This window comes from Phyllobates terribilis, unplaced genomic scaffold (genome assembly GCF_046119375.1).
Source record: "Phyllobates terribilis strain yellow unplaced genomic scaffold, ASM4611937v1 Scaffold_7__3_contigs__length_470593459, whole genome shotgun sequence".
In the NCBI taxonomy this organism is placed as follows: domain Eukaryota; kingdom Metazoa; phylum Chordata; class Amphibia; order Anura; family Dendrobatidae; genus Phyllobates; species Phyllobates terribilis.
The window spans coordinates 416,357,252-416,414,763 of NW_027362767.1; the positions used below are offsets into that span (position 1 = coordinate 416,357,252).

Sequence of the window (57,512 nt, forward strand, 5' to 3'; positions counted from 1 at the left end):
ACACTGGGTCAATATGATACTGCAGCTTCCTATGAGAGGGAGGTATATAAAAATAGACATTGTCCTCAAAAATGTGATAAGGTATGGAAGCCTTGGTTTGATTCTCCTTTGACTCAATTAGTCCCCAGGTGATGAGGAGTATCCTCTCATGATGAAAGTATGTGATATTTGGTGCTTGACATTGGCATCTTATGGTTTAGGTCAAGATATCTACCCATAGTATGTTAAGGGAAAGGTTTGCCAGATAGTATTAATGAGCAATGAGAAAAGCTCTTTGTTCTATGATTTAACCTTGTTATGTTGTATAATCTTCAATAAAAAAAAGTTTAAAATAAAGTTTTCTGTTGTCGTCTTATTAAAGAGTCATAACTTTTTTTTTTTTTAAACTTTACTATGATCGGAGCTGTGTGAGGGATTATCTTACTTTTTTTTTTTTTCTAGATGACTTCTTCCATCTTGTTGGGAAAAGAGGTGATAATTCTGTCATATTTCATTACTGAATTCACCATGAGGGGATAAATAATGAGATATTTTAATAGTTGTTACAGACATGGTGATACCATTCTTGTCTGGGTTTAAGCATGATTGGTAGATGGCAGATCTACGGGTTTTTATTAGGTTCCTTTCTGCCGCGACAAAGGAAGTTCGATATTGACAGCAGCACCTAAGGAATTAAATGGCCAGGACCCCCGACCTTGCTCGTTGCATCAGGTGTACGTTACATCAGGTGTACGTTACAGTCGGCTCTTGAAACATTCGCTATAAATATGCGGCAGATATTGGGAAGGGCTTTAAAAAAAAAAGCCAAATCCAGATCTTCTGATTAATCAATGCGAGGAGCTCATATTTGTTCTGGATATCAGTGGCGTTCAGAAATTATGGATTTCACCAATGTAGTCGTCTGATGATGAAATGATCCGGGACAGATTCACACACGTTCTGTTCAGGGATAAGTTATCAGAGAGGTTTCATTTCTTAAGTCTTCATTGTTTACTCTTCTGGTGTCTTTGCCATTATCCTTTTTTTCTATAGTCTCCTGAATAAACGTTGTCCTGCTGAGCAGGTGGATACGAGCAGAGCTCACGCTGCCCAAGTGATGCCATGCTAAGGCATAATGGGAATGATAGCAGAGCTAAAAGGAAGTTTAAGATGATGCGTTATAAGAAGTGGAAAGGAAAAAAAAATAAAAAATTCTCGTGAGGATGGAAAATTGAGTTTCTACCTTTGGTCTTCCAATAGGAAAATATTACAGAAGATTGAATGATAGCAGAGCACGAAGAAGAGGAAGCAGAGCAACATCTGAAATTCGAGATGATGTCTGATGATGAAAAGTTGAGTTTTTGCCTTTGGTCTTCCAATAGACAAATACTACAGAAGATCCATTGTGTTTTTTTTGTCATTTTGTGAATCTGTAATTTCAGAAATCTGTTCCCATCCGATTCAATCCACCTTCTCATTAGGTTTATTTATCATTTACAAAGTATACAAAAAGGAAAAAAAAAAAAAAAGAAAACCATGGAGTCCGGGGGGCTCCCACTAGGCGCCCGTAAAAAGCAAGTAAACATTTAAAAAGAAATACAATATATTCTTGGACAGTTTTCACAGAAAACAAGTTTACAGGATAGGACTCGGAGCCGGCTCCCATCCTGTGAGGTCGGTGGGTATAAAAGGTCAGAGCTTGTCCTGTTAATACTGTATTTAAATATATAAGTTGTGGAGGGGAAGAAGGGTTAATGATGAAGACCGTATTGAAGTGGTATTGGAAAGGCGAAACGCTGGTTGTATACAGATTGTCGGGGGATGAACTCCTCGTGTGTAGGCCCCGACGGTATAAACACTCAGCATTATTAGTATATAGATACCTGGTCCATCACACAGAGCAGCATGGTCACTATATACATGGTGCAGATGCTCAGCATCAGTACAATTTGACATTATACATATTATTTATAAAAAAAAAAAATATATAGTGGTCAAAAAATATTCAGTGGTTTCCAATGCCAGGAAAGGAGTCCATAATGATACAAGTCTTTAGTGTAGAGTTCAGTCATTGTAATACTCGTTCTTGGAAGGTCCGTCCTGGAGAAAGACGCAGAGCTGAAGACAACACTGAGTTGCGTAGAACTTCTTTAGTGTTTACTGTAAAAAAAATTATATACCGACACGGTCGCTGAGAATTGGAAAAAAATGTAAGGGGGAAAGTAATAAGGGAGAGAGGAGAACAAAAAAAAGAATCTGGGAGGTCAGTTCTCCGTCACATTTGATTTCTTTCCTTGTGCAGTGGCATCTCCCAACCCCCACCCCATACACACCCCAATATTGTCCATCCAAAGCCTAAGAGGAAGGAAGATTTCCATCCATTGCAATCTGCAGTCAATGGAATAGGCAGCACTCGCCAATAACCCAGTGCTTTAGATTAGGCGCTTTGTTACAAAGTTATTCAAGTAGAGGCGTAGAAGGGCAGGAATGATCTGCTCCGTCCTCAGGTCTAGTCTTAGTGAGAGAGAGGTTCAGGGGCCTCACAGAAGCCATAATTAATAGAAAATCCAACAAGAATTCTTAGGTCACTTGTTCACTTTCTTTCAGGAAAACACTGATTATAAAAGGTCGTTGGAGGCTGACTAGAGAGGGGGGCCGTTGATGCCTGGATGGTAGAAGGCACAGCCGTTTTCATACCGGCAATTGCCTTTCAACATGAAGTGTCGGCAGACAGGGCGAAGAGACATATCTGGAAACAGAAGAGAAATAAAGTTTTAAAAAGTTATTAAAAGGGATATGCCCACCATAGTACATATGCCATACATGTCCGAAAGGCACACATCCTACCTCTGGGACCCACACCTATCTCCAGGACGGGGGGCCCTCAATTGCCTCCTGCCCAGAGAAGCAGCTACTGACTGCTGCATTGAGTTAGATAATAAATGGAGAGGTATCAGCAGTGCTCTCTGTAGTTCTATAGGAGTCATGGAAACAGTGACCATGGGTGAGTGGCACCTCTCCATTCATTGTGTGCTGAAGATGGGGATAGGCTCACCCCCAGAGGTAGGACAACAGAAGTCAGTGATGGGTAGTTTAATTTCAGGGAGAACAAAATAACATTAGTGGTTGCTATTCTTACCTCCACCATGTCCATGACCTCTGTGTTCTCCACTGTGCCCTCGGTGCTCGCTGTGACCTCTGTGTTCTCCGCTGTGACCCCGGTGTTCACTGTGACCTCGGTGGTCTACACCGTAACCTCTATGCTCTATTCCATGGGGACCGTCCCTCCCTCTACCGGGAGGGCCTCTCTCACCTCCTCTTCCACCTCTCCCTCGGTAGGGGGGCTCACCTCCTCTGCTGCCCCTATTTCTGTGGAATGGAGGTGGGGGAGGAGGAGGAGGAAGACCTCTGTCTCCTCCTCTCATTCTACCTCTCCCTCCCAAGCCTTCATGATGCTCGCCTCTCAAGTCATTAGGTGGAGGTTCCCAGTAACCGTCACGGGGAGGAGGTGGTCCCAGCATCCGTGGTGGACAGCCAGGAGGTCCGTGTGGCCCTATAAGACAAAATTACATTTTTTTTTTTTTTTTTTTTAAATTAGCGGGAAGCAAAGGCCAGCATGAAGCTGAGCCTGGCTCCATGATTACCGCTTGGCATAATTTCCAGCATTTCAGAGAAAATATGCCATAGTTTGAAGATTTGGCAGGGACCATAGTCAGAGACCAGACTAGTCCGGCACCGCTTCAAAGCGCTGCTGCAGATGATTAATAGGTCTCTTTCATAACAAGAGACCTGTCCATCACCAGCATTGGCTCCAGACGGGTCTCGTCTTTCGCTATCATCCCCAGCAAGATCTATAGGGCACTGAAGTGTTTCAGAGTAAATTATACCAGACTGCGATTCATGCTGTTCGTAGTTTGGGTTCCCTTAAAGTCAGAGGCATCAATATGAACCACTAGGCTGATTATATTAATCCTGAGTTGGACGTGTAGGCGTTTTAGATCTGAGATTGGAAAGGATTCTCTCAATAATCAGAAATAAATACTCCAATAAAGGGGAAAAAAAACATTGATGGCTCCAGATATAATTTACAGGGGAGGAAAAAAAATAAATAAAAACAAACTAAAACATACCTGGGAATGGTCCACCAGGAGGTGGAAAGTGCGGAGGCGGTGGTGGTAACTGGGGATTTTTCGGTGCTGGGGGTGGGAAGCCATTGTTGGGTGGCAGTAGTCCTGCCATTCCTGGTCCGGCTATAAGAATAGAAATAACAGATTATTAGTCTTATTACATTTACATACAGTATATTTACACTGCACAATTACCCCCCATGTAAAGACTATTGGAGACAAGGATGGATTATAAAATACAAGAGGTCCAATAATTCTTCAGACGCTCCCGTTATGCCTGTTATGAGCGGTCTTTCCCTTTTTGGATTCATTCTGCGCCTTGCAGCCGTAATGACGACCTTTCGTTTGTTTCCTCCTTAGTACCAATCGGGGCTTGCATGTACAGAAGAGGCCCCCGGAAGAAGCAAGCGGGCGAAACGCGCGTCGGGGTGAAGGAGGGACAGCGTCCTGCTCTTACTTTAGGTACGTGGTACCATGGTTTATTTCCTGATATCAAATGGATCAGGTATTTGGCTCATCTCATGTGAATGATTATCTTTGTTTCCCGTTTGACTTTCGCTTATTAAATTGGTCTAGGTAAAGGGTTTTGTTCCCCTCATTGATTCATGTCTACTATATCAAGCTATAAATATATAGCATATTACAAATGGTTTACAGAGATTTATTGTAAGGAGGTCTTAAATATTATAGTAACATTATACTAAGATAGTCGTTTTTTGAGCCTATTGTATACTATATTGTTGTGCAGGAGTCTGTCCCCCCCCTTACTGGGCACTCTGCTTTTTTAACTCTATGTTATGTCGTTGTTATGATTTTAATTTATTGATGTAATAAAATGTATTTTTAATTACTATAATGGATCTCTTTGTTTTTCTGCACTATAATTCAGTGTAGATGTGGTGATTTATGGATTTGTCTGAAGAGCCATTCGTTACACATATGTATCCAATCATTTGATGTTTATGTACAGAAGAGGGCAGACATATTGATCCGATGCAGCTTGCTGACACTTACATGGTCCTGGTGGCGACTGGGTCTGATTCTGCGTCTGACTTTGAAGTGAGCCAAGAAGTAGTTTTATCTTATCGGAGAAATCTGGCTGTTTCATCAGATCTTCTGTGTTAGCATTACCTTGGGCGGTCTGAAATAAAAGTCATCGAAAAATTACTAATGTGCTAAAATTCATTAGCAGAAAGAGTATTAACGACTGACATGTTCTCTTACCATTATGGAAGTCAGGATCTCCTGCATAGCATCTGGTAAGGGACTGGTTTGGGCCTTTGTGTTACCCATGCTACCCATTAAGTTAGCGAGTACAGGAGGCAATTTAGCCCCACCAGTCAAATCGGGTGATTGAGAAGCTAAGCTCTGATCCATAGGCTCAATATATGACCCGTCGTCCATGGAACAATCCTGGAAAAGAATCAAAAATTGGATTAGTTTTAGCTTTTAAGCCGGTCAGAAAGATTCATGTTACTGCACTAGAAGATATCAGGATTGTGAATGGTAGTGGGTTACATTGTACCTCATCCAGCGGTATGAGTTTTGGAGGCGACGGTTCATAGGGCTCAGGGTCCGGCTCATGCGGTGTGTCAGGAACACTGGTGGGTAAAATTAAAAAAATAAATAAAATCATTCACTTACTGGGGTTATTTTGGCTGAGAAGACAAAATCTTAGTAACTTTATAATAAACAAAAAAAACCCAAAAGGATCCTGGCTGGATTGTATGTACCTGTCTTTGGATAGGAAGATTTCCTGCAGAATCCCCATCTCCCGCTCGGCCTGTGTGAGCTTCTCGGTGCTGTTGGTGCCCATTTGTACAAGGGCCCCTGGAAGCGACAGGGGACGGGGTAGTACCCAGGGTGTGACTTCTTCCATAGTATCGTGACTTAACCGTCGGGCATTTTGGAAAGCGCGGCGATCCATCAGCATTTCTCGTTTTGCAGCTTCACCAAAGTCCTTAATCTTATTCACATTCACTGTTATGAAAGATGTGATACAGAAATCTAGTGAATTCAGGGCATGGCCGGTAGGGCCCGAGACAGCGTTCATAGGAGGAAAGCAAACATACCTCTCTCCGTTTCATCCAGCTCAAAGTAGAAGTATTCTCGGAGATGACTCTCGTCCGGCCAGCTGACCGTTTTCCTCTTCTTTCCCTTCTTTGTCAGTTGTGGGACTTCTGGTTCGTTAGGCTTCTCTTCTGTTGATGCTGAATCAGAAGCTACAAAACAAATATATAAGATTCAATTCAGACCTACAGGAAGGTAAGAAAAAGGAAGAGAAATCAGCAGAACGAGTCCTTACTTTCCATGGGCTCAGGGAGCTCAACAGCAGGAACCGGAGTCCCGGGCCTCTCCACATCCATCCCTTCAGCTGGTGGCTCTGGCTCGGGAGAAGATGGCTTGTTCACACTGGTGGCATCTCCTGGAGACTTGCTGTCGAATGGACTGGGCTGCAGATATAGAAATAATACACTGTAAATACGAGGAAGGCATAATAACCTAGTCCAGAAACTGGGCACAGAATCTGCATCGACGAACCTTATTACTGGTAGGAGAAACTGCTTTTTTCTTCTTTTTGATCTTTATTCCAGGAATGGGGGCAGAATTCAGTGCATCCAGAAAACCTAAACTCTCCATAGCTGGGAAGAGATAATGCAATCCATTAGAACAAAAAAAAAAGGGCAGTTTCTGTAAAAATACAGCATTTAATGGAAGGACGTTACTAACATTTCTTGCAGAGAAAACGATTGATCAGAGGAGCAGGAATATTAAAAAAAATAAATTCAATAAAGAGATTGTATCGGAGGCTTGATACATACGCTGAGGAGGGATGATCTTGACTTTGATTTCTTTGGCAGCGTTTGGCGTGGTATTGAGAGGTTTGTACTTTTTCTCGGCAGGAGCGGCATCGGTGGCAGAGGGCACAGGTCTGGTGTGACAATACGTGAGTGAGTGAAAGTGTTTTTCAATAAGCCGTTTGATATTATCATCAACTAACTAATCGACGGGGTCCATCCAACTATGTGACCAGTGCAAAGGGAAAAAATATGAGGTGCTGCGTCACCTTCAATTTCTGGATCATGGGGGTTTCCTCCCGATAATAAAGCGATGACCCATCCTAACAATTCCCCATCACTTGATAAGCACATAACACATCGGAGTCGTCACGAGTCTACTCACCCCTGCCTCTTTACTGGGACTGGTTTCAAGTATTTGTCAGATATAACTGGAACAGGTGGTGGTTTCTTACTGGGGGCAGGAGCTGGAGCTTCAACCTCAAGACCTGTCAGATGAAGAAGAAATTAAGTAATCGATCAAACAACTTGGGAGAAAGAAAACAAACACGAATGTTCCTAGTGATGCCGCTCACCGGTGGATCTGAATTTTGCGTGACTCGGGGCTGTGGTTCGCTGCATCTTTGGTTTCTCTTTCTTCTTATCACCTTGATCCTCGACTCTGGATTCAGCTTTCGCCTCCGCACTCCTATCAGCAATGGGTGATCGCACTTTTACATCTTCTTTCTTTTTCTTTTTGTCCTTTTCTATTAATTATAAAAGAAAAAAAAAAAAAGTTGAGGGGAGGGATGGATTCTTAGAAAGGTGAGACAATCAAATACCACAGATAAATTATAAAGACAAGATTTCCTTGGCGTGGCAGAAAACATTTTCCTCTTACCTGGAGGTAGGAGGTTGCTCTGGGTTCGGATAACTGTCATCCAGTCGCTGACCAAAACCCCTGCTAACGTCCGAAGCTCTGAGACAAAGAGAAGATCAAGAAAACCATTAAACTACTATCCCACGACACGCAGAAGGCTGCATTGGCCGTCTGTGCCTCGTAGCTTACCTTCAACCTCGCTGGTTTTGCTGAGCTGCTTGACCAACTTTGCCGTGTTGTTCTGCAAAGATAAAAGTAAAATGTTAGAGAATACAAAAAGGTCTATATTTAATGGTACATTCTCATAAAATCAAAAACACATTTGGGAGTTACACAAAGTAGGCCAAAACCAGATAACATATGTTGTGTATTGAGGCTCCCGAAACTTCCCAGACACATGTTGTCGGCTGGTCTGAATTGAAGCACCCAACACCTTTTGTTTTCCAGGGAGATAAGAGATGTCTGGCAGAAGCTTTCTCCTCTGTCCCCATCGACAAGGCCGAGTGCTCACGGATATGGGGAAGGGGGTTTGGTTAGCTGTCGGCCGAGACAGTGATCTTATGTCCGTGGGCAGCTGTCATTAAATTCACATGTGGCAGATCTACTGCAAGACTTTCTGCCAATGTAAATCTGTTGAATGGGCACAAATGGGATTAGGGTCCCTTTACCAGCTTCAGGTGGTCCACGGTCAGAGGTAAGTGCTGCAGAGTAAGGAGGATCTGGTGAAGCAGAGGGCTGTTGTTGTTGGTGCGGGCGTAAGTCAGCCAATTATTCAGCAACTTGTATCCGCCGACACGAATAAACCTGAAAGCAAAACGTCAAACAATTAATCCTCTGGTTCTTGTCTACAGTCTTATTAATTTTGATGGTAAAATACAAAGTAAAGTCATATAAAACAGGAGAGTGTGGGCTCATGCTAGATTTCAGCCAAGGGGAGTTAATATGGAGGGTGTGTGTGTGTGTGTGTTTTGTTTTTACTGTGTCCCTGTATGAGCATTGCAGACTTGCATGTACATCTAAAACATAAAATGTAATAAAAAAAAAAAAAAAAAAAAAACCACCAAAAAACACTAGAGCACATCCAGATAGTCTTAAAAGCGTGTGACTTACTTGGAGAGAATTTCAGGGGCTTGCGTCTGAAGGATGATGTTAAGGTAGATACATCGGCTCACCAGCTTTTTAGATTCTTTCATTAAGCTGAGGAAAACAGAGAAACGTTACAGAGACGGATAAAACATCAAACACAAGACAAGAAAAATAAAATGTTCATCATCTACATGCACCTACTTGTAAATTTTGGTCATGGCATCCACAGCTTTCACTTCTCCTTCTTGCCCAAGGAAACAGTCTAGCCCCTTCAGGAGTTCCAGGGGGTCTATAGATCCGGACCCCATATTGTTAGTGGCTAGGAAAAAAAAAATAAAAAAAATAGATGAATGGGGGTGTTCAACAACAACAATTGTATAGAAACAGCCGCTCTATGGTCACTGGTGAGGTCTACAGCGTCATCCATACAACAAATGTCTAGTCAGATTTGGGCTAATGAACCAACGAGGAGATGGTAAATGGCTCGGGCACATGTCTAGGGGAGAGAGAGTCTTCCAAGGGTTTTCCTGATCTGACGGGATGAGATCAGCTCCTATCCTTGGCAGTAAAAAAAAGCATTAAACAAATATGGCGATCCATAAGGAGAAATGCTTTATAATCCTCCCCGCCCCCAAGATATGGTGCATATGTAAATATATTTATATTATAACCTGACTCGCTGAGACCAATACTGATAGCGGTGCCCATGGGCCATATGTATGCGGACACGTTATAACGGCATTTGGTGACTATATGGAGTGATAGTCACGTAGGCCTCCCACCAGGATACATTACACTCGTGGTAATGAAGTGTTCGGATACATTATAGCGCTGCCTCCATTTACCATTAAAAAAACAAAACAAAACAAAAAAGCGCAGCGCTGTAAACCTCAGCATACAGCAAAGTTAGTGCAGTTGACTGCACTTCTCAGTAGTCACGGCTGCAGAATTCCAGCAAGCCCAATGTTTGCCCACCAAAGTCTATGCGCATCACCTTCGAGATGTGGGGGTCTTGCCTGTACTATTGTGCCCCTATTCACATTGTGCTGTGGTGGAAGTGGCTCAGATCCCCATCATTATCTACATAGTGACTGTCATTCCTGATCATAATACAGACTCCTCTATGGTTCATAAGCTGCCTGCGCTCCACATATATATTCATCATCGCAATAGTTGGAATGATGGCAGCTTTTCTTTTTTTTTTTAACTGGAGGGAAACTTTTTTTTTCTAATGGCATTTCTTTAAACAATTATTAATTGATCTCTTCCCCTTTTTCCAAGCCACGGTTTGTTCCATCTCAGCGCTAGATCGTCTTTTTTGTACCCAATTTCAGAACCTTTCAATTTAGAAAAGTTGGATCGAAAAAAAACAAAAACTATAGAGCTGAAATGCGAACAATCCTGAAGGTTCACGGAAAGGAAGCAAATGGTCCAGTGGCAGATCTGTATGATATTGGAGATAGATAGATATATAATCCCCCCCCCCTATTATAGCGGTTGGTTCACATTTATTTTGGGCACAGTCCGGCATTGCAAGTATTTATAAAGCTGCAGAGAAAATTACGGTCAGTGTTGAGCTCAATTTCTACATCTTTATGGTAGAGACGTTAAAAAATGTTGCAAAAACCTACTGCCAACATAATAGGCAGGTGTACGAGAAAAAGAAAAAAAAAACCAAAACGGCATATAGCTTGTTTCTGCTCCTGAATACTCTTCCTACAGGCTGGCAGATCTGGCCTCCAGTACTTGTATAATACAGACACTGACTGCCGCTCTTCCCCTGCTCTGAGGTAGGGGGAGACAGAGAGCCTAGCAGTGATGGATACAGGTCTCCTCCCAGTTAGAGGCTTTTCCTAGCAGATCTCCCTGCAGAGAAGGAGCTGAGCGCACGCAGCCACATACACCCACAGCAGCACGCAGGCCCACAGTAGCACACAGGCCCGCACCAGGGTCACACAACACCACTGTGTATTCACTTTTTTTAAATCCAGAATTTGTAGAAAAGTTCATTCATACGGATATTGCAAGTTTTGTTCAAGTCAGCACAAGTAAAGGACATTCAGGCGTCCTTTTAGTGTATGTCCCATTTTTGTCGTGTAAAGATCGGTCCGTTCAAAATTGCGGAGACACATCCAATAATGATCTGAATGTCTAATCAAAAATCAGCAATGAAAGTCTATGGGTCCGCAGAAAAAAAACAAAAAGTCAAGACGGTGCTTGAATGCCATCTATGTGTTGTCTACTTTTCACGGTTTGCTATATCAGAGGAAGTGGAGACTTTTTTTCCCCTTAATCGGAGACATACTGATGAAACCCGGACTGATTTTCTCATAACTGAAAAAAAAAAGTGAAGCTGTGAAGGAGCCCTTAAAGGGGTATTCCCATCTTCATGATCCTATCCCAATATGCAGTAGGTGTAATAACAAATATAGGTCCAGCTCACCGTAACAGACATCTTGAGGTGTTCGGGAGCAATCACATAAACTAGAGAAATTCCATCTCGGCGGACAAGTGAACAAACATCATTCTTTCACCAAAAGTGCTCAGTAGAGGATAAAACCGAATCAGAGATGCAAGTTACAGGATATACGACATTGACGCGTCTCGACTGCGCACCCCTGAAACGCGTCGATGTCGTACATCATGTAATTTGCATCTCTGATTTGGTGAAAGAATGAAGTTTGTTCACTTGTCCGCTGAGATGGAATTTCTCCTGTTTAATAATATTAGCAAATAGCTCCAATTAGAAATGTAGTATAGTTCCTTCTCATCACATATGTCATTACCCCATGTGCAGGGCATTGCAGTAGCTTAGGTATCCATGGTTACGACCACTAACAACTGTCAATATACAAGTGGTCATAACCATGGCTACCTAAGCTACTGCAATGCCCTGCACATGGGGTAAGTGACATTGCAAGTCAGAGCTATACATTTCTAATTGGAGCTATTGGCTAATATTATGACACCTACATGTTGGGATAGGATCTTGGAGAGTAGAATACCTCTTTAAGCTTTTTAAATCTTGTTTTTTCCCCCCACACGTTCGGTACATGTACCAGGAAAGCTCCAGACCTGCATGATAAATGTGTCCTAAGCCGCATGCACCCAGCCAATGCCAAACATGTGTGTATACTTTTGGCACTGTATAGGAAAGTGTAGTTTACCACCCCCTGCTACGCACAGTAGAAGAATGACCACTGGGCCGTTGTGGCTGGAGGACTCTATCGGAGGTATAGTTAGGAGAATTCTCTCAGCGTATACACGTCCAAGATCGCCAAAAAGCGAGATCCTCAAACTGTTTACATGTGACATAGCAGCACCCAGGCCATACACACACGCCACTTATTCAGGAGCTTACACACATTCATTCAGACTAGACTTGTGCATCTCTATAGACAGTCTAGTCTAAGGTTACATCATCTATTGGTTGGCTAAGGATATGTTCACATGGAGATTTTAAAGTAGATTTTGAATCCAAACTACAGCATATCCTCTGTGTAAACATAGCCTTACTTTTAACCAAACTCAAGCATATGGGGGTCTCTGAGCTAAAGTCAACAGCCTCATATATGCCTAAAAAGCTGTCAAGTTCTGGTCAGACCACGCGGCTGGGCCATACATCACAGACTGTGTTTCACAGGATGTCTGAATGAGACCTTAGCTGCACCAGGACACTCTAAAAGCACCTTATAAGAGGCAAAAAGGTTCATAAAACCCCAAACCACAGCACTCGTATCAATAAGTAATGATGAGTGGTACTGAACGCCATTGCCGTGTGTATATATGTGCCTAGCTCGCGAGCATGCATGCATGTACACAGCTGATCACAGGTTTTTAGGAGATCAGAATATATATTATATATACTCACCAGCCATACACACACATTCGCGCAGTCACACTAGGGTTATTCTCTTACCAACACTTGAGATGGAGTCATCTGCGGGATCATCGTCTATTCCAGTCATTACAATGATGAACACCGTATGAGTGGTCTGTACTAGAGGCATTCATACGGCCGCTACACCACCAAGAGCTCCACGTTACTCACCCCGTGTTTCCCAGGAGAGTTTTTGGCAAGATATCGAACAAGTAAAACCTACCCTTCTTCTAAAAATTAAAAGTATAAAATAATAGTCGTGAAAAGTAAGAGGGAAACTTTCTCTGGCAAATTGACTTAGCCGAGGAAGAGCTGAAAGGCTTCGTCCACATATTTTTCATATAAGTAATAAAGTGGATTAAGTTATTTTTGCTACAAAATTCACAATAAAAAAAATATAATAAACTCTACATGTTGCGGACCAGTCAGGTATCAAATAAATGTCTAGAAGAAACATCAAACTCTCAGGATTGATTGTCAGATGCACAGAAAACTGTCCTGTGTCTTATACAAAACCTGAAGCCATACAAGAAAAAAAAATGGAATTGTTCGATTACACTGGTATACAGTGATTTTGGTGCCAACGATGTCTGAACGATTTTATATTGTTTATGATGCTGATTAAGAATATGACTTCGGTTTTGCCAGATTGGCTCCAGTTTCTGGGATATTTGATAGATAATTACAGTAGAATTCTGATTTAAAAAAAGTGGCTTTTATAGCGTTGTAAGCCTACAGACTGAAATACAAAATAATTATATGGGATTTCATTACCTAAGACACTGATAAAGAGTCAAAAGTCCAAAAGCTAAGGAATTTGTTATCACACACAAGTCACATTAGGGGAATGCATCATTTTCATGGATGAATTATTTCAAAAACTAGAACCAATTCAGCAAAAGTAATGGGATTTTTTAATTCAGCGCCATCAAAATACCCTAAAACCTTGGCATCAAAAAAAAAAAAAGTTTTCTTTGTAGACCTGTGTTACAGAAAGGAGGCCGAGGCCCCGTCCTGAGCAAATCAGAAGTAGAATCAGCCGTGGATACGAAATGGATCAGGACTTCTCTGCGTAAAAAAGGAGGGAAACCTCGTAGGTCCGAAGAACAAGATATTAAAGTGTAAAAGGACAATACATACGAATAACGAAACATAGAAAAGAGGTGCACTACAAAATGTATCACCTGTTTATATGTGTGTGAACATATATGCATTTGTGATTGATTTTGTAGTGCACATAGGTATTCTAGAGATAAAAAAAAGTCCTATGTTACACATTTCTATACAAACACAGACATATACACAAGCACATTTCTATACCACACATACTCAGACAAAGATATATATATATATACACATACATACACACACTATACACTCACAGACATATACATACACACATTATAATTATAAATATACACTATACACAAGCACATTTCTATACCACACATACACTCAGACATATATATATTACATACACACACACACTATACACACGGATTATAGAGCCGAGCATCGATACTGAGCATTTTAATGGCTCTTTTGCTTCCCCTCTACAAATATGTAACATCTTAGCTTTAAGACATACATTGGATACAAAGGATGTAGAAAAATGTTTAAAAAAAATCTTAAATTTTACACATCTAGTAAAAAAAAAAAAAAAAAAATTCCGTCTGTCAAACAAAACTACTGTATTGGCTACGACAGAATACTATTTCATTAGTAGAGATGTAGACAACACAACAGATTACTAATCAGCAAAAGGAGTCATAAAAAGAAGCAAAACGCAATATATAATCTGTATGTACAGTGTATATATATATACATATGTGGCAAATCTGTCAGTAGCCTTGTAGGTCACTCGCACTAGCCTGCGGTGTATAACCGGTTGGTCCTAAGACCCCACACTTGCACCGTCTAGCCTCTTTTTCTCCCCCCAGCTCTGCTCATTTTTCAGCTGTCTGGCTGACTAGAGGGCATTTGTAGATGAAATGAGGGCGTTCCTAAGAGCTGATCCGTTGGCCAACCCACTGCAGCACACCCCAGTGTACCGAAGGCCAACCCAGTGCAGTACACCCCCGTCCGCCCCAGATCTGAAAACAAAGGAGGGACCTCGCCATTTTGCAGTTGGAATTTGCTAAAGATTAAAAAACAACAAGCCTGGCGGCCATCTTGGAAGAAAAAAAAATGAAAAGCTCAAAAAGGCAAAAACAGGAAAAAAAAAATGCTCTGAAAAATTCATTAGCATGCAAAAAATAATTATATATATAATATATATATATCTAGAAAATTGTGCCGTAATAAAAGAAAAAACAAAATTGCCAACAGATCTAAAACTAGATACACACACAAATATATATTAAAAAAAGATATTTACGGCTAAGATGAAATGTGTGAAATAGCAAGTAATGCGCAGATGTAATGGAGAACTATGAAATGCCAAGCAACTCTTAAATAAATGTACAGATAAATAATGATCAACTACATAGTTTTGCAGCCCCCCCACGGCCTAAGACAGTCATTAGCTCCTTATTCCTATCCCTCAAGCCTCAGTCCTGCTGCCTATAGATACTAGGTTGGCAATCTTTATTGATAGATTGCATGCAATTCTCTTAGGAAATTTTTGCCCAGTTAAAAAAAAAATATATATAATTGTAACCCACTGCTGGGTAAATATCTATTCCTCAAGGACACCGAAATAATAGGTACATAGACAAAACAGAAGTCGGAAAATAAACAGCACGTATCCGTGGTTGTGGAAGCCTACAGTCCGTGTTTGCTAGGTCATTCGTGTATTTTTCTGCCTGGTCAGGGGGTGTAAAGTCTTTCGAAATCTGCCATCCTTACGTCTCTCCCTGCAATCTTTATGTACAGATTGCTCATGGATCTTTCAGGTTTTATCATCCGGGAAGGGTAAAATCGCCTATTTATACTTCCCTTTCTTCCATATTTTGGGGGAGGGGGGTCTCCCACACAGAGATGACCAACACTCCCATCATCTCTAGTGTGGGAGCTCATTTACAAAAAAAAAAAAACAACCCTATCTGCGGCTCATAAATCGCCCGCTTATCCAACCTCTTTCTAAAAAGCCTATTACATCATCTCGTCCTCTTGTATGGTGTGTGAACAGGCATGCCAAAATTATAGGTTACACGTGATGTCGAAAAAGAAAAATTAAGTTATTTCTCTGCAGCTTTAGTCTCTTGCCTCAAAGATTCAGACTGTGCCATAAACATTCAGTGATGTCAATCTCTGTACAGCGCTACGGAATAAGTTGCTATATTAAATTTTTTTTTGCATGAAACGCTTTCTTTTTTTGAGGGATTAAAAATTTGTTTTTTTTTTTTTTTCCAAATTTGGTCGGAAAAAGGGTTAACACTTACTATCCAAAACTTTCCTCCTGAGCTTCGTACGCAGATAAAAAAAAAAAAAAAAATCTAAAAAAAAGGGGGAAAAGAAAGTAGGGCAGAGCAGGGATCCTTATGAAGACTATGTGCCTCGGATATACGGCCACATGGAAAAAGCTGTGGCGGCCATTTTTAGAAAGGGCGTAGCATCAATTCACTGGGCTGGAGAACATCCAATATCTTTTTGTTGCTTTTCTTAAGGTTTTCTGTAAAATCTAGGTTCTCTCGGAGCGGTGACTAGCATTTATTACCAGTGTTACTATAAACTATACCGCCCTATGGTGGATCATGTGGATTTTTTTGGATATATATAATTTTTTTTTTTAATAAAAATGGCACAAGGTGGTCAAGGAGAGGAGCGTGAAAAATGGTTAGAAATCGTACAAAGAGGTTTCCTCGAAGTAATTGGATCTTCAGACTCCTCCAACAAAGCAAAAAAACTGAGAGCAAACGGGCAGAAGCTTCTGGATATTAATCTTTAACTATCGTCCATAATCATAGTGGTTGAGGTAAACCCAGAATATTCGTGAAGACCTGTAAAGGGGAAGAAAAGAGAAATAGAAAAAATATATATTAAGTACGAGGTAAATAAGTAACATATATAAATCAGCATGTAAATGGCGACTGGAACAAACAAGGTCACGAAATGGCGGATGAAGGGGAGGAGGAAGGGAAAAGAGCTGAACGGTTTCTAGAACCTACATACCTGACGACGAAGTCTGGAATGGCGGGGCCGTGACGCAGCCGCATTTATATAGGCTCGTGACGTCTGCAGAGGGGCGGGGAAAGGCCGCTGCTGAAATTAAGCACGCGATTGGCTGTAACAGGACGGCAAATATTAGAGACCGGTTAGAGACTGGTGACGTCGAACGGCTGCCCAATGAGGAGCCGTTTAACCGCTACCGCACGTGTCCCTGTGACTCCGCCCACGGGCTGTGGCTCGGCGCTATAATAGGCTTTATATGCCTTTAACATTGGGTCAACCGAATACATTCATGTCCTTTTCCCCCTTTATACGGTCGTAGTGGTGTATAAATGGCGGTTAACTGAGGAAACAGGGATGATGTATAGTCTATGTGAAGCCGTGGGGGGACAAGGTTATGGCGTCAACGCCCTTTCTTGTGGTGACTGACGCAATCACTAGAGCGCGACGTGTCGCCACTGTAGCGTCTCCTTGTGGACGCCATTTTGGGTGAGCCATTACCTATACAAAGAAGAGGGGTAGTCTCCGGAAAGATGGCTGTGCGCATTACTTTGAGAAGCTAAAAGCCACGCATAATCGTAATAACACCTCCATAACCTTTAATAAACGTACATAGTGGCGAATAGTTACTGAGGGTGTGGTGGAGTAACTTGAGCGGTTAGCAATGCTAAGGCGGGGTTTGTTTATGCGTCCCTCCTTGTTAATAAAGTTTATTGATTTAAAAAAAAACTGGTTGGCAGGTGTCCTTGCGTTCTGCTTAGACCTTCCCTCACCAAGATGGCGGCCTCCTTGGTCAGGATGTGTGTGTGCGGTGTGAGAGGAGCGCTCCGGAGCCGGGTAATTAGCTGATGGCGGATTAGAGGAGCAGGGCGATGTATTGGGTGATGAATGTCTTGTAACTGTGTGTCCTCCCCGCAGGCGGCGCTGCCCCCCGGGGTCCGCACACTGTGTAGCCCCCCAGAGGAGTTTGACCTGGGGTCTCGTTATAAGGAGCATCCCTGGGAATACCTGAGCAGCGAAGGTAACAGCCCCAGTCTGCTATTGCTCTCTGTTATCAGTCTCACTACTAGGGCAGATGCTGACTGTGTTTGGCCTCTTTAGGTCATGCGACTCTCTATCTACAGGGGAACTACAACCCCCAGCATGTCCTGACACCCTGCAGCGGTGTAGCATAGGTTGTCAGCGCCCGGGACCAGTATCTTCTGCCTTTCCCCTCGTTTGCAGGACAATAATTATGTTTTTTATTCTTTTATCTTCTCATCGTTTTCAGCTTTTTTTTTTGCTGAAATTTGACCTACAATTTAAAAAAGTCATATTGTTTTACTTTTTCTTTTTTTTTCCATGTAATTATTTTTTATACTAACCCTATGGCTATGTGCCCCCGATGCTGAAATGATCCGGATTTTTCCTGAGCGTTTCTGCATCTCCCTGGCAGAAAAAACGCATGCGGATTGCACATTCGTTTTTCCTGCCAGGGACAAGCGGATGTGAAGCGTTCTTCACATGCATTTCCGCATGCGGGTTGACAAGCGCTTTCCAAGTGATTTTAGCATCACTTGGAAAGTGCTTGACAACTTGGTCACACTATATAAATCCAGCCGGCATGGCTTTATATAGTGTGACCGAAAGAATGGTAAAAAATAAATCTATACTTACCTTCCGATGGCCTCCGGAGTCTTGATTCGATGCGTCTCGGCTTGCCGGCAGCTTGCGGTACACTGAAGGACCTGCCGACGTCAGCATCACGTGACCTGTCACATGACTAAATGACGTCAGCGCTGATCCTTCAGTCCACTGCGATCTGCCGGCAAGCAGACACAAGGACATCGGAGGCCATCAGAAGATAAATATAATATTTATTTTTTATTTTATTCTTTTTTTTACAGGTTCTATGGTACCCGGGTCCGGAGGAGAGTCTCCTCTCCTCCAGACCCGGGTACCATCTGCACATTGATGCGCATTCCATGCGTTTGTACAGATCCAGTCATGCGGATTCCATGCCTTCCAATGCAAGTCAATGGAGGCGAAAACGCAGCGCTTCCGCAAAATAATTGGTAGTGCTGCGTTTTTTTCCGCAATGATAATCTTCAGCGGAAATTTCCGCAGCATGTGCACAGCACATGCGGATTATCATTGAGGACAAAAAATAAAATAAATTCAGCTCACCTGGTTCTCACATGCTCCTGGTGCAGGGAAGCCTGGTAACGTGTGGTCTCACGTAGTAGAAACAATATAAATGTAAGAAGAAACTGGCTTCCAGGAATATAAAAATTTCCCCCCAATTTTTTTCTTTTTTTTATTGATAGAAAAGTAGTTCAGATCAGTTCAGGTAATGAGATAAAAATTCAATGGATAAATCACATCATAGACCAGCTACGCGTTTCGAGCATGATACTATGCTCTTTGTCAAAGCTCTGACAAAGAGCATAGTATCATGCTCGAAACGCGTAGCTGGATCCTATGATGTGATTTATCCATTGAATTTTTATCTCATTACCTGAACTGATCTGAACTACTTTTCTATCAATAAAAAAACAGAAAAAAATTGGGGGGAAATTTTTATATTCCTGGAAGCCAGTTTCTTCTTACATTTATATTGTATCATTGAGGACCATGGCAGGCCTTCTACCATGCGTTTTTTAAGCGTTTCTGCAGCGGAATTGCCGCTGCAAAAACGCTTAAAAAAATGCATCGTGGGCACACAGCCTTAGGGCTAGAGATGGGAGAATCAATTAACGGGACTCTGCTCCACCAGCCGGGTCAGTGATCTGTGAGCTCTCTGGTTCTCCTTAAAGGGGTATTCATTCCCATTTCCAAGATCCTATCCCAATATGTAGTAGGTGTAATAATAATATTAGCAAATACCTCCAATTAGCAATGTAGTATAGTTCTTCTGATTCGCTATGTCACTTACCCCGTGTGCAGGCATTGCAGTACCTTGGGTATCCATGGTTACGACCACTGATATACTGACAGCTAGTTGCTAGTGGTTGTAACCATGAATACCTAAGGTCCTGCAATGCCCTGCACACGGGGTAAGTGACATAGCGGAATCAGAACTGTACTACATTGCTAATTGGAGGTATTTGCTAATATTATTACACCTGCTACATATTGGGGTAAGATCTTGGAGATGGGATTACCCCTTTTAACTCCCCCCGGCTCTTTTTTTTGGCAGGAGCGACGTCATCATAGCGGCATCATTCACACACAATCAGTCAGAAATCTGTGGCCGCTGGACAGAAGTCCCGCATGCCTTTTTTTCACTATCGGCATCCACATGTCTTCTGATTAGCCGGCCTGGTGCAACATCATCATTGCTTCCAGACATTGTGCTGTACCGACTAATCAGAAGAAGAGCCGCACTGAAGACGGAGGATTGCAGGGCTGCCCTCCTGCGGCCACAGATCACCAATATGGCCATCAGACCGTGGGCCTCCAAATGTATAGAGTCTTCTCTAGTTCTGACCCATCTTGATCTGAATGATTAAGAACCACCAAAAGAATTGATGAGCTGTGGTTGTTTTTATTACTTTTTTTTAAAAACACGCATCGTAGGTAAAATGAGAAATTCAAAGTTAAAAACTATGTTCCCGGCCAACATTTCTGTTACTGAAAAATGATGCTGTTTTCCCACAAGTAAAAACCCCAAAAAAGCTGTGTGTGAACAAGCCCTTATGCTAGTTGGGGTGGGAATAGGTGTATAAAAGCATAACACTTCTGTCTCGTTTGCGTGATTCCTTGGGTAGAGAGGAGTTTGTCACTATCTGTCAAAGAAAATATTAAAAATCTCTGAAGTCCCTCATATCTACCCTTCCCTCCCTTTTCCTGACACACAGAGTGCAGCACCACGCAACAGCTGACAGGTTTAAGTCTCTTAGATGTGAACCATCTTAGTTAAAATGCATGAAGTTCTTTTGATGCCCAGATGACTGAAAGAAGATGCCTTTTGTGAGAAAGACAAAGGGATTGCAAATGGGAGAACTCTTTTCAAAGAGTTGGACAATAAAAGGGTACATGTGTTTATGCTTATGCAGGGCAGTGGAAAAAACGTTTGTCCTCAGGAAATACATTGTCCTTTCAAGAGATGTATTTTACATTTACACTAGACACCCTTGTCCCTGCAAGAGAAGTGTTGCACCTGCAACAGATTTGAGGTCTCCGAAAGGAAATGTTGAATATCGAAATTTGTATAAATCCGATTGTGAGGAGACGTATATTTTTAGTGGCAGGGCTAACAGGAGAAGAAGACGCATAATTTTTCAGAACTGTAACCCCTGCCTGTGAGCCACAAATCCACAGTGACCAGATCACTGACAACAGCTATGCCATGTTTACTATCTGTGGAAAGGTAAAATCCCGATGGAAAATATGGCTGCAATCTTGAACTTCTGTGACCATCAGGAGGGAAGTTATCGCAGAACTTGGGATTTCGTAAAATCCTGAATGGCTGGGGACAGCCTACAACCCTGCCCACGTGAGGTCATCGTGGGGGGTGTGTGGTTGGACCTCAGGTGCTGATAAAAGATCAAGCCGAATTATGATCTGGGTTCCTGTAGAGCAGGGGTGGGGAACCTGAAGGCTGAGGGCCATTTATGGCGCTCGATGATCTTTCATCAGGTTCCTGGGGACCACAGTGCTTGGGCCGGCAGCTGTGTTTTGATGGCCACAGGCCTTTTTATTTCTTCTTGCTCTGTGAGAACGCAGATGCAATGTTCACTACTGAATGCTGAGGCGCGAGCAATTAAAGATTACGTCCTGACACCAGTGCCAGCATCAAGACGTACTTTGTGGGCTGAGTTAGCGCATAATTTGTACGGCCCCCGAATGATGGTATAAATATCCAAATGGCCCTTGGTAGAAGGAAGGTTCCCCACCCCTGCTGTAGAGAGAGACATTTTGGTGTATGCATGATTCCCGTCCGCTGGACGTTCTTCAAACAAAGCGCTGTCCTTCGCTAGGCCGAATCATATCTGTGATCGGTATAGTAAACTCTTTTGTTAATCCCTTTTTATCTTCTGTAACTGTATACGCTGTATTGTTTTATCCCCTTTGTAAAATCTTTTGTATAGTTTTCATAAACGCTGGTTCCCTTTTAGATTAAATATAAAATATAATAGCTCTGTAACCACGCCTCAAAGCCATATGTGACCTGTATAAACGATTAGTGGTGGCAGCGAGTAGTCTTGTGTTATTGTGGAGTTAGCGTTGGTCCGATACGGAGGTACATACACAGATTCCATGTGTTGGAATCCGGAGGTGTATATACCATACGCTCACTGTTAGTTTTCCAATAACCGGCATGTTAGTGCAAACAGCCTGCGGCCTCCTCCGTTAGTCGTCGGCCAATCGTGTAATTATCCGCACGATAGGGGGCAGCAGAGAGCTCTTGGCTCCAAAGATCACAGCGGGTGGTTCAATGTGACCTTCCCAGGGTGTGATATTTATGGATAAAACCTTGACACTGCCCGGGCGGAGCGCAGCAACCGAGATGAGAGCTTTGACATCTCCACAGTCGTCCCACATCCTCGTTCGCTATACCACTGGCTCTAGGACATGCTGGGAGTTGTAGTTTTGCACGCCCTGTGACATTTCCGCAGCTTTGCGTTTTATCATTTCTCCCCCCCCTCTCTAGAGTACTTGGAGCGTTATGGACAGAGATCTGTGTGGACCGGTTACAGAAGAAATCACAAAGGACCAATCCCACCACAAAAAACACGGAAAACCTGCATTGTGAGTGATTGGGGGCCTGGAATGACTAAGTGTTTTTACCTATAAAGGGGGGTGTAATAATTAGAGAACATCTGTCCGTCCGGTGCTTGAGGTTTCGCTCTACGAGAGCACGACATTCAGATGTGAATGCAGTTTGCTCTTAAAGAGAACCTGTCCCCAATCTGGGGCTGCCCCAAGAGCCTTGGACGCTGTCGGGTAAGAGGCAGCTCTCATCCAGACATGGCCTATAAACAACGTGGCTGCTCAGCAGCACCACTCTTGTGTATAGGTCATGTCTGGTATTGCTACACGCGGTGCAGTAACCACTTCGTATTTTCTTACAGAGAGGAGGTAAAGTTTGCGGCAATCCCTGCCCTATCTGCCGGGATCAAAGCCTCGGTGTGGATTACCGAGTGAGTATCCTCCGATGGCTGCGGTGAGCTCTCTGCCGGTCCAGCCCAGGCTGATAATTGTCATTTTCTTTGTTTCCGCAGAACGTGAAGTTACTGCAGCAGTTTATCTGTCCGCACACGGGAGTCGTGTATGACCCGACCAGAACAGGTTTGTCTTGTGCAGGCGGCTCGGGACGTAGGCGGACGCCCATAACTTATGTATTTATCTCCTAGGTGTGTGCATGAAGCAACACAAGCGGCTCGTGAAGGCCATAACCGAGGCCGAGGACCATGGTGAGATGAGGATTCATCAGAAACTGTGTGGCCACCACTCGTAGTCATATAGTGACTGCAGACTAAAGCCTGGACAACCCCTTTAAATAATATTTTGAGATGTTTGAAATTGCACAGGGCAATATCTCACCCCCTCCTCATCCGCAGGTCTCCTGCCATTAATGATACATCACAAGGACATCACCTTCGGAGACTACTCCCGGACACACAGTGCGGTGGCACAGACGCCTCCGGCCCCGGAGGGCCCCTGGTATTCCTGGTACGAGTGGCAAGAGCCGTCCGCAAAGGACGTCGCCAAACTGCAGAAGCTGTACAGGCCGTACTGGAGAGAGATGAGGGGGGAGCAGTGAGGGCGACGCTCTGTATTACAGAAAATATATGTAATAATGAATAAAACGCAACGTGTGTCTGTCCCCTACAGTATTGCTCCTGGATATTCCTACATATAGACCATGGATTAGGACCGGTGCTAATTTATTTATAGGCTAAAGATGATGAGAAAATCCTTTAGCAAAACCAGCTGTTTGGCGATGGGTGTGGGGGGAGGTGATTGGGTGGTGATCGGGGGGAGGTGATTGGGTGGTGATCGGGGGGGGAGGTGATTGGGTGGTGATGGGGGGGGGGAGGTGATTGGGTGGTGATCGGGGGGGGGGGGGGGGGGACCTTTGAGTGAATCAAAGAATTTCCCATCACTAATATGAATAAAGAGGAAATGGAGACGCATTCGCCGTAGTGGGACACGCATGGGACTGGGGATTATCCAGTTTGGAAATCCCCTTAAAGGGGTTTTTGACGAGTATAATACATGGAGAAAAGTACCTGTAAGGATGGAGAATAGGTCAGATGTGATTTATTTCTCGATAATAGGATTTTTCATTACTTGGGACAACCCCTTGCACTGCCCGATCAATAGTAGTAATGACAGAGCTCAAAGTGAAGGAGAACAGCTCCCGTGATTCCTTTCACTCATTAATCAACACAGATCAGCTCCTTATATTCTGCATCTCTATCTGCTGCCCAGCATGTAACACACAATCCAGACAGGAAGAGGAGGATAGAGATAAGCAGTGAGGTGTGCGGCCTCCATTCTATTATCGCCTGTATTAACCTGGCAGCTCTGCCGCCTCTCTCGTACGCAGGAGCGCCCCCCCACTCTGCCACCTCTCGTACGCAGGAGCGCCCCCCCCCCCTTCTGCCGCCTCTCTCGTACGCAGGAGCGCCCCCCCCCCACTCTGCCACCTCTCGTACGCAGGAGGGCCCCCCCCCCCACTCTGCCGCCTCTCCCGTACGCAGGAGAGCCCCCCCCCACTCTGCCACCTCTCGTACGCAGGAGCGCCCCCCCCCTTCTGCCGCCTCTCTCGTACGCAGGAGCGCCCCCCCCCCACTCTGCCACCTCTCGTACGCAGGAGGGCCCCCCCCCCCACTCTGCCGCCTCTCCCGTACGCAGGAGAGCCCCCCCCACTCTGCCACCTCTCGTACGCAGGAGCGCCCGCCCCCCCTTCTGCCGCCTCTCCCGTACACAGGAGCGCCCCCCCACTCTGCCACCTCTCGTATGCAGGAGCGCCCGCCCCCCTTCTGCCGCCTCTCCCGTACACAGGAGCGCCCCCCCGACCTCTCTCATACGCAGGAGCGCCCCCCCCACTCTGCCGCCTCTCCCGTACGCAGGAGCGCCCCCCCCCTACCTCTCATACGCAGGAGCGCCCCTCCCACTCTCCCGTACGCAGGAGCGCCCCCCCCACTCTGCCGCCTCTCCCGTACGCAGGAGAGCCCCCCCACTCTGCCACCTCTCCCGTACGCAGGAGCGCCCCCCCCTACCTCTCATACGCAGGAGCGCCCCTCCCACTCTGCCGCCTCTCCCGTACGCAGGAGCGCCCCCCCCACTCTGCCACCTCTCGTACGCAGGAGCGCCCCCCCCCTTCTGCCGCCTCTCCCGTACGCAGGAGCGCCCCCCCCCACCTCTCTCATACGCAGGAGCGCCCCCCCCACTCTGCCACCTCTCGTACGCAGGAGCGCCCCCCCCCCCACTCTGCCACCTCTCGTACGCAGGAGGGCCCCCCCCCCCACTCTGCCGCCTCTCCCGTACGCAGGAGAGCCCCCCCCACTCTGCCACCTCTCGTACGCAGGAGCGCCCGCCCCCCCTTCTGCCGCCTCTCCCGTACACAGGAGCGCCCCCCCACTCTGCCACCTCTCGTATGCAGGAGCGCCCGCCCCCCTTCTGCCGCCTCTCCCGTACACAGGAGCGCCCCCCCCGACCTCTCTCATACGCAGGAGCGCCCCCCCCACTCTGCCGCCTCTCCCGTACGCAGGAGCGCCCCCCCCCTACCTCTCATACGCAGGAGCGCCCCTCCCACTCTCCCGTACGCAGGAGCGCCCCCCCCCACTCTGCCGCCTCTCCCGTACGCAGGAGAGCCCCCCCACTCTGCCACCTCTCCCGTACGCAGGAGCGCCCCCCCCCTACCTCTCATACGCAGGAGCGCCCCTCCCACTCTGCCGCCTCTCCCGTACGCAGGAGCGCCCCCCCCACTCTGCCACCTCTCGTACGCAGGAGCGCCCCCCCCCTTCTGCCGCCTCTCCCGTACGCAGGAGCGCCCCCCCACCTCTCTCATACGCAGGAGCGCCCCCCCACTCTGCCACCTCTCGTACGCAGGAGCGCCCCCCCCCCTTCTGCCGCCTCTCTCGTACGCAGGAGCGCCCCCCCCCTGCCACCTCTCGTACGCAGGAGGGCCCCCCCCCTACCTCTCATACGCAGGAGCGCCCCCCCCCCACTCTGCCGCCTCTCCCGTACGCAGGAGCGCCCCCCCCCTACCTCTCATACGCAGGAGCGCCCCTCCCACTCTGCCACCTCTCCCGTACGCAGGAGCGCCCCCCCGACCTCTCTCATACGCAGGAGCGCCCCCCCCACTCTGCCGCCTCTCCCGTACGCAGGAGCGCCCCCCCCCTACCTCTCATACGCAGGAGCGCCCCTCCCACTCTCCCGTACGCAGGAGCGCCCCCCCCACTCTGCCACCTCTCGTACGCAGGAGCGCCCCCCCTTCTGCCGCCTCTCTCGTACGCAGGAGCGCCCCCCCCCCACTCTGCCACCTCTCGTACGCAGGAGCGCCCGCCCCCCCTTCTGCCGCCTCTCCCGTACGCAGGAGCGCCCCCCCACCTCTCTCATACGCAGGAGCGCCCCCCCCACTCTGCCGCCTCTCCCGTACGCAGGAGCGCCCCCCCCCCCTCTGCCACCTCTCGTACGCAGGAGCGCCCCCCCCACTCTGCCGCCTCTCCCGTACGCAGGAGCCGCCCCCCCCCACTCTGCCACCTCTCGTACGCAGGAGCGCCCCCCCCCTTCTGCCGCCTCTCCCGTACGCAGGAGCGCCCCCCCCCACTCTGCCGCCTCTCTCGTACGCAGGAGCGCCCCCCCCCTTCTGCCGTCTCTCTCGTACGCAGGAGCGCCCCCCCCTTCTGCCGCCTCTTTCGTACGCAGGAGCGCCCCCCCCCCCTTCTGCCGCCTCTCTCGTACGCAGGAGCGCCCCCCCCCTTCTGCCGCCTCTCTCGTACGCAGGAGCGCCCCCCCCCCTTCTGCCGCCTCTCTCGTACGCAGGAGCGCCCCCCCACTCTGCCGCCTCTCTCGTACGCAGGAGCGCCCCCCCTTCTGCCGCCTCTCTCGTACGCAGGAGCGCCCCCCCCCTTCTGCCGCCTCTCTCGTACGCAGGAGCGCCCCCCCCCCACTCTGCCGCCTCTCTCGTACGCAGGAGCGCCCCCCCCTTCTGCCGCCTCTCTCGTACGCAGGAGCGCCCCCCCCACTCTGCCGCCTCTCTCGTACGCAGGAGCGCCCCCCCCCCTTCTGCCGCCTCTCTCGTACGCAGGAGCGCCCCCCCCCTTCTGCCGCCTCTCTCGTACGCAGGAGCGCCCCCCCCCCCACTCTGCCACCTCTCTCGTACGCAGGAGCGCCCCCCCACTCTGCCACCTCTCTCGTACGCAGGAGCGCCCCCCCCTTCTGCCGCCTCTCTCGTACGCAGGAGCGCCCCCCCCCCACTCTGCCGCCTCTCTCGTACGCAGGAGCGCCCCCCCCTTCTGCCGCCTCTCTCGTACGCAGGAGCGCCCCCCCCCCTTCTGCCGCCTCTCTCGTACGCAGGAGCGCCCCCCCCACTCTGCCGCCTCTCTCGTACGCAGGAGCGCCCCCCCCCCCCTTCTGCCGCCTCTCTCGTACGCAGGAGCGCCCCCCCCACTCTGCCGCCTCTCTCGTACGCAGGAGCGCCCCCCCCTTCTGCCGCCTCTCTCGTACGCAGGAGCGCCCCCCCCCTTCTGCCGCCTCTCTCGTACGCAGGAGCGCCCCCCCCACTCTGCCGCCTCTCTCGTACGCAGGAGCGCCCCCCCCCCCTTCTGCCGCCTCTCTCGTACGCAGGAGCGCCCCCCCCCACTCTGCCGCCTCTCTCGTACGCAGGAGCGCCCCCCCCCCCTTCTGCCGCCTCTCTCGTACGCAGGAGCGCCCCCCCCCACTCTGCCGCCTCTCTCGTACGCAGGAGCGCCCCCCCCCCCTTCTGCCGCCTCTCTCGTACGCAGGAGCGCCCACCCCCCCTTCTGCCGCCTCTCGTACGCAGGAGCGCCCCCCCCCCCTTCTGCCGCCTCTCCTGTGTTCTCTGAGAACAGTCGGCAGACACGTTGGATGGTGTCATCTCTGGGAGAACAATGTGACAGTCAGTCCAAAATCAGATATGCGTGATTGACATCTCTCCCAACCATCAGTTGTCCGGCGCTTCCATACACAGTGTCTGCAGAACCCATGGATATTGGCGAGCTCGGCCATCATTAGTGTATTGGGGCCTATAATCTGGGGCGGCCCATGAGCAGGAGGCAAACACCAGGGCTGCGTCCTGTGACTGCGAGACGTTCTGGTTTTGGACCGTACATTATAAGCGGCTGCGATCACCATGTGTGACCCTTAAGCGCAGGAGCCACATGTGATCGATACAAGAAGCAGAAACAAGATTTATATCCAAAATGAGAAGTTTTATATACAAGATCTGTACAGATGTTACATATAGTCCGGTGATTGGCTGCAGCGTGATGAGGCCTCCCCTTCCTGCAACGCAAAAAGTGGTCACTGTCACAGAGCAAAACGTACGCAGAATGTGAATACAGTCCTACGGTGCAGAAACGGCCACACACCCAAGTCCTAGAACCACAATATGGCGCCATTCAGCCAAGTTCGTCTTTGCTCTTTCCTGCCTGTTTGGGCATCTTCTTACTGCTGGCGTCCTCCAGTTCTCGGGACTTGTAGTAATGCGGTGCCACCTCCAGGAGCCAGGTGCTGTCGATCTCAATGATCTGCAGGTGGAGCGAGAACTTGTTAGATCAACTAGGTGCAAGTTACTAACCTGGCGGACGGAGAGGTTTCCATTCTTGGGGCATGTGGGCTAAGAGCCTGGGTAACCAATAAACCACAAAGGATCACACTATGGATTTGGTACATAGTGGTAATAACAGATCACTCTACTTAAAAAAAAAAAAAAAAACATTTTTAAAAACTTCTTTAAATGGGTTTAAGGTGAACGTAGAATTAAATAAATATATGTACACTGCTCAAAAAAATAAAGGGAACACTCAAATAACATCCTAGATCTGAATGAATGAAATATTCTCATTGAATACTTTGTTCTGTACAAAGTTGAATGAGCTGATAACAAAATCACACAAAAATCATCAATGGAAATCACATTTATTAACCAGTGGAGGCCTGGATTTGGAGTCACCCCCAAAATTAAAGTGGAAAAACACACTACAGGCTGATCCAACTTTGATGTAATGTCCTTAAAACAAGTCACAATGAGGCTGAGTATGACCTCCCTACAACGCCTGGGCATGCTCCTGATGAGGTTGAGTATTGTGTGTGGCCTCCACGTGCCTGTATGACCTCCCTACAACGCCTGGGCATGCTCCTGATGAGGTTGCGGATGGTCTCCTGTGGGATCTCCTCCCAGACCTGGACTAAAGCATCCGCCAACTCCTGGACAGTCTGTGGTGCAACGTGATGCTGGTGGATGGAACGAGACATGATATCCCAGATGTGCTCAATCGGATTCAGGTCTGGGGAACGGGCGGCCAGTCCATAGCTTCAATGCCTTCATCTTGCAGGAACTGCTGACACACTCCAGCCACATGAGGTCTGGCATTGTTCTGCATTAGAAGGAACCCAGGGCCAACCGCACCAGCATATGGTCTCACAAGGGGTCTGAGGATCTCATCTCGGTACCTAATGGCAGTCAGGCTACCTCTGGAGAGCACATGGAGGGCTGTGCGGCCCTCCAAAGAAATGCCACCCCACACCATTACTGACCCACTGCCAAACCGGTCATGCTGAAGGATGTTGCAGGCAGCAGACCGCTCTCCACGGCGTCTCCAGACTCTGTCACGTCTGTCACATGTGCTCAGTGTGAACCTGCTTTCATCTGTGAAGAGCACAGGGCGCCAGTGGCGACTTTGCCAGTCCTGGTGTTCTGTGGCAAATGCCAAGCGTCCTGCATGGTGTTAGGCTGTGAGCACAACCCCCATCTGCGGATGTCGGACCCTCATACCACCCTCATGGAGTCGGTTTCTAACCATTTGTGCAGACACATGCACATTTGTGGCCTGCTGGAGGTCATTTTGCAGGGCTCTGGCAGTGCTCCTCCTGTTCCTCCTTGCAAAAAGGCGGAGGTAGCGGGCCTCCTGCTGGGTTGTTTCCCTTCTATTGCCCCCTCCACGTCTCCTGGTGTACTGGCCTGTCTCCTGGTAGCGCCTCCAGCCTCTGGACACTACGCTGACAGACACAACAAATGTGCCATCCTGGATGAGCTTCACTACCTGAGCAACTTCTGTGGGTTGTAGAGTCCGTCTCATGCTACCACGAGTGTGAAAGCACAACCAACATTCAAAAGTAACAAAAACATCAGCCAGAAAGCATTGGTACTGAGATGTGGTCTGTGGTCCCCACCTGCAGAACCACTCCTTTATTGAGGGTGTCTTGATAATTGGCAATAATTTCCATCTATTGTCTATTCCATTTGCACAACAGCATGTGAAATTGATTGTCAATCAGTGTTGCTTCCTAAGTGGACAGTTTGATTTCACAGAAGTTTGATTTACTTGGAGTTATATTCTGTTGTTTAAGTGTTCCCTTTATTTTTTTGAGCAGTGTGCGTGTGTGTGCGTGTGTATGCATGCAGCAGTCATCGATTGTGTTTTCTGTTTATTACCTGCCACCTCTGCAATCTATCAGAGGTGGCCGGCTTCCTAGGCGAGGCGCGCAGCCCTTACAAGCTCATTACTGTACAGCTTGTGAGTGCTGCTCTGCAGTCGTCCAGAACACAGGATCCAGTTAGCCTCAGCGCTCCTCTGATGATGCAGAGGCAAAACGTGAAGTTCGGGCCAGCGGGGCAGCGATGCCGCTGGGACGAACTGCCCATCAGGAGCACGTTGTCTCTAGTAGGCCGGGAGCAGAGCGCTCCAGAAGATAGGTAAACCCCTTTAAGGCGGTACATGAGGCACCCACAAGAAAAGGCAGAAATAAGGATTAATAAATAAGAATACCTGACCTGTCTCATGAACTCCTTGGTGGTGAAGACCAGCTCGTGGTAGATGACCCAGCGGGGCTGCTCCTCGTGTAGGCTGCTGTTCGGGTGGATGAACACTGACTGCTGTTGTTTTACCGTTTTGTACCCGCTGCGGGTCAGCCGGGCAGTGTGGTAGAAGTACCCGGCTGTGATTGCCTAGAAGTAACAAGACAAAAAAATAGGAGAGAAATCAGCATTGAATGAACCGGACTGCCAGGCGGTAATGTGGCCGGCTGATGACACTGTTAAAGGGGGTACTCCGTATAAAACCGATACACCCCGTCATGCCCATTGAGGAGATGATGCCCGAGAGACCACCCTGTGTGGCAAGACAACATGTTCAGGACCTTCCAAAGCCCCAGCGTTCCCGGCACATAACAGCCAAAGTTACCAAGACATTCTGCCACTTTAGGACATTGGTCTCTACCTTCCGTATTGGCACGGTGTCTCCTTCGCAGGACGTTAAATCGATTTCTATCCGGGCCATGAGTCCTTCCAGCTGCTCCCGGACGTCGCGGGCACGGCGGAGGGAACGAGCTTGGATGAAGTTCTCGTAACACCACTGCAGGGAGTGAGCCGTCTCCACCCACTGACAGAGAAACGAGAAGAAGACCGCATTGGTAAGGAAACACGGTAGACAGGTCGTCCCGGACTCTCAAAAAGTGCTATACTGCTATCCAGAGTTAACTCCCCTGTATCTCTTAACAATCCATAAAAGTCCTAAAGCACTGAGCTTCATGTGCTGTACATGGAGGTGTCACCGGCGAGGGGGATTAAAGTGGTTTTCCCATCTCTAAGATCCTATCCCAATATGTAGTAGGTGTAATAATAATAATATTAGCAAATATCTTCAATTAGAAATGTAGTATAGTTCTCCTGATAACCTATGTTGCTTTCCCCATGGTCAGGGAATTACAGTAGCTTAGGTATCCATGGTTACAACCACTCATATAGTGACAGTTAGTTAGTTGCTATTGGTTAAAACCATGGATACCTGAGCTACTGCAATGCCCTGCACATGGGGTAAGCGACATAGTGAATCAGAAGAACTATACTACATTTCTAATTGAAGGTATTTGCTAATATTATTATTATTACACCTACTACATATTGGGATAGGATCTTGGAGATGAGAAAACCCCTATTAGGGGTAAATTCAGTTTCTATTATTTTATATCAATTTTTGATGATGATGTCATCAAGGTCACATGTCCACAGGTCCTGCCAGGCGGAGTGTGCAGCACTGAAGATATATTACACGGCACGGAAGTGTGGAAATATTTACACAAACATGGCTGCTTTGCTCCTGAACACAGCGCCACTCCTGTCTACGGGTTGTGTCTGGTATTGCAGCTCAACGTCATTGTAGTGAATGGGACTTAGCTGAACTACCAGACAATAACCTGTGGACGGATGTGGCGTTATATTTTTTTCGAAGAAAGCAGCCATGTTTTTAGACTACCGGACATCCACACGGCCACCCATGTATACGGTCATCTTCTTACCTGTGTGTACACATTGAGCAGCACCATGTGGTCGCCCCCCGGCACGGTAAAGTTGGTGCGTGCTGTGTCTGCGTGGACCAGTTTGTCTTTGGGTCGATAGAAGATGGCGTTATTTACGGACAACATGGCGGCGATGGTCAGAATCTGCTCAGAACAGCCGTACCTGAGGAAGGACGCAAAGAGGGGTGTAATGGTAACGGGTCCAAAATCTGGGAAGGTAGTGAAGAAATAATAGAGAACAGGAAAGTCAGGGACAAAGACAGCGGATGCCGGGCTGACAACTCACTTCTCAGAAGCCAGGATCATCTTGGATAACATGGGATCCACCGGGAGCTCGGCCATCCTTCTCCCGAGCTGCAGAAAGCAAAGGAGACGGCACGTGAAGAGGAGACGCGGATGAAGCGCCGCTACACTACCACCATCCTCATCATCATCAGTGTTACCTTGGTCAGCTCTCCTAGGTGGTTTAGTGCCCCGAGGGCGTACAGCTGCTCCAGCGCCAGGACCAGCGTCTCGTGGGGCGGAGGGTCCATGAAGTCAAAGTGAATGAGATCATTAATGCCTGGAGGAGAGGAAGAAAGGACCGGTAGAGATGAGAGACTCAACTGCAGGTTCCCGGTCCAGCGACCAAGACAGAAGTCCGTGAGCGCAGCCCCAGAGTCCTATATACACAAGCGGTTTCCGGCAAGCAAAGATCCTACAAGCGGTCAGGAACTGAGCCCAGATGCGATAGAAAGTTGCAGATTTACGCAAGATGCTACAACCCCCACCCTCCTCCCACAGTGGCCCTCACCTAAACTCTTCAGCAGCAGAACCACGTTTCCTAGGTTGGTTCTCTGGATTTCCGGTACAGTCGTATCTTCCATTTCATTTTTGTACGCCCAAGCCGTATAAAGCCGGAAACACCTTCCTGCAGCCACGCGGCCGGCTCGTCCCGCTCTCTGGTTGGCGGAGGCCTGGAGGAACAAGAACCACGCTCGGATCTCAAACATGTATAGGTTCTTTTTTTTTTTTTATTTAAGGGGCGGAAAAAAAAAAAAATGTTGCTTTATGTCACCATTTTCTGACACCCGTAAAGTTTTATTTTTCTGTCGATGGAGCTGTGTGAAGGTTTTTTTTTGTGTTCGGTTTTTTTTTTGCGTGATGATCCAAAAATGTATTAATTCCAGTTTGGGTTACATACAATGGTTTGATCGCTTTTTAATGTGTTTTTTTTTTTTTTTTTTTAGGGGGGAGTGGTCACCGGGAAAAAAATTAATTCTAGCGCTTTGATATTTTTTCTTTTAATGGCCTTTACCGTATGGGTTAATTTTATATTCTGACAGATCGGTACTAAATGTGTTTTTTTTGTTAAATTTTTAATACCGTACATCTTATTTTTTTTTTAATTAATTTTAAACATTTTTTAAAATAATTTTTAAAACCTTTCCAAATTTCCTTTAGGTGACTTTTATCGCATTACGTAGTCAAAATGACGCTCTCCTCTGATGCCTAGGCACAAGGTGGGCTTTGCAGGATTACCAAGATGGGCCTCAACCTCCTAAGAAGCGGACGATGGGAGCCGGTGCGCACCGTGCTGTCGCGCTGTTTAAATCGATCGACAGGGACATCTAAATGGTTAAACGTCAGCGACTGCCGGATATGGTGCAGTATCAGCTCCTGAGCCTGCTATAATAGAGGGTGATCCAGCAAAAAAAAATTACTTTTATATCCTACGACTAGAAGGGTTTAAAAGGTTTATGGCCACTTTCTGAAAAGATTTTCTACCTCTGTATTGGTGGCTAGAGACAGAAGTGAGAGGCTTCACCTTTGAGCAGGGGGTGACGATGAGGGACTCCATTCCGGTACGAGCGTTGTAGCTTTTCTGTTTGCAGAACCCGGGGTCAATGACGTAAATGATGCCGTCTATAGTCAGCGACGTCTCTGCAATGTTAGTGGCCACGACGACCTTGGAAGAAAAAAGATATATATATATTTATGTATTTTTTCAAAATTATTTCATTATATATATGTAAAAAAAAATAATTAATATACACACACACACACACACACACACACACACACACACACACACACACACACACACACACACACACACACACACACACACACTACCGTTCAAAAGTTTGGGGTCCTTTAGTAATTTCATTATTTTTGAAAGAAAAGCACTTTTTTTTTTTTCAATGAAGCTAACATTAAATGAATCAGAAATACACTCTATACATTGTTAATGTGGTAAATGACTATTCTAGCTGCAAACGTCTTGTTGTTATTGCAATATCTACATAGGTGTATAGAGGCCCATTTCCAACAACCACCACTCCAGTGTTTTAATGGTACATTGTGTTTGCTAACAGTGTAAGAAGCTAATGGATGTTTAGAGAACCCTAGAAAACCCTTGCACAAGTATGTTAGCCCAGCTGAAAACGGTTTGGCTGATTTGAGAAGCTATAAAATTGACTTTCCCTTGAGCTAGTTGAGAATCTGGAGCATTACATTTGTTTGTTCTATGAAACTCTCAAAATGGCCAGAAAAAGAGAACTTTCATGTGAAACTCGACAGTCTATTCTTGTTCTTAGAAATGAAGGCTATTCCATGCGAGAAATTGCCAAGAAACTGAAGATTTCCTACAACGGTGTGTACTACTCCCTTCAGAGGAGAGCACAAACAGGCTCTAACCAGAGTAGAAAGAGAAGTGGGCGCCCCGCTGCACAACTGAGCGACAAGACAAGGACATTAGAGTCTCTAGTGTGAGAAATCGACGCCTCACAGCTCCTCAACTGGCAGCTTCATTAACTAGTACACGCAAAACGCCAGTGTCAACGTCTACAGTGAAGAGGCGACTCCGGGATGCTGGCCTTCAGGGCAAAGTGGCAAAGAAAAAGCCATATCCGAGACTGGCTAATAAAAGGGAAAGATTAATATGCGCAAAAGAACACAGCCATTGGACAGAGTAAGATTGGAAAAAAGTTTTATGGACAGACGAATAAAAGTTTGAGGTGTTTGGATCACAGAGAACATTTGTGAGACGCAGAACAACTGAAAAGATGCTGGAAGAGTGCCTAACGCCATCTGTCAAGCATGGTGGAGGTAATGTGATGGTCTGGGGTTGCTTTGGTGCTGGTGAAGTGGGAGATTTGTAGAAGGTAAATGGGATTTTGAATAAGGAAGGCTATCACTCCATTTTGCAACGCCATGCTATACCCTGGGGACAGCGCTTGATTGGAGCCAATTTCATCCTACAACAGGACAATGACCCAAAGCATACCTCCAAATTATGCATGAACTATAGGGAAGAAGCAGGCGGCTGGTATTCTATCTGTAATGGAGTGGCCAGCTCAGTCACCAGATCTCAACCCCATTGAGCTGTGGTGGGAGCAGCTTGACCGTATGGTGCGCAAAAAGTGCCCATCAAGCCAATCCAACTAGTGGGAGGGTCTTCAGGAAGCATGGGGGGAAATGTCTCAAGATTACCTCAGCAAATTAACAGCTAGAAGCCAAAGGTCTGCAATGCTGGAATTGCTGCAAAGGAGCATTCTGTGACCAAAGCAAAGTTTGAAGGAGAAAAATCATTATTTCTAACCTTGTCAATGTCTGGACTATATTTTCTAATCATTTTGCAACTCATTTGATAAATAAAAGTATGAGTTTTCATGGAAGACACAAAATTGTCTGGGTGACCCCAAACCCTTGAACGGTAGTGTATATATGTATGTATGTATATATATATATATATATATATATATATATATATATATATATATATATATATATTATTCTTCATATATATAGTGAAATAATTTGTAAAAGAAAAAATATATAAATACATAGAAAAACGATAAATATAAAATTATATATATAATTATATTAGACGGACTTCCCACAATTCCCTTTTCCCCACATAATAGGCCATTCTTCACCTTTCTCGCTCCGGGTGGAGTGGGCTCGAATATCTTGGCCTGCATGTCGGACGGCAGGTTGGCATAGATGGGTAATATCAGCATCTCGGCGATCTTGGAGCCCAGCCGGCGACAGCGTTCTTGTAACATTTCACAGCAAGCCTCGATCTCCTCCTGTAACACATTCACCAGCCGAGAGTATAACCACCATCATCTGCTCTGTGAGGACATCCAGTCTAAGCACACTTTATCTGGGGTCTCTCATGTCAAATCTGTAACAGGGACCCCCACGCTGATATGGCAGGGGGCAGACTGGGCGCTATATGGTATCCTGACCCATGTACAACAGTAAATACATATACATCTTGTAGATTGTGAGCCCTCGCGGGCAGGGTCCTCTCTCCTCCTGTACCAGTCAGCGACTTGTATTGTAATTGTTGTTTGTCATGTATACCCCTTTTCACATGTAAAGCGCCATGGAATAAATGGCACTATAATAATAATAATAATACTGGACCTGAGTGATTGGTTGTGTGGTCACTGCCCTCTTGTGGTCATATGTAGCAATAACAAGCACAATGTTGGTGACCAGGCAGATGTACACAACTGTGTGCTAATTTACCCCCAATCTTATTTTTTTTGCGCTTTCATTTTTTCCTAACCCTTAACTTTATTTTTTGGGTGACAACAGCCGTATGAGGGCTTGTTTTTCATGCGCACCAAGATGGCAGCGATTGGGGCCCCATCGACAGCCGGCGATTACTTACTTTAGATGCCGTAGTAAGAGACTGACAGCATTGCTAACGCCATTGGAAGCAGGTGCTGCCTGTATAACGCAGCTGGCGCCTGCCCTGCGTGACGCGCGCTCAGATCCTGAGTGTCATGGAGTGTGATGTGGTTAATCGGAATATATCAGTCAATTAATATGAATTTATTAATTACTTTTAGAAAAGTTGCGACAAATACGAGTCACTACAGAGAAGGAGAATGACACCAGAAGAACCACAACGCCCAGCATCCCTCTGATCTTGTACGTACCTGCCCGGTCAAAAAGACCAAGATGTCTCCAGTCGGCTGTGTGACGTGAATCTGCAGGACGGACACCACGCACGCCTCCAGGTAATCGGCCTCTGGTGCCTGAAGGGATACAGAATAAAGCAGGTGATGTTAACCCTTCACCTCTCCAAATAACTTATACACATGTATACCAGGTATGTCCGTCTCCGCACCTTTGTGTAGTAAATGTCTACCGGATACCGCCGGCCGGGAATACGGAAAATGGGGGCATCATCGAAGAAAGAAGAGAAGCGCTCGGTGTTGAGGGTGGCACTGGACACCAGGACCTTGAGGTCTGGCCGGAAACGGGCGATGTCTTTGATGAGGCCAAAAAGCACGTCCGTGTGCAGGGTCCGCTCGTGAGCCTCGTCTATGATAACCACACTGCAAAACAGGGAAAGGATCCGGAGGACACTTATTACAGGGGACGAGAGGTGCTGGTGACGTTACGACCCCACGAGAAGCGTCTACCATCCCCAAGTATCGGGCACGAGTCCTTAGAATAGGTCACGTGTGGGGTCGTAACGTCACTGTGGCACTTAATTTGCTGTAGACGTTGTTCATGAACCTTCTTTTGGAACATACTTGTGCCCTGACACCCTCCCTTTAACCCCTTCACCCCTGGGCGATTTTCCATTTTTATCTCCACTTCTTTTAAGAGCCATAACTTTTATAATTTTCCATCAATATGCCGGACGAGGGCTTGTTATTTTGCGAAACGAGATTCACTTTTGAATGACAACATTGGTTTTACCATATTATGTACTGGAAAATGGGAAGAAAATTCCAAGTGCAGGGAAAGCGCAATTCCACAATTATTATTATTATTATTATTTACCATGATCACTATATGGTAAAGCGGACTTGGCAATATGATTCCCCAGGTCAGTATGAGTACGCAGATACCAAACGTGTAGTTTATTTTTTATTTAAGTGCTGAAAAAAAATTCTGAAATTTATATGAAAAAAAGTTTTTGCGTTTGTCACCATTATCCTTAGACCCGTAACGGTCTCATTTTTCGGGCCAGGTGGGGGCTTATTTTTTGCTCGCCGAGCTGACGTTTTTATTGTTACCATTTTGGGGTAGATCCGATGCTTTTTTCGCCTGTTATTGCATTTTATTGCAATGTTGCAGCGACCAAAAAAAAATTATTCTGGTGTTTTGTTTTTTTTTCTCGTCACGCCGTTTACCATCCGGATTAATTTACTATATAGTTTGATCGATCGGGCGATTCTGAACGCGGCGATACCGGTTTTATTTTTAATGGGGAAAAAGAGGGGTGAATTGAACTTTTGTATATTTTTTTTTTACAGTATTTATTAGTCCCCTTAGGGGAACTGAAGTTGCAATCGTCCAATCGCCTGTGCTATATATAGCAGGGGGCTTCAGCTCTGCTGCGTATAGCACAAATCACAATCTCCTGTGAATGCCGGCCACGAGCCAGCGTTCACAGGAGATTCACAATGACAGGCACGGAGGTCTTCTTCAGAAGGGCGTCACAGACCCCTCCCATTGGAGCCCCGCAATCTCGTGACAGGGGCGCCAATGGGCAGAGTTTGTGACGCACTTCTAGCCGGCGTTTTGGCATTTAACTGGGTAACAGCTGCGGGTGGATCTTGGATGTGGGGAAAAATGCGGGCTCAGCGCAGGAGCCCGCATCAAAGGCAGAGACATGATGTAAATATACGTCATCGGTCATGAAGGGATTAATAAGAAGTAGGTCCCAGCAGATGAGGAGAAAGAGGACAAAGCTTCCCCTCTTATCTGGACTATAAGCCACAACTGAAGAGCTGCCAGCCATGGCACCGATGGGGTTTAAGTACCTGTAACTGGCCAAGTCCGGCTCAGTGAGGAATTCACGAAGCAACATCCCGTCCGTCATGTACTTCAGGACCGTGCGCTCCGATGTGCAGTCCTCAAACCGAATGCTGTACCCCACCTGGGAGCGGAGAACGGTTATAATTAATTCATCGCAACCAGTTGTGACAACTCTGAGGGTTTCCCATCAACGCCCCTACATGGGTTGTCAGATAGATTTTCACTCTTCGGTTTTGCGTCCCCTCCTCCGGTATCAGTGCCTGACCTGACAGATATGGCTCCAGAAATGGTGACTTTCTCCGAGGGGACTGCTGTGGCTTGTCCGGTTTAGAAAACCCATTTTAATACTTAAATTGAGAGTTCAGGAACCTCAGAACGGCTGCCACAGACACATTTTACTCTGGAGGACCCATCATCTACAGACAGCGGATTTCAATCAGCGCTTGGTAATGCTTCATTTGTCCTGCGGTGGCGCTACAGGAAAACTGAACACTCACTGGAAGGTTTCACAGAAGATGACAGCTGATCACAAGAGATCCCCGTAGCAAAACACCTTGTACTCACCTTATACATGGGTAACCTTTTAACCAATGCATACATCTCCTTTAAAGGGTCACTCCCATCTTCCTAGATGGATATTGTCGGATAGAGATTGTAATAACAAGCACTTTTGCAATTTACTGCTTATTAAAATTTGTAGCCGTTCTTGAGATATTAACATTTTTCTTTTGTTTACAGCTGGTTGCCTAGGAGACCGACCACCGCTGTTATCTTTCTTGTAAGCGCTGCGCTGAAGCCAGCGGGATTAGGAGGTCACAGCTCTCCAGTCCAGATTCAGAGCAACAGTTGTAAGCTCAATAGGAAAGAGCCTATAAGCTCTGCGCATTTTCTCCTGTCTAGCAGCAGTGGTCGGTCTCCAAGGCAACAAGCTGAAAACAAAAGAAAAGAGTTAATATTTTTAGAACGGATGAAAATTTTAATAAACGGTAAATTGAAAAATGTCTTGTATTCACAAGCTCTATCCGACAATATCCTTCTATGAAAATAGGAAAAATCCTTTAAAGGAGACGGATGTCAAAACATGGCTGCTTTCTTAAAACAAAACAGCACCACTCTTTTCTGTGGATTTGTCAGGTACTGCAGCTCAGCCACGTTCACGGAATGACACCGCTTACCTCATTGCCCAACTTCACCGACATCTCCTGAGCGACGCGTGCGGCTACGCTCATGGCCGCCACCCTGCGAGGCTGAGTGCACCCGATCTTCATCCCTTTCTGGGTGTAGCCCTGTGCAGGGAGAAGACCATTAATGGACGTCTACTACGGGCACGAATATAAGAGGTGAGACTAGTCGTTAACCACTTACTTCTTCGTGCAGGTACTGGGGGATCTGAGTCGTCTTGCCAGAACCCGTCTCCCCCTCGATGATGAGGATCTGATGAATGGCGATGGCTCGGAGAAGATCGGAGCGATAGGGGAAGACGGGCAGACTGCGCCTCACCTCCTGGATGGACATCTTCTGCTTCTCCAGCTCCGACAGCTGTTTGGCCGTCTCGTCTTCCTGAGGAGTGAAGGCAGCAGATATTTATATCACCAATGGGTTAAAAGGGGTATTCCCATCTCCAAGACCCCATCCCAATATGTAGTAGGTGGAATAATAATAATATTAGCAAATCTCGCCAAGTAGAAATGTAGTATAGTTCTTCTGATTCGCTATGTCGCTTACCCCATGTGCAGGGCATTGCAGTAGCTTAGGTATTCATGGTTATGACCACTCATATAGTGACAGTTAGTTCTTAGTGGTCGTAACCATGGATACCCAAGCTACTGCAATGTCCTGCACATGGGGTAAACAACACAGCGAATCAGAAGAACTATACTACATTTCTACTTGGAGAGATTTGCTAATATTATTATTATTCCACCTACTACATATTGGGATAGGATCTTGGCGATGGGAATACTTCTTTAAGTCCAGACATTATACCAACCTTTACCACTATGTCCCCAATATAAAAGACACATTTAATGTTCTTCTGACGTGTCCCATAAATAGCAACTCTGCATTGTGTGATCCTCTGTTATTCCTCCTGGAAATATACATAGGTACCGCACACGTGTCAGTTTTTCTCCTTGTCAATAAGTCACGTTCCTCCATTTGTCAGTACGGATATGATAGTGTGTCGGGAAACACAATCTATTGCCCAGTTGTCAACTTATCAATAAGTTTCCAGCTGACGGGTGTTATTTCGATGATTTATTCTAAGGGTAGACGATCATCAACTCTATTGGGTCTTTACTGCAGCACACAAAAAGGGATATTCCCATCTCCAAGACCCTATTCCAATATGTAGTAGGTGTAATAATAATAATATTAACAAATACCTCCTATTAGAAATGTAGTATAGTTCTTCTGATGTGCTATGTCACTTACCTTATGTTCAGAGCATTGCAGTAGCTTAGGTATCCATGATTACGACCACTCATGTAGTGACAGTTAGTTAGTTGCTAGTGGTCATAACCATGGACACCCAAGCTACAATGCCCTCCACATAGGGTAAGAGACATAGCAAATCAGAAGAACTATACTACATTTCTAATTGGAGGTATTTTCTAATATTATTATTATTACACATACTACATATTGGGGTAGGATCTTGGAGATGGTAATACCCCTTTTTGTGTGCTGCAGTAAAGACCCAATAGAGTTGATGATCGTCTACCCTTAGAATAAATCATCGAAATAACACCCGTCAGCTGTTCCCATGCCCCATGGAAGCGAACATTTTAAAGGGCTGGGGCTGCACAGGTAACATAAAACCACCGCTTGCTGCGGAAAGAGCGACATCCCCTTTAATTAGGAAACCGCTCATAAGGCAATTCCCAAACCTTCTGCCTCACCTTCTCCACCGTCCCCTTCATCTGGGTGGCGCTGACGAACTGTATCACCTCGTCTTCCTCCATCACGTAGTCGTATTCCTTCTGACCTCGAGCGTGGGCGTCTTTGGCTCCGAACTTCAGAGCCGCCGCTCCGATGTGCTCCTCCTCCCAACGTCTTTGCTCCTCGCGGGGAGCGAAACGCTCCTCGCTCACCGGCTCCTCGTACCGATCCGGAATTTTCTGCAGGGCGATAAAACACAACGGTCAGGCGCATGGGAGCTGCGTACGAAAAGCAATGACCCCCCGAGCTGCTGTACTAGATGACGTACTTTACTCCTGCTCTCCTCAGGCATGAAGTAGCGATCGTGTTTCTCCATCTGCTCCTTCTCTCCGGCTTTCTTGTACTCCTTGGCCAGATCTCTGACGCTTCTCTTATATTCCAGGTCCTTCTTCTCGGTCGACGTCAAACGGCTGTCGGCAAAGAAATACTCCTCGTCTGCTATCTCCGCTTCCAGGTCCTCCAGCTTCTCTTTCTCTCTCTTTCCGAGATAATCTCGCCGAGACTTTTTCCGCAATTCTGGAATCTGCAAAAAAAAAAAGTAACAATAAACCATGGCTGTGGCGATGGCTGCAATACCAGACACAGTCCACAGATGGGAAGGGGAGCTGTTTCTGGGGAAGAGAATATTTTCTGGTATTGCAGTTCAGTCCCATTTAAAATGAATGGAGGCAAAACTGCAGTAGCATAGACAGCCTGTGGACAAGGGTGGCGCTGATTTTAGAAGTAAGCAATGTATTTTTCTTCACTCTCCTCTGGTATTAAAGGGGTTGTCCAGCCTTGGGGTACAAGTCTGCAGTCACTCCTTGCGCTGTGAGGATTCTTCGGTGCTGCTCAAGTATGCAATTTGTATACTTTCAGTCACATTCCGACTAGACCTGTCTGGTCTCACTCAATTCACTTGTATTGAGAGAGGCCGTGCACGTCTAGTTGGTATGTGACCGCATGTATGCAAATCACATATTTGCAGTCACGCGTCCTCCAGTTTCTAGTGCCAGACCATCCTGACAGTGAGGATTCACAAGTCTGCAGTCACAGAGTTTAGTTGCCCTAGCCCAAATGAGGGGGGACCCATCAATTGGGAAACAAAAAAATTATGTTGTAAAGTGGTGAAACGCCTTTAAACACAGGAAAACCACTTACCATTTTCTTACGGTCCTCCTCTGCCATTTTGAGTCTTTTCTGAGCTTCTTCATAAGCCTTATAAAGAAAGAAAGTGCAAACGCCATCAATTAATGTCCAGGCGCCTGCGCCAAGTCTGGTCCATGTGAATACTACAATACCAGACCCAGAACATGGATGATGCCGTGTCCGCTGTCAGCCCCTCCGTTCCAGAGGAGATAAAATATACAATGAGATTAAACTATAGCTGTCCTTGGACTTGTGTAACCTCCATGGACATACATGGTTGATGTACCAGCATGGCCACAGAGGGGAGATATGACAAGGTCTCCATTAATCCCAAGCATAGACCTGGGATACAATGGCATTAATGGGTGGTTTTATTGACCATGGGTGTGGGCTTCCAGAGGTGGGACGCACACAATCTATGCAATTTGGTAGAAATCAGAAGAAGTTACTGGTGGGGTCCATGAACCAGGACCCTCAGTAATTTCTAAACATATGATCGCCTCACCTTCTTATCTGACCTCTCCACGATGTTCCTGGTCTTTTCCTTATCTCGCTGCTTTACCCTCTCAGCAAATGCATCTCTCTCCTCCAAGTCCTTCAGCCTGGCCTGCTCCTCACGCTCCTCCTCATCATCATCATCAGAGATGACCTGCGGTGATGGCACCTTCTCATTCCTGGTGGGATCAAGGAATAGATTAATGCCTGAGCTTAGTCTGACAATATGGAGAACATGGATGTCTCGCCCTCCTGCACTAGGACCACCATCAAGTCCCCATGGACTATACTCACTGCGCCCGGTCACTTTCGCTGTCAGATGATTCCTCTTTCTTCCGCTTCCGGAGATGTTTCTTATTTCTCTTCTTCTCGTATTTGCTCGCCATCTTCTCCTCCTCTTCGTCGCTGTCTTCCAGGAGAGCGTAAGATTTGTTTTTCTGCTGCATTGCTAAAGCCTCTCTCTCTGCAGCTCTGGCCGGACGCTCGACCGGGGCTTTATGGGGCAGCTAGGGCATGAAGAGAAGAAGATAACAGTGTTTTATTCGTGTCCCCATCATCGCAGGGTAAAACAAGGCTGGAAATCTGGTGCTGGACTGAGGCACGTGTCCCCTGGGATTAGGGCGGGGAGGGGGGGTTGGACTGAGGCACGTGTCCCCTGGGATTAGGGCGGGGAGGGGGGGTTGGACTGAGGCACGTGTCCCCTGGGATTAGGGCGGGGAGGGGGGGTTGGACTGAGGCACGTGTCCCCTGGGATTGGGGCGGGGAGGGGGGGTTGGACTGAGGCACGTGTCCCCTGGGATTGGGGCGGGGAGGGGGGGTTGGACTGAGGCACGTGTCCCCTGGGATTGGGGCGGGGAGGGGGGGTTGGACTGAGGCACGTGTCCCCTGGGATTGGGACGGGGAGGGAGGTTGGACTGAGGCACGTGTCCCCTGGGATCAGGTGGGGGGCGTGAGGCATGAGTACCTGGGGATCGGAGGAGGGTGGGGAAATGAGGCACGCGTCCCCGAGGATCAGGTAGGGGGAATGAGGCACACATCCCTGGGGATCAGGAGGGGGGGACAGAGGCACACATCCCTGGGAATGGGAAGGGGTGATTTTGGGGAAGAGGCACGTAACCCCGAGAATTGGGAGGGGTGGGAGGTGTATCGGTCTAAGTCCTTGTAGTTTATAATTAGCTGGCTATTAATCTATTGGCGGCCCCTAGTCCCGACGTCCTGGTGAGCCTGTGCTTATCAGCAGCAGCCAATCTGTACAAGCAGAGCTGCAGTATAAAGCATGAAGGATGGAGAGAGAAAATAAAGAGCGGGCAATCCTCCCCCACGTTGCAGATAGCACATACTGTATACAGTGTGACGTCTCTGACCTTCGCCCACAGCTCCTCAGCGAAGCTGCGCACTTTGTCCGTTACATCGACGGCTCCGGTGTCGCTCAGGCGGCTCACAAGGTCGGCGGCACTAGAACTTCGCCGGGCGGTGCCAATAAGGAATTGTGCCACATGGCGATCGCTCATTCCCAGGACATCGTGGAGCCGATCCTTCACCCACACTTCTATCACATCCATTTTGGATACTGGCTGCGGTTCTCGATCACACCGGCGGTTTCCTGGACGTGATGCAGAAGAGACAAGAGGAGGCTGCGGGAGGAAGATATAGAAAGAAGAAAACATTTAGTTGGGGGGAGAAAAATATCGTATAGACGTCTCGCGGGTTCCATGGCAACCAAAATGCACTTCTTGTATGGGTCTTCAAACACCATGGAGACAATAAGTATCAATGTTGCCCATAGCAACCAATCAGATTCCAGCTTTCATTTTTCCAGAGCAAGTTTGAAAATGTCAAGAGGGCTCTGATTGGCTGCTGTGAGCACCACTGACACTTTACGACTAGCTTTGCAGCATCACTAGAGATTAAGCGTTTCCATCTTATAAAATGTATATTTAACCTGTAACACGCGAATAATAACCTACATCCCCTCCTGCTCACTTCACCCCCAGACCAGCGTTATCCGGCGACTCTTGGTGACGTCATTAACTCACCGTATTGAGCGCTCTTCCGCATCCTGGAACGCATCATGCGTTCCAATGACGTCACATCCTTGCTATTCGTTCGCAGTGCGCATGCGTAGTAGTGATCGCTAGAGGCCCATATCTATTTGACTATCTCGTCTCCCTTAAGGGGACTGATTTGAGAGTCGAAGGCTCCGCTGGGCTTCGGAAAAATGGCGGCTGTATCATAAGTTGCATGTAAAATAGATGTATACTGTGACAGGAGATGGTGGTGGATGCTGAGAATTAAATGTAAGCTCCTGGATCAGGTTCACATGGGGAAAGAGACCATTTCTGTATGCAGAGGTGTTCACTTGGTCGATGGCCCTCTATGCCCCCATTTTCCTCTATTGGTAGCAGTTTAGCCTGACTACCTAGATGTGGCTACTCTGCGTCAACAAATGGGGATGGGGAGCATCGTGTTTTTAAGCTAAGTAGATTCCTGTGAATCAGACCCACAACAGTCACCCCTATCTTATTGCCATGCAATACCAGTTAAAATGGAAAATCCCTTTAAGAATTTTTTAAAGGACTTGTCCACTTTTGCAAATATTTCTTTCGTTCATATTTGCTAGCGTGCAGAAAAAAGGGGAAACTTCCAGAAAGAATTGTCATCTATCGATCTGTCCGACTGTTCGCTCGTCTGTATTGTTCTATGTAGAATAGGGCGTTTTGATTGGCATTTGAATTAATGAGATTCACTATTTTTAGAAATATTTTCTGGAGCGTTGTCTAATTTTTATTTCTGTGTATTGGAGCCGGAAAATTGGAGATGTGCATCCGTGCGGATGATAATGTTGCCGTATTGCCATAAAATCAGCCGATAGGTTCCTCAGTCCCTGAATCGCTGCGCCATAAGGTCCACAAATAATACCGCCATACAACGCTAGCATAGTAGCCGCCAATAGCACTGAAGCAGCCACATCAGCCCTGTATAATACTACAGTGGGGAAAATAAGTATTGGATACATTGCGATTTTGCAAGTTTTCCCATCTACAAAGAATGGAGAGGTCTGTAGTTTTTATCGTAGGTACACTTCACCTGTGAGAGACAGAATCTAAAAAATAAAATCCAGAAAATCACATTGTATGATTTTTACATAATTTGCATTTTATTGCGTGAAAAAAAGTATTTGATACAATAGAAAAACAGAACTTAATATTTGGCACAGAAACCTTTGTTTGTAATTACAGAGGTCAGACGTTTCCTGTAGGTCTTCACCAGGTTTGCACACATTGCAGCAGGGATTTTGGCCCACTCCTCCATACAGATCTTCTCCAGATCTTTCTCGTTTCGGGGCTGTCGCTGGGCAACACTGAGTTTCAGCTCCCTCCAGGGATTTTCTATTGGGTTCAGGTCTGGAGACTGGCTAGGCCACTCCATGACCTTGAAATGCTTCTTACGGAGACACTCCTTAGTTGCCCTGGCTGTGTGTTTTGGGTCATTGTCATGCTGGAAGACCCAGCCACGACCCATCTTCAATTCTCTTACTGAGGGAAGGAGGTTGTTGGCCAAAATCTTGCGATACATGACCCCATAAATCCTCCCTTTAATACAGTGCAGTCTTCTTGACCTCTTTGCAGCAAAGCACCCCCAAAGTATGATGTTTCCCCCACCATGCTTCACGGTTGGGATGATGTTCTAGGGATTGTACTCATCCTTCTTCCTCCAAACACGGTGAGTGGAGTTGATACAAAAAATTGCTATTTTGGGCTCATCTGACAACATGATCTTCTCCAATGCCTCCTCTGGATCATCCAGATGTTCATTGGTGGACTTCAAACGGGCCTGGACATGTCCTGGCGTGAGCAGGAGGACCTTGCGTGCCCTGCAGGATTTTAATCCATGATGGTGTAGTGTGTTACTAACGGTAATGTTTGACACTGAAGTCCCGCTCTCTTCAGGTCATTGACCAGGTCCTCCCATGTAGTTCTGGGCTGATTCCTGACCTTTCTCAGAATCATCCTTACCCCACAAGGCGAGATCTTGCATGGAGCCCCAGACTGAGGAAGATTGATCGTCATCTTGTGTTTCTTCCATTTTCTAATAATTGTACCATCAGTTGTTTAATTCTCACCAAGCTGCTTGCCTATTGTCCTGTAGTCCATCCCAGCCTTGTGCAGCTCTACAATTTTGTCCCTGGTGTCCTTAGACAGCTCTTTGGTCTTGGCCATGATGGAAAGGTTGGAGTGTGATTGATTGAGTGTGTGGACAGGTGTCTTTTATACAGGTAACGAGTTCAACCAGGTGCAATTAATACAGGTAATGAGTGCAGAGTAGGAGGGCTTCTTATAGGAAAACTAACAGGTCTGTGAGAGCCAGAATTCTTCCTGATTGGTAGGTGATCAAATACTTATTTCATGCAATAAAATGCAATTTAATTATGTAAAAATCATACAATGTGATTTTCTGTTTTTTATTTTTAGATTCTGTCTCTCACAGGTGAAGTGTCCTATGATAAAAATTACAGATCTCTCCATTCTTTGTAGGTGGGAAAACTTGCAAAATCGGCAGCTTATCAAATACTTATTTTCCCAACTGTATATGCCGCATTAAGTTTAGCAGCAGATTGTTGGGTATAACAATAGATGGGGTTTTTGTAGACAAATAGACAATTTCGGCAGGATATGGATGAGCCGACATCGGGGTGATAAAGTAATGAGCTTCTCGGTATCCAGTGGACAAAAAAAAATGTATAGTTTGGCATTGTAATAATATTTTACAGCCTCTACATAACAGTGCCGATTTGTGGCAGTACCTCAATCAGAACTGAAATTATACCACCATACGGTGCTGATATAATAGTGCTGTACGCTGCATTACAAGGCAAAAATGACATATTTTGCATTCAACGTGGGAAAAAAACTCCGAAATTACGCACATAAAAATATATGTACCTAGTGTTACTGTGCCGATGGGGGAAGGTTGGCTTATGCCAAAACGTGTAAGAAATCATAACGGTTGGCTCGACTCCTCTTTGATTCAGTTTACATGGAGACATTTCGACAATATCTTCCTGTGATGTTCACTGCAGGCCCATGAATGACATTCCTCGTAAGTGACATCACGGGGAGCTCCGCCGGATTAAGGCTGACAATACTGGGTACTGTTGTTTTCCAGTATGGTCCGCGGCCTCCTCCACACTGCAGGCAGCAGGACAACACAGTGATACATTCATCCATTACTCTCCATCCATGGTTTCACTGTTTTTTTTCTAAGGAATGGTTCCATGTAGTGATCCCGGAAAACCCTACGCCATTATATAGAGCTCGGGATACTACCAGTATTGCATTCGGGACGCAGATTGTTCAGAAAACAAATTTGGATAAAGCATCTCCCCGAGCTGTGCTTGTTTTGAAGTTGCATGTAAAAGAAATATTTTTTGTAATGTCCTTTTTGGGTTCCAGAACAACAGTGGTATTATAGCAATACTTGGGACCTCGGAAATATGGGAGTCCTCATGGGCAAGCGGACACATAGGAACCTAGAAAGAGGGCCAACCAGCAGGCAGCATTTCAGAAAGAGGACAGGGTGACACTTGGTACGCCAACAAGAGGGCAGACCGATACTTGGCTTTCTAATAAGAGGGCAGACCGATACTTGGCTTTCTAATAAGAGGGCAGACCGATACTTGGCTTTCTAATAAGAGGGCAGACTGATACTTGGCTTTCTAGTAAGAGGGCAGACCGATACTTGGCTTTCTAGTAAGAGGGCAGACCGATACTTGGCTTTCTAATAAGAGGGCAGACCGATACCTGACTTTCTAATAAGAGGGCAGACCGATACTTGGCTTTCTAATAAGAAGGCAGACCGATACTTGGCTTTCTAATAAGAGGGCAGACCGATACTTGACTTTCTAATAAGAGGGCAGACCGATACTTGGCTTTCTAATAAGAGGGCAGACCGATACTTGGCTTTCTAATAAGAGGGCAGACCGATACTTGGCTTTCTAATTAGAGGGCAGATCGATACTTGGCTTTCTAATAAGAGGGCAGACTGATACTTGGCTTTCTAGTAAGAGGGTAGACCGATACTTGGCTTTCTAATAAGAGGGCAGACCGATACTTGGCTTTCTAATAAGAGGGCAGACCGATACTTGGCTTTCTAATAAGAGGGCAGACTGATACTTGGCTTTCTAGTAAGAGGGCAGACCGATACTTGGCTTTCTAGTAAGAGGGCAGACCGATACTTGGCTTTCTAATAAGAGGGCAGACCGATACCTGACTTTCTAATAAGAGGGCAGACCGATACTTGGCTTTCTAATAAGAGGGCAGACCGATACTTGGCTTTCTAATAAGAGGGCAGACCGATACTTGACTTTCTAATAAGAGGGCAGACCGATACTTGGCTTTCTAATAAGAGGGCAGACCGATACTTGGCTTTCTAATAAGAGGGCAGACCGATACTTGGCTTTCTAATTAGAGGGCAGATCGATACTTGGCTTTCTAATAAGAGGGCAGACTGATACTTGGCTTTCTAGTAAGAGGGTAGACCGATACTTGGCTTTCTAATAAGAGGGCAGACCGATACTTGGCTTTCTAATAAGAGGGCAGACTGATACTTGGCTTTCTAATAAGAGGGCAGACCGATACGTGGCTTTCTAATAAGAGGGCAGACCGATACTTGGCTTTCTAATTAGAGGGCAGACCGATACTTGGCTTTCTAATAAGAGGGCAGACTGATACTTGGCTTTCTAGTAAGAGGGTAGACCGATACTTGGCTTTCTAATAAGAGGGCAGACCGATACTTGGCTTTCTAATAAGAGGGCAGACCGATACTTGGCTTTCTAATAAGAGGGCAGACCGATACTTGGCTTTCTAATAAGAGGGCAGACCGATACTTGGCTTTCTAATTAGAGGGCAGACCGATACTTGGCTTTCTAATAAGAGGGCAGACCGATACTTGGCTTTCTAGTAAGAGGGTAGACCGATACTTGGCTTTCTAATAAGAGGGTAGACCGATACTTGGCTTTCTAATAAGAGGGCAGACTGATACTTGGCTTTCTAATAAGAGGGCAGACTGATACTTGGCTTTCTAGTAAGAGGGCAGACTGATACTCGACCTACTAGCAACAGTGCAAACCGATACACATTTTTCTAGTTAGTGGGAAGACCGATACTTGGCTTTCTAATTAGAGGGCAGATCGATACTTGGCTTTCTAATAAGAGGGCAGACTGATACTTGGCTTTCTAGTAAGAGGGTAGACCGATACTTGGCTTTCTAATAAGAGGGCAGACCGATACTTGGCTTTCTAATAAGAGGGCAGACTGATACTTGGCTTTCTAATAAGAGGGCAGACCGATACGTGGCTTTCTAATAAGAGGGCAGACCGATACTTGGCTTTCTAATTAGAGGGCAGACCGATACTTGGCTTTCTAATAAGAGGGCAGACTGATACTTGGCTTTCTAGTAAGAGGGTAGACCGATACTTGGCTTTCTAATAAGAGGGCAGACCGATACTTGGCTTTCTAATAAGAGGGCAGACCGATACTTGGCTTTCTAATAAGAGGGCAGACCGATACTTGGCTTTCTAATTAGAGGGCAGACCGATACTTGGCTTTCTAATAAGAGGGCAGACCGATACTTGGCTTTCTAGTAAGAGGGTAGACCGATACTTGGCTTTCTAATAAGAGGGCAGACTGATACTTGGCTTTCTAATAAGAGGGCAGACTGATACTTGGCTTTCTAGTAAGAGGGCAGACTGATACTCGACCTACTAGCAACAGTGCAAACCGATACACATTTTTCTAGTTAGTGGGAAGACCGATACTTGGCTTTCTAGTAAGAAGGTAGACTGATATCTGGCTTTATATAGACATAGCCAGCATTATGGACTACGGAGAGGACCATGGTCCTAAACGGGGGGCACTCCCAAAACCATTACACCATAAAGCAGAAATCTAGCGCCACAGTCTAAATAGCGGGACAATATTTAGACTGGGGCACTAAGTATAGTTTTTTTTGCCTTTTCTTACTCCGCCCCTTTACCTTCGTTATATTATTGCTTATGTGATCGCCTTATGACTATGTTGTTGCCTGCCTGTTTATCCTATGTACTGTTCATTCTATAATATACTATTACTAAAACATGTTTTTTACTTATTCTAAATAAAGTTTTGTATTTTATGATTAACAGGTCTATGTGATCCATTGTACCTACTTTAGGCTTCTATGCTCCCTAGGTTTCTGCTTCATGGTGTAATGATACCTGGCTTTCTAGTAAGAAGGTAGACTGATATCTGGCTTTCTAGTGAGAGGGCAGACTGACAATTGGGATCCCAGAAAGATGGGAAAAGTTACACTTTTGAAGTCCCAGAAAGACGGTGAAGTGACGCTTGGGGTGCCAAAACCTGAGAAGTCGTTGGATCAGTAACAGTGCAAACCAATACTCGTTCTTCTAGTAAGTGGGAAGACCGATACCTGACTTTCTACTAAGAAGGATACCAGTACTTAACATTCTAGTAAGAGGGCAGACTGACACTTGGCTTTCTAGTAAGAGGACAGACCGATACCTGGCTTTCTAGTAAGAGGGCAGACCGATACCTGGCTTTCTAGTAAGAGGGCAGACTGATACATGGCTTTCTAGTAAGAGGGCAGACCTATGCATGGCTTTCTAGTAAGAGGGCAGACTGATACATGGCTTTCTAGTAAGAGGGCAGACCTATACATGGCTTTCTAGTAAGAGGGCAGACCTATACATGGCTTTCTAGTAAGAGGGCAGACCTATACATGGCTTTCTAGTAAGAGGGCAGACCGATACCTGGCTTTCTAGTAAGAGGACAGACTGATACATGGCTTTCTAGTAAGAGGACAGACTGATACTTGGTTTTCTAGTAAGTGGGCAGACCTATACATGGCTTTCTAGTAAGAGGGCAGACCGATACCTGGCTTTCTAGTAAGAGGACAGACTGATACATGGCTTTCTAGTAAGAGGGCAGACCTATGCATGGCTTTCTAGTAAGAGGGCAGACTGATACATGGCTTTCTAGTAAGAGGGCAGACTGATACATGGCTTTCTAGTAAGAGGGCAGACCTATACATGGCTTTCTAGTAAGAGGGCAGACCTATACATGGCTTTCTAGTAAGAGGGCAGACCTATACATGGCTTTCTAGTAAGAGGGCAGACCTATACAGGGCTTTCTAGTAAGAGGGCAGACTGATACATGGCTTTCTAGTAAGAGGGCAGACCTATGCATGGCTTTCTAGTAAGAGGGCAGACCTATACATGGCTTTCTAGTAAGAGGGCAGACCTATGCATGGCTTTCTAGTAAGAGGGCAGACCTATGCATGGCTTTCTAGTAAGAGGGCAGACTGATACATGGCTTTCTAGTAAGAGGGCAGACCTATACATGGCTTTCTAGTAAGAGGACAGACTGATACATGGCTTTCTAGTAAGAGGGCAGACCTATGCATGGCTTTCTAGTAAGAGGGCAGACTGATACATGGCTTTCTAGTAAGAGGGCAGACCTATACATGGCTTTCTAGTAAGAGGGCAGACCTATACATGGCTTTCTAGTAAGAGGGCAGACCTATACATGGCTTTCTAGTAAGAGGGCAGACCGATACCTGGCTTTCTAGTAAGAGGACAGACTGATACATGGCTTTCTAGTAAGAGGACAGACTGATACTTGGTTTTCTAGTAAGTGGGCAGACCTATACATGGCTTTCTAGTAAGAGGGCAGACCGATACCTGGCTTTCTAGTAAGAGGACAGACTGATACATGGCTTTCTAGTAAGAGGGCAGACCTATGCATGGCTTTCTAGTAAGAGGGCAGACTGATACATGGCTTTCTAGTAAGAGGGCAGACTGATACATGGCTTTCTAGTAAGAGGGCAGACCTATACATGGCTTTCTAGTAAGAGGGCAGACCTATACATGGCTTTCTAGTAAGAGGGCAGACCTATACATGGCTTTCTAGTAAGAGGGCAGACCTATACAGGGCTTTCTAGTAAGAGGGCAGACTGATACATGGCTTTCTAGTAAGAGGGCAGACCTATGCATGGCTTTCTAGTAAGAGGGCAGACCTATACATGGCTTTCTAGTAAGAGGGCAGACCTATGCATGGCTTTCTAGTAAGAGGGCAGACCTATGCATGGCTTTCTAGTAAGAGGGCAGACCGATACATGGCTTTCTAGTAAGAGGGCAGACCTATACATGGCTTTCTAGTAAGAGGACAGACTGATACATGGCTTTCTAGTAAGAGGGCAGACCTATGCATGGCTTTCTAGTAAGAGGGCAGACTGATACATGGCTTTCTAGTAAGAGGGCAGACCTATACATGGCTTTCTAGTAAGAGGGCAGACTGATACATGGCTTTCTAGTAAGAGGACAGACTGATACTTGGTTTTCTAGTAAGTGGGCAGACCTATACATGGCTTTCTAGTAAGAGGGCAGACCGATACCTGGCTTTCTAGTAAGAGAACAGACTGATACATGGCTTTCTAGTAAGAGGGCAGACCTATGCATGGCTTTCTAGTAAGAGGGCAGACTGATACATGGCTTTCTAGTAAGAGGGAAGACCTATACATGGCTTTCTAGTAAGAGGGCAGACCTATACATGGCTTTCTAGTAAGAGGGCAGACCTATACATGGCTTTCTAGTAAGAGGGCAGACCTATACAGGGCTTTCTAGTAAGAGGGCAGACTGATACATGGCTTTCTAGTAAGAGGGCAGACCTATACATGGCTTTCTAGTAAGAGGGCAGACTGATACATGGATTTCTAGTAAGAGGGCAGACCTATACATGGCTTTCTAGTAAGAGGGCAGACCTATACATGGCTTTCTAGTAAGAAGGCAGACCTATACATGGCTTTCTAGTAAGAGGGCAGACGTATACAGGGCTTTCTAGTAAGAGGGCAGACTGATACATGGCTTTCTAGTAAGAGGGCAGACCTATACATGGCTTTCTAGTAAGAGGGCAGACTGATACATGGCTTTCTAGTAAGAGGGCAGACCGATACCTGGCTTTCTAGTAAGAGGGCAGACTGATACATGGCTTTCTAGTAAGAGGGCAGACCTATACATGGCTTTCTAGTAAGAGGACAGACTGATACATGGCTTTCTAGTAAGAGGGCAGACCTATACATGGCTTTCTAGTAGAGGGCGGACTGATACATGGCTTTCTAGTAAGAGGGCAGACCTATACATGGCTTTCTAGTAAGAAGGCAGACCTATACAGGGCTTTCTAGTAAGAGGGCAGACCTATACAGGGCTTTCTAGTAAGAGGGCAGACCTATACAGGGCTTTCTAGTAAGAGGGCAGACTGATACATGGCTTTCTAGTAAGAGGGCAGACCTATACATGGCTTTCTAGTAAGAGGGCAGACCTATACATGGCTTTCTAGTAAGAGGGCAGACCTATACATGGCTTTCTAGTAAGAGGGCAGACCTATACATGGCTTTCTAGTATGAGGGCAGACCTATACATGGCTTTCTAGTAAGAGGGCAGACTGATACATGGCTTTCTAGTAAGAGGGCAGACTGATACATGGCTTTCTAGTAAGAGGGCAGACTGATACATGGCTTTCTAGTAAGAGGGCAGACCTATACATGGCTTTCTAGTAAGAGGGCAGACCTATACATGGCTTTCTAGTAAGAGGGCAGACCTATACATGGCTTTCTAGTAAGAGGGCAGACCTATACATGGCTTTCTAGTAAGAGGGCAGACCTATACATGGCTTTCTAGTAAGAGGGCAGACTGATACATGGCTTTCTAGTAAGAGGGCAGACTGATACATAGCTTTCTAGTAAGAGGGCAGACTGATATATGGCTTTTTAGTAAGAGGGCAGACTGACACTTGGGATCCCAGAAAGATGATTGACCGAACCTTGACATCTCATAAAATGGGGAAAGTTACAGTTTTGAAATCCCAAAAAGACGGTGAAGTGATTCTTGGGGTGCCAAAACCTGAGAAGTTGTGGGGTCTCAGATCAATGGTAGAATGAACACGTGAATTCACAAAGAACAAACTGACCCTTAGGATCCCAGATGAAGCGTTGACTGAAAATTGGAAAATACCAAGAAGAGCGCAGTCTGACACTTGGCAACCCAAAATCAGGTTAGCCACTTGCAATCATTAAAGGAGAGAAAACGAACACTTGGATTCTTCGAAGATGGCGAACCAACAATTGTGGTCCCTGAAGGAGAACAAACTGCAACTCGGAGTCCCAGATAGAGGGAAGACCAACACTTGGGACCCATAAAGAAGATAACAATTCACAAATTTGAATATCATTGACACAACAACCAAAAATCAAGCTAGTAATTCGTGACCGAGGAAATGTCCACCAGGTCTAATGATCCCAATTTTTCATGCTGATCTGTAAATTTTCCAGCGTTGAGTTGAAGCGCACCAATGACAACAGTTCCTAAAGTTTTCCTCTTGTGCACCGAGCGATACAAAAAGTGTCTCATCCATCCCACGTACATCTCTTAACTTCTCGGTACACTGTTAATAAGCTTGTTTGAAGTTTCGGGGACCAGCTGGTTTGGTAATTTATTTAGTCCCAATAATTCTATATTTTAACCCTATGGAGGCCAAAAAAAAAAAAAAGATAAAGAAAACTATCTGCGGACGCAATAATTGGCTTTTTTTTGTGTCTTTGAGGCTGTGGTATCGCTGTAGTGCCACTTATAACCAGCAGATGGCGGCCACCTTCTAGGTTTTGGAAAGTTTTCTTCTATGGCGGAATGAGGAATGTCGGCCTTGAGGTTATTTATGTAAAGGGTTCCTCACTTTTGACTTATTGGTGCTTTTTTTTTTTAAACTGAGCCTTTAACTTAGGCTTTATTTACACATCAGTATTTTTGACCAGTATTTCATCATTATTTGTATGCCAAGTCCAGAGGTGACTCCAAAATACAAACACTGACGTGTGAATGAGGCCTTAGTAAAATTTTCAGGATGAAGCTATGAGTTTTAAAGGTAATGGAGACACATTTTTTGCTTTTTACTTAATTGCATGTATTAATGGCTAAAAATAATTTTTGCAGTTGCATTTGATTCATAATTTTGCCCAGTTTGCCTTCTGTAACTTCTGTGCTGCACTGTCTATTGCTGATTGCAGCATGAGTTAACTGAGAATCCATCATTCAGCTCATTCTGATGAGAACGTTCATAGCTCCTTTATCCCTTTTTTTCTGATCTCCTCAGCTGATTTTATGACCACATCAAAGTTGAACTGAATTTTGTGGTCTTATAACAGCTGAGAGGGGCTCATATAAAGACAGATAAATGAGTTACAAATTCTCATATCAGAAAGAGCTCACTGTTGGATTCTCAGTTAGCCCAGCAGATAATTTACTTTTTTTTATAATGATCCTTACATTTAGGGCTATGGATGTCAAACATATTGGTGATTGGTCACACTTAGCTAAGAAAACAGAGCAGAGCCAGATAAATGAAAGCATTTGTTATTTTGGCCCCACATGGACCTCCAGGAGGAGTAGGAGGTGAGCTGTGACATCACCTATTGTGAATGTTGGATCCTGTGTTATCTACTGTATATAGAGGAGTTATCAGTCATTATATAGGAGGAGGAGGTGAGCTGTGACATCACCTATTGTGAATGGTGGGATCCTGTGTTATCCACTGTATATAGAGGTGTTATCAGTCATTGTACAGAAGGAGGAGGAGGTGAGCTGTGACATCCCCTATTGTGAATGGAGGATCCTGTGTTATCCACTGTATATAGAGGTGTTATCAGTCATTGTACAGAAGGAGGAGGAGGTGAGCTGTGACATCCCCTATTGTGAATGGTGGATCCTGTGTTATATGCTGAATTACCTGTCATTTAAATCCTGTCTGTGATGA

At 46.1% G+C, this 57,512-nt stretch overlaps 3 protein-coding genes across 5 annotated transcripts; 1 reads left to right on the top strand and 2 right to left on the bottom strand.

The window, feature by feature from the left end:
* Window positions 1-1,439: 1,439 nt before the first annotated feature.
* PPP1R10 (protein phosphatase 1 regulatory subunit 10) lies at window positions 1,440-16,909 on the bottom strand. 2 transcript variants are annotated; one of them, XM_073641782.1, is made up of 20 exons: window positions 16,843-16,909; window positions 16,521-16,670; window positions 9,051-9,168; window positions 8,874-8,960; window positions 8,432-8,567; window positions 7,953-8,004; window positions 7,785-7,862; window positions 7,480-7,650; window positions 7,290-7,392; window positions 6,929-7,038; window positions 6,648-6,748; window positions 6,412-6,559; window positions 6,179-6,328; window positions 5,840-6,086; window positions 5,632-5,707; window positions 5,331-5,519; window positions 5,121-5,247; window positions 4,110-4,229; window positions 3,119-3,532; window positions 1,440-2,728 (listed from the first exon to the last, which is right to left on the bottom strand). In XM_073641782.1, exons 3-20 carry the CDS (start codon window positions 9,155-9,157, stop codon window positions 2,622-2,624), a joined length of 2,523 nt encoding a protein of 840 aa, XP_073497883.1. In that variant the 5' UTR covers window positions 9,158-9,168; window positions 16,521-16,670; window positions 16,843-16,909; the 3' UTR covers window positions 1,440-2,621. The 2 variants fall into 2 exon arrangements, with proteins under 2 accessions (XP_073497883.1, XP_073497882.1); XM_073641781.1 differs by having other exon boundaries at window positions 16,113-16,670.
* Window positions 16,910-17,535: 626 nt separating this feature from the next.
* On the top strand, window positions 17,536-23,634 carry MRPS18B (mitochondrial ribosomal protein S18B). Its single transcript, XM_073638013.1, has 7 exons — window positions 17,536-17,676; window positions 17,758-17,860; window positions 22,475-22,572; window positions 22,896-22,964; window positions 23,046-23,112; window positions 23,178-23,237; window positions 23,385-23,634. The coding sequence occupies exons 1-7, from the start codon at window positions 17,617-17,619 to the stop codon at window positions 23,585-23,587; spliced, it is 660 nt and encodes a 219-aa protein (XP_073494114.1). The 5' UTR covers window positions 17,536-17,616; the 3' UTR covers window positions 23,588-23,634.
* A 4,605-nt stretch (window positions 23,635-28,239) lies between these two features.
* DHX16 (DEAH-box helicase 16) lies at window positions 28,240-45,707 on the bottom strand. Of its 2 annotated transcripts, XM_073641785.1 has the most exons (22): window positions 45,621-45,707; window positions 45,018-45,287; window positions 43,948-44,159; window positions 43,664-43,832; window positions 43,171-43,227; window positions 42,299-42,553; window positions 41,991-42,209; window positions 40,456-40,650; window positions 40,266-40,376; window positions 39,096-39,211; window positions 37,445-37,655; window positions 37,254-37,352; window positions 36,237-36,389; window positions 34,124-34,264; window positions 33,110-33,272; window positions 32,760-32,878; window positions 32,603-32,670; window positions 32,317-32,479; window positions 31,239-31,400; window positions 30,794-30,967; window positions 28,389-28,547; window positions 28,240-28,302 (listed from the first exon to the last, which is right to left on the bottom strand). In XM_073641785.1, the coding sequence occupies exons 2-21, from the start codon at window positions 45,213-45,215 to the stop codon at window positions 28,419-28,421; spliced, it is 3,114 nt and encodes a 1,037-aa protein (XP_073497886.1). In that variant the 5' UTR covers window positions 45,216-45,287; window positions 45,621-45,707; the 3' UTR covers window positions 28,240-28,302; window positions 28,389-28,418. The 2 variants fall into 2 exon arrangements, with proteins under 2 accessions (XP_073497886.1, XP_073497885.1); XM_073641784.1 differs by having other exon boundaries at window positions 28,253-28,547.
* Window positions 45,708-57,512: the final 11,805 nt, after the last annotated feature.

What these genes read in the sequence shown, in the direction of transcription:
- DHX16 (XM_073641785.1), bottom strand. Translation starts at nt 45,215, where the DNA reads ATGGATGTGATAGAAGTGTGGGTGAAGGATCGGCTCCACGATGTCCTG. An exon ending in CCGGACTTGGCCAGTTACAG is followed by an intron (nt 37,656 to 39,095) that starts GTACTTAAACCC and finishes CCTGTTTTGCAG; the next exon opens with TGTGGTTATCATAGACGAGG. An exon ending in CCAAGGAGTTCATGAGACAG is followed by an intron (nt 28,548 to 30,793) that starts GTCAGGTATTCT and finishes CTCCACCTGCAG; the next exon opens with ATCATTGAGATCGACAGCAC.
- PPP1R10 (XM_073641782.1), bottom strand. Translation starts at nt 9,157, where the DNA reads ATGGGGTCCGGATCTATAGACCCCCTGGAACTCCTGAAGGGGCTAGAC. An exon ending in TTTCTCCTACCAGTAATAAG is followed by an intron (nt 6,560 to 6,647) that starts GTTCGTCGATGC and finishes CTATATCTGCAG; the next exon opens with CCCAGTCCATTCGACAGCAA. An exon ending in CCAGTCGCCACCAGGACCAT is followed by an intron (nt 4,230 to 5,120) that starts GTAAGTGTCAGC and finishes CTATTCTTATAG; the next exon opens with CCGGACCAGGAATGGCAGGA.
- MRPS18B (XM_073638013.1), top strand. Translation starts at nt 17,617, where the DNA reads ATGGCGGCCTCCTTGGTCAGGATGTGTGTGTGCGGTGTGAGAGGAGCG. An exon ending in GAGGAGCGCTCCGGAGCCGG is followed by an intron (nt 17,677 to 17,757) that starts GTAATTAGCTGA and finishes TCCTCCCCGCAG; the next exon opens with GCGGCGCTGCCCCCCGGGGT. An exon ending in AACCGAGGCCGAGGACCATG is followed by an intron (nt 23,238 to 23,384) that starts GTGAGATGAGGA and finishes CCTCATCCGCAG; the next exon opens with GTCTCCTGCCATTAATGATA.